The 72,089-nt window shown below is 45.5% G+C and overlaps 1 long non-coding RNA gene across 1 annotated transcript; it reads left to right on the top strand.

The window, feature by feature from the left end:
• The first annotated feature begins 35,488 nt into the window (after positions 1 to 35,488).
• LOC138503528 (uncharacterized) lies at positions 35,489 to 63,192 on the top strand. The gene is made up of 3 exons (XR_011279655.1): positions 35,489 to 52,216; positions 52,330 to 52,416; positions 62,805 to 63,192. It is a non-coding gene; the product is annotated as an uncharacterized lncRNA (long non-coding RNA).
• The last annotated feature ends 8,897 nt before the right edge of the window (positions 63,193 to 72,089 follow it).

Raw genomic sequence — 72,089 nt, 5'->3', positions numbered from 1 at the left:
GGCCATGGCCGAAGGCCATTGCTAGTGGGGCTGGAGAAAGCCATTTGGGTTTGATGTAAAGGGACCAAGGCCAAAGGCCGGGGCAAAGGCCATGGCTAGTGAGTAAGAAAGAAAAGTAGTGTTTTAAAATATACAGTGGGCATGACTAAAGGCTGTGTTCTCTGGCCAGGCCTGAAGGCTCTGGCTAGTGGGCCAGAAAATACATGTATAGTGGCCACAACCAAAGCCTGTGGCCACCTAGTGAGTCCAAAAGAAACATATTGGGGGAACATGTACAGTGGACACAGCAGAAGGCAATGGCTAGTGGCCCGGTAGTGTTTTAAAATATACAGTGGGCACAGGCCAACGGCTGTGCTCACTAGCCAGGGCCAAAGGCCCTGGCTAGTGGGCCCGAAATACATGTATAGTGGTCATAGCAAGCCCCAATGGAACAGATGTCACTTTGTCCTAGGTCATATAGGAGACAGGGAAAACAGAATGGGTTAATAAGAAATGAAACTGAATACTAACTTGTTGTAATGGCATTAAGGTTTACATTTCATTTAAAAATGCTTAAAATGTAGAACCAGGTAAAAACCCATATGTCGGCTTCCAAGTGTCCTATTACCAAAGTGGCATATGTACATTATGATAACCATATGTTGCATTCAAACACATGAAGATTATTTCCATTCACTGAGGTTTTGTAACTAAAATATGAAAATCTCAACTTTGCAATTCTACATTCTAAAGAGATGGGACGAATTGTGACCCAATTTACACAGTGAGAGGCTCATGAAAATAATTTGATAAGCTGAGAGATACACAAAATCAACATATATAAAATTCTACAATTATTCATCTTAAAATGTGGAACTCAGTGATGTCAGATGCTAGAAGGAGGGCTTATGGGGAAATTAAATAAGGATTTTAGGCAGACACTCCTGTGGCCAGCCTTCTGTTGTGAAAGTGCCAATAGGAAGGGTGTAGAATGTTTATCCCATAGTCGAAGACCAATCAAATACACAGGCAACAGTAATCACTTGGTCTGACCGTCCACTTAGGGTGGAGTTTGCTGGGTAATTAAGCTCAAACACATAGGGAGAAATGGGCGGCTTCGTAAAAGCATAGAAGCAAGAGAGCCTGTCTGACAGGAGAGAAACAGTGCTGGATCCCAGTTGGAGGCAGCATATGGAGAAATCCCTTAAAAAGGCCTTATCCAGAGTGGACTGAATGCAGATGCCTTTTCCCTGATGCTTTGTGATTTAAATTTCAAATTGAAGCCCTAGGTTGTGTCATTGTTAATAAGACTTTCTCCTGTAATTTGACATCTCTCTGAGCTTTAAACATCCCAAATTGAAATGTGGAATAAGTCCTTTCATTGGTGTCGGCCCTAGTAAATAAAGTCATTGAAATCCATTCCTTAATGAAAACATTAAACGGGGGTGTTTTGAGGGGGAAACCTGATTAATTGAAAATATCGAGTTGGGCCCCACTGTCTCGGCATTTCAAAAGCAACAGAAATCCTGTACAATGAAAGCCTTTACAATTATTTGCAAGAAATCCAAACTCGTGGAAGAGGTAGTTGGGAAGTGTCTATGCCAAATTTAAGAACCAAAGGTTTGTCTTAAGTAGTGGCAAACATTTTAAATTTACATCTTTCCAAGTAATGGAGAATTTGATGTGAGCTGTCATTGCAGTAAATTGTTTTGTTTTAAGCTTAATTCTGAGAACTGTTTCTCATTTTGATTTGAAGGTGAATGTGGGTTTAAAAGAATAATTGTCTGCCGTAAACTGATTTACATTGACGTGCAGGAGCAGTCTCATCTTAATTCAGATGGGGAATCCCTGATATATTCTTGTATTCAATAAAACGAATTGTTATTGTAAACCTCCTTGTTTCTTTTCTCCAAATGTGAGGGTGGAATTGTGACATGTTACATTTTTAAAGTGGGGGTTGTCCTAGACAGGAAAGTGAAGTTCAAAACTAGAAACGGTAATTGTGTGCATCTCATTCATGGGTGGGTTTTTAAGATTCTTTGGATAAGTTGTCACCCAAATTATATAGAAATCAGTAGACAGATCACAGCATACAGCAGGAGAAAACGCTCCATGATGCGCTCGCAAATATTGAAAAAAATAACTAGTTCAACTGCCAGCGCTGTGCAGGATGGGAGCCTGCACTGTGATGTTAAAGTGTCAGTAGTTTCGCTAAGGCAGCCTGTCTGTCCGTTGTCTCTTTTTGCTTCTCTAAGGAACGTTGCTGAAAAAAACTGTTTTAAAAGCACTGCCTTTCTTCAATGGAGTTTAATTGGCAAAACAAGTGAAGAGCTATGAGTGGAGTTTTATCTCCACTTTTAAAGTGTTTTGGCAGTGTCATTATGAAGTGTTTATGAATATCAATGAAAATTTCAGGATGAAGAAAGAGAGCATGGTGGCTGTCCTCCCCTCGCTTACTGCCCCATCCATCTTGCCCAAGCTCTAGCAGAGAGCTCTCTCTAACTTCCTCTCTACGCCCAACGTGCTGAACAGAATATTGTAATGACAGTATGACAGTAATGGGGGGCTGGAGGGGTGGCAAGGGATGGCTAGGAAGAGGCATTATCTCCGTGAGAAATTGGGTTTTCTGGGAACCTTAAGATGTTTTTAAATCATGGTGTGAATGCACAAAGCAGGCCTTATCCGGAATCACTGTGCCTTGCATAGTTGTCAAGGCCAGTGGGACAGATAGGTTGTGTGTTCATCAGGGAAATTGTGCCATCATTAACAGGCGTTTGTTCGCTCTTTAATCTGTCCTCGTACCTGCTGAATGCAGCTAGCCACCCCTGGCACAACAACAACGTCAGCATCAAGCTGCAGAAACAAAGTAATAGAATCGCCCTATCTCCCCTCCCTCCCCACCCCCATGTGTGAGTGCAAGGCCGAGCGAGGGAGAGATAGAACCGAACGTTTGCTAGACTTCTGACTGCGAGGTACAGGAGATGTAGACATTGGCTTTGAAAGAGAATGGGCCCATGTCCACAATACACGAGCAAACACACAGGCACAAGTTCAAAGATGACCTTGCTTGTTGGTGCCGACCCACTCACTTGGTGTCAGCCTAGTCTCCTGGGTGGCTGACTCAGGGATGGCATTCAGTAGGCTTTTACTATGACGGTAATGGTGGTGGGGCAGGCTGTGCCATCTGGTAATAGCTCACCATGCCGAGGTAATGGGCTGATTACAATCAGTGCATAATTGGGGGATGTGGTCTGTTACCAGAAGTTACAGCCCGCCTCCAAGGTCGTCATCACCATTAGCACCCATGAAGTGCAAATGTAATGTCACAAAGTAAAACGAAGAAAGTGGGCAATGGAAAAGGAGAGCGTGTGTGAGGCAGCCTGCCATGCACGCATGTTTCAGAGATGGAGCGATAGGGGGCGTGGGTAGGTCAATGGCAGTGGCGTGGGGAGGCCGCGTTGTGGGAAGGCGGTGGAGTGGCAAGCTGGGAAAATGCTGTCGAGGATAACAGCAGAGAGAACTAGGTGGGGGCAGGACGTGTAGATCTGGGTGTGTAGAGGAGAGCGTGTGTGAGGCAGCCTGCCATGCAAACATGTTTCAGAGATGGGGCGATAGGGGGCGTGAGTGGGTCAATGGCAGTGGCGTGGGGGAGGCCGCGTTGTGGGGAGGCTGTGGAGCGACAAGCTGAGAAAATGCTGCCGAGGATGACAGCAGACAGAACTAGGTAGGGGCAGAGGTGTAGATCTGAGTGTGGAGCGGAATATGGCAGCAACGAAATGAGGAGCGAAGGAAAGGGTGGTGGGAGAGGTTGGGATTTTTCAATGCAGAGGTCAGGAGCTTTACCCATCAGATAATGCCCGGGGATAAGGTCCAGGTCCTTCAAATCCTGTTGGACGCCGTACCCTCCAAGGTTGCTAATTTGTAAAGTAGGGACAAGGCCATACACACAGAATGATAAAGAGGCAGCGTGATGGAGGTTTCAATGGCAGATGGGACTGATAGGAATTTGGGTGACAGTCCAACCAGGCAAGCCGGTCTCTCTACAATGATACTAGTGCTATAGCTCGTGCAGTCACATGTCAGGGACGTGGGCGTAATTTTAGGGGGGACTATCATGGCCCACCATGTTGTCCCCATCCATTTGGCTGGGGCACCTTTTCTTCAGATGCCATGCCCCCCCCCCTGGTCCCCCCCCCCCAACATCTTGGATGTCACATGCTTTCGCATCGAGTCCCAGGGCCTAATTCTAAGCTCCATGCGAAATAAGAAAAGTGTCGCTCCTTGATGGAAGGGCACTTTTCTTCTTTGCTCCATATTATGTGCCTATGGTTATAACAATATAAATACAGAATATGGACAAATAAGAACAGTGCCGTTCCATCACAGAAAACACTCTTCTAATTTTAAATGGTCCTCGGAATCAGGCCAGGGCGGGGGTTTATTGCAATACCAGAGACTAGCTTAGGGTGACCCACATTTCTTCAACATACAGAAGAAAATGAATGCATACTTGGCTTTGGTTTATTGCCAGTTTTTTAAACGTGATAGAGGGTGTTTCATCCGGGCAGAGTGCTCGCATTAACCTTTACAAATTGACCAACAAACTCAGAGTGAGGCAAACGGAAATGTTTGCAGATAACACTTGTAGGGCCTGATTTACAAAGCGTTTTGCAATTAGACTGCCCCATTGTAAAACGCTATTGTAAATCATGCCCACAGAGGCGTTTAAAGTCCCATAAAGAAATTGCTCTGACATGAGTCTGCCCAAGCATGATGGTCTCTCTCGTGCACGAATTTGGGGAGAAAGCGCAGGATTTACGGACTGTCCACCTATAATTAGGCGAATACCCGGGACATCCTACGGGCAGGAACCAATTGTGCAAAATGCACAATTGCACAAATGAGCATTTAACTCACTGTGAAGCAGAGATGGAAGTGTAATATAAATCATTGGTACGCCGTACCACTAGCTCGTTTGCTTTTTACAGAGCGTGCTTTTAGTTCAAAGGCACAAGAAACGCATTTGGACGCCTTTTCTTTCTCCTGAGCCAGTTATAGAATCGGCTCAGGCCGGACATTAAAGCACTGCCAGCTTCCCAGGTCTCAGCTAGGCAGACACACACACACACACAGCATCCATGGCTCTGCAGGTCGTTAAGTGCAGGGACGTCATTTCACCAAAATGCCTGGGGTAGCAGAAGTGACATCACACGACCATTGACCCCTGATGACATCACAGGAAGTGATGTCATTTGACCCCACCCCAAAGTGATATCGCGGGAAGCGATGGAACACAACCTTTCACCAGTTGACAAAACAGGAAGTGGCATCACATAGCATTGTACACTAGGAAAAATATGGTTACGATATCACTATATAACTGTGATGTACATTTCATACCTGAATGGATCGCCATATGTATCATTAAGATTAGTGTGTATAGGCCCATATTACCAAATTACTGTGATTGCAAGCAGACGTCCATGACCAAATAATAATGATGTGTTATTATATAGCACTTACGCTTAAGCACTTTACATAGTAGAAATATACACCCAATATCACCCAACCTGTGTTGGTACCCATTTATCGACCTCAGAAGGATGAAAGGCTGAGTTGAGGTGTTTGAGAACGGACTAAATCAGTGACTCACCCCCTGAAGTGTGCCTGAAATAAACCTTTATTGAGTCTAGCAATTATTGTATAGAATTCCAGAAAGACAAATGTTTTGGTATTCCTATTCTTTCTTATTTAGGGTCAGTGCTTGAAGTGTTAGACTTGTGGCCCTCATGTTCTTATTTTTCTTCTTTTTTTAAGGGGCCTGAACAAGAAAGCCAGCCCCTCCAGAAGTAAAGAGCCACATGGTGCTGGCCACAGCCCAGGAACTTGCATTGCAAAAAAAAAAATGTTTGTTTTTTTTTTAGAGGTCTAATGGGAGTCCACAGAGGTCTCAAGGGAGACCCCAGAGGTCGCACTTGCGACCTCTGGTGACCCCCAAATGACGTTGCTGGTTAAGTGCTCAGATTGCAAACACATTTCTTTTATCAGTGGCAGAGCCTTTCATAAACATGATCAACATTTCCAACTAAAAGAACTCGCAAAGCCCCAGTTACCTTGCAAATCTGTGCTAGTTACAGTGACCCACACAAAGCACCCATTTAAAGATGTGTTTATATCCATGATGACTACTATCTTTACACGTAAGAAAATAAAGTTGCTTCATGTCAGTAATCAAATGTTTTCAACATCATGAATAACAATAAGCTGGAGGTTTGTTGCAAACAATCTCCATATCTATCTGAGTTTATTACACATCTATTACATGTTATAAATCACTGAAAGTACAGCGGGGTCAACTAGATTTTTCAGGTTGACATTATGTGAATTCTGGGGCTTCTAGTTTATCATTCAGGATGGGAAAATTAAAGCCACAATGATAGTCTTTTGACTTAACATGTTGCCACAAGGATGTACGTGCTGTCATGTGGGTTTATTATGCAATTTGTTTTTTTGTAAGTGAACCCCTGTAAGTCATCATTACTGTAGGCCTTGAAATCCAAACTATTTGGGCCGAGTACAACTTGGATTGTATGTGGTCAAATTTGCAGAATAGATTAAAAATCCCGGCTTCGCTGTTCAGCCACCGTTTGTGATCCTGGTCCCCACTACCTGCACTCCTACCCCCCCTCCCACCACGTGACTCCTCGCCATCTGTCAGGCCATCCAACTCCCTCCTTTTTGGATGCAGCCACTAGTTCCTTTTTTCTACTTCCACCGCTGCCGTGAAACACTCGGGGCCTGATTCACAGAACGTTTTTCAATGATATTGCACAGTTGCAAAATGCTTTTGTAAATCGGGCACTCAGACTTCCAACTTTGAAAGGGCAAGATGGGCAATTATTGTTCCAATACGACGTGTAAGCCCTGGGTGATTCGAGCCATTTCAAAATCAGGTTAGAGGAATGTCCAGATCTCAACCGAGTTATGGGCCTGATTCAGAGAGCGTTTTCTAATGGAGTTTTGCCATTATAAAACACTAATGTGAATTAGGCCTTGGACTCTTTTGAGCATAAACGTACACAACTCACGGGAGACTGCAACATGCTTGACACCCAAGGAGAGGCTCACAGTTGAGGAGCAATGTGTTATGTTCACATGTGGCCTGATTTACAAACGTGTTTCAATGGGATAGCGCCATTGTACAATGCTTTGGTAAATCAGGCCACCTGGTGTTTTGACGAGCCATCCTGCGCATGAAGGTGTCGCAGAAGCGATGCACGCCGTTGTGAAACTTGCAAGCAGGAACCAATTTAAAACATGTTATTGAACTCATTTTGAGTGACAGTAGTGTAATCAGTCGAGATTACACCGAGCACTACCGAGCACAGGCCCCCGTGCTCAGTGCACTGTTTACATCGTGCAGAAGGGTGCGGAATCCGCCAATGGGCCTGCAATCCCGCTTCTGAACGTTGTTTTTCTATATCATTAGAGTAACAGGTGTGGCCAAAAGATGAAAGGGCGGTGCTAAATATGTAAACAAAAAATCAACATTTAACCCTTTACAGGTACAGGGATTCCCATTGTTTTTATTTGAAATCACACAGTCACCCAGCACACTTTCTTCAAAGGCCAAGGGACAACTGGGGGCAAAATGGTAATTAAAAAACTGCCATGACTGGTTATTAAAAACCTCTCAGATTTTTAAACGGTTCTGAAAACATCAGGGAATCACCCACAGCGCATCCACGTCGGCGAAAAAAAATGTGTGCTTTGCATCGCTTAAAAAAGATTGCTTGAGATCTCAAGATATTTCATGTCAGGTCTACATTCTGCTACTTGGATTTCTACCTTTGAAAATAAATAAATAAGCGCGCAATCACACATAGTAGAATGCCCTCCAAACTAGAGAAGCAACTCACTTCTGACACGGCCAGCTTGACATCTCCCATTCCTATGCCACAGAAAGGAGACAGCCAGACACCCGTGTTCATGTGAGTGCGGAGGGACTGATGCTCCTCCCATATAATTGGGTCATACAGCGCTTAGACGGTAGGGGAATCCGACATGAAGCACTATATCAAAATATGATATTATTTTTTTTGTTCTAATGTCCACAAGAAATCCGGTTGATCCTCTAAGGAGGGGGCAATGGTGTTGGGAGGGCGGTGCCATCGAGTCTGTGGCGCTGCCCCATGCACATGAGGGTGTTGAAGGCTCCGAGGTGGGTCGGCCTGCAGGGCCTTCATGTCATGTAGAGCCTTTGCAAGGCTGACCAGTCCGACAATGGCTATGGAAGATTCCAAGGACATCAACGCCCGGCAAAAGGGGTATTTCGCGGGTGCGGTGAGGTTCCAAAGTAACCACTTCACCCTCGAGCCTTGCACAAGGGCTGTCTGGGGCCGTTCTCCCCAATGGACGCTAGAGGGAGCTATATTTTATTAAACACTATTAAAAATACAAAAGATAAAGGCAACAACACCCAACCCGTTTTAATATGGCCACAAACACCTGACATTCTTGTCAATGCAGACTCAAATAATCTTGGGATTATTATATGTGATGCGCAGCGCTATATACATCACCGAAGTACACACACAAATCTATTTTAGGCAATTAATAAGCCAACGGGTGCTCTAAATAAAAACGTTTCCTCCAAAAGAACACTTTCGCAACCAAGCACCCGAGAAGCAAAATAGGAATCCTCAGCGCCCTTAAATGTACGCCTGGTGGCTACGCTATTTAAAGTATACACCCTGAAATGGGATATTGTAATGTGCAGGGATGGATTGGTCCACGTGCATGCGTTACGCTCACAGTTTTGTTTGGTACGGAAAACGAGGTGCAGAAATGCGTAATGTGTATATGTTCACAGTGGTGTGAAAGGGGCAAGCCGGGAACATAAAACAAGTTTCCTGGGGGACGAATTGGAAACTTAAATCCTAGACCAACTCACCTTCCTACTGTGGCAGCGAATAGACGAAACAAAAAGGTACGTTTCAGTAAAAAAAAAAACTTCAGTTTTAAGTATATGATATTGTACCTCAAGTGGAGCTTGAGGCCCCTCTTCTCTGGGTGACCCCATACAATGCACCCAGAAACGGTTCTTATGCAGAGAGTAGTAAGTAAGCTGCAGGTCACAAGTTCCACTCGTGCCAGGGTTGACAATGCCTTTGATAAAAGGAGTACCGTTCAGTTGGATAATATAAACGACCGTTGTTTACAAGGGGGAGGGCGGGGGGGACAAATTAGGAGTAGAAAGCGCTATGTAAAAACTGTTCTAAATTATTATTAAAGTATTCCGGAGGCAGTGGGCTTTGGGGGGACAGTTATGTGAGGTAGCAGCCTACATTTTAAAACACAGACGCCATTTTACAAGCTACTATACAATAAATGGAAAGACAAATAAACACAACGGAGCCGCTATTTTCTATCCAGAATTGGGATCATTTAGGTCGTGCTGAACTGGTAACACAGGACCTGATTTCCCCGTGGAACACAAGACCATGCTCTGCTTTCTTTCCTCTAAAGAAACGCCTAGGCCAGGTGCGACAGGATTGGAGGATGTATTCGGAGTATTTTTGGAGAGGTGCGGGTGTGGCTCGGGAGAGGAGCATGTAGTGACATTAAACATGCAAGGGAATGCAGGGGGTTTAGGGTGATGGGGGCGAGGTTTCACTGACTACCCTCTGGCATAAATGGAAATTCAGGAAATTCAGAGGTTTCCAGACAGGCCCTGCATTTCATGCCCTCACAGGGTCGGACTGGGGCATACAATCGTCTCGGGAACCACTGAACAAGTGTCCCACCCTTGCAAATAGCAATTCCTTCCTTTTGTGACAGAATGTTTGAATAGGGCCCAAGGGGGAGTTTTTGTGAAGCAAATTGTGCAATTTAAATAAAATGTATTCAGCAACAATGGTCAAAACTATTAACCGCACAGGGAAGTAACTCATCAAACTGGCCCACGTTGGCCAAAAAAGTGGCCCACTTTGACCAAAAACCTGGACTATACTAGCATTTTATGTTCGGGCATTGCCCTATTGCCATCTAGGCCAGCACAAGCCTGCCTGTTGACATTGGGGGTGCAAGTTAGGCACACACTTGGCATGTGAATAAGACTGTCCACCAGCAAGACGGACATTTCAAAAGGTCGATTGGGCAGTGATAACCGTGTACCAAAAAAGTAGTAGCACTGTGATTCCGGCGGGGGAAAGGAAGGGAGCAACATGCAACACATGTTGCAAGGGCTGCAGTCATGCTGGTTGACAGCCAATTGAGTTGAAACAGATTTCAGTTTAGCTGTAACTGATATCCAGCAGTACAACGGAGAAGTGTGATTTAACTTCACAAAGAACAGTTCCAGAATGGTGAAAATGGTTGCGAAAAGTACTGGAGCTGTTAACAGTAAAGAATAAAAGTAATGGAACACCACTCCCAATCGTTCCCACTCGCTTCAACCATTGCTATTGAGGCATGCTCACGCTTTCCCAATAGCTCAATAAATGAACCTGTACTCTAACCAATCAATCTATGCGCAGTCGATTCAGCTATAGAAATGACGATTAACCCAAAGGCTAATAATTCATTGATGAGTCTTTCGATGAAATTATAGGCTGTAAAATGAACCTTTAGTCCCTTTCATTAAAGGTCTTAGAATAACTGCGTGCCTACCCATCATAGCCCGTTGACAGAAATTCTAGCTTGGCACTACATATATGCCAACTGGCCCCATGTCACGTGAGTGGCTTGTAGCTTTGTTTTTTTCAATGTAAACATAGGGCCTACAGAGATGCCAGCACGCAAAGCATACATAGTCTGAAAAACAAACACAGAAAAGTGACTAATGGATGACATGGGGGCAACAGGGCAAGTATCAGCCTCAGAGGCGTAGGCAGGGTAGGGCCTGAGGGGCAAGGTCCGCCCAAAATCTGTAAATGCCCACTCAGCAGCGCTGTGTGGGCATTTACAGATATTTGTGTCAGTGCAGTGGGCCCAACTACATTAGCATCAGGCCCCATTTGCTAGACAATCCTGGCTACGCCTCTGATCGGCCTGTGGACAAACCAGATGCTTAACATACAAACAAATTGTGCCATTCCAAACACGGCCCTTTTCATGGATTTTGTGTGAAATTCCATGAGTGGCCATTATCTGTGTGGAGAGGGCACAGGGATTCCAAGAGAAATTCTGTATGGCAAGAAACACACAGAAGGTACTGTGCATTGTGCATGCCGAAATGACATGCCCTGAAAATACTAACATCCACGAAAGGTACTGTGCAGCCCGAAATGACATGCCCTGAAAATACTAACATCCACGAAAGGTACTGTGCAGCCCGAAATGACATGCCCTGAAAATACTAACATCCACGAAAGGTACTGTGCAGCCCGAAATGACATGCCCTGAAAATACTAACATCCACGTGTAAAGAAAGTCTGTGAAGCTCCAATCTGTTTTTTACACCTGAGATTGAAGAGGGGGTTAAGAATATAAAAAAAGAAAGATGGAGGCTCCCAAAAGGAAAATGCTCTAAAAACTACAATTAAACACGTGGTTGGAATGGGCACATTAACTTAGTATGCCAATTAAGCTGGATCCATTGAGTGTGCTCATGTGGTTAATTCTGTAATTTGGAAATCTCCGTAGACATTAGTAGGCCCCTATCGCGTTGAGTCTCAGTGACACAGGATATGGGCTGCCAATCTGTTGTCTCGATCGTTAGCTCGGGCGAGATTTATTAAGGCGATCTTATCACAACAATGAATTGATGTCATGAGAGAAGTCACTGTATTTAAAATGAATATGGCATACCTCGATTTTAGTTGTTACACTTGTTATTTTTAATATTTGTATATGCAGTTGTAAAAGATTGACTTAAAAGGTGATTTTATTCTAATAATGAATTGATGTAATGGGATATGTTGATGAATGTAAAAATGTTCGGGAGTTGAGATATAGGCTATGTTATGACTGCCCTCATGTACTTTAAGATCGAAATGGTTCATGGGGAAAATACTACTGGGGGGAAACGGTGGAAGGAGCACGCAGCCTACTGGGCCTCATGACCTCCATAACACATGGACAGCACTGGCCACTGAGCCTGTCTCTCGCAAAGGAAATGGCCTATGAACTAGCCGGTGATATGAAACGAAATGTCGCAAATGTACTGTTGTGATGTCATTGTTTATCCAAATGAATTGCTGAATAAAATGTTTTGTTGAAAAAAAAATAATGCTCGGGAGTATTGTATATATTGTATCTCTTAGTGAATCTATTTTTGTTTATATGTGTATGCATAATTGTGAAAGGTAGACAAAACCAAAGCACCAAAAGCATATATATATATATATATATATATATATATATATATATATATATATATATATTATATATGATATATATACACATTCATTTGACATTACACAGTTGTTTATATCCTTTTGCACCTGCATGACAGTTCCCATGCTCTACTGGGTGCTTCTATGTTGGCCTGCAAATAAAAAATCCATAATTTATCATGTCAATTATTTTTAAAAAAGATCAAATTATTGTCTATTCTGTATTACAGCCCTCCGTGACACCATTATGTGATTCTAGTCAGATTTTAAAACAGTTCAGATGTAATGCCATGATTTATTTTGCCAAGCCTGCTACCCAAAGAAATGCGCAGGCCAGGGCCCTATATAGGGGCACCTGAATAGTGGGATGCCTCTGCATTATTACGTGCCCCACCCTGTATTCTTACAAGTGTACCCTCTTTGTACAGCACTCTATCGTTTTCAAGCTAGGTTCGTGCTTCAAAAAACACAAATACATGGAAGGGAGATATAAAGATGCATTGCAGGACACACACACACACACACACACACAATTACATATGATAACATTAACACCTACTATTTACAATAAAGCTGAAACTTTCGAAATAGCTTTCTCTGGTTTTGCCTGTTATTTAACACTCCGATACGAAGCAGCAGAATGTGCGGCAATAAGCACTGTAGAAAAAACAAGCTATCCCATGCAGATATGCAAAAATAACATATAGAGAGAGAGAGGTGTATGCATGTAGTTCTATAATGCCTGTATGTGTGTCCCCACACACGCACATAAGTGCGTGTGCTATTATATATATATATATATATATATATACAGAGAGAGGGGGAGTACATAACAGGTAGCCATGTATTCTGATGCTATCATGCCCCTATGTATGTCTTATGCTATCATGCCCCTATGTATGTCTTTATTTCAGAGCCCCAGCATCAATGGCAAATATAGCAATCAATGCAATGAGAGCAGGAACGTGAACCTTACGACTGCAGCCTTCAGAAGGAAGGAAAGGGACATTTAGTGCCTTGCTTGTCCTCCAAGCTCTGAAGCACACACAGTGTGGACTGGAATCCGAACGCTTAAGCCCAGTCCTGTGCGCATGGGATCATGTGGTAAGGCACGCTGGTCATGTTCTTACAACCCATTGCCTATCGGAGAAACAAACCTGGTATACACTTTAAAGCACAGTTAAAGCTGTAAAGAAGGAAAATATGGGCGACGTAATATATTTGGAGGCAGATCTATATGCATGTCCATGAGTGTCGAGTTCATACTGCTTGAAATGCATGCTCTAAAAACATCTGGCATAGCGAGTGTCTGAAAACCTCCTGGTATATTGGAATAATGCTAAATATTTTGCGGGATGTTTATGTAAGTGGCACTGATTCATTTGAATTGTTACTTATTCGAAATATTCAACGCACAACCAAGAGGTGGGGTGGAGGGCATATCATGTCCTGATATCACTAAATACTCTCTTGGCTCACAGAGATGTTTTTTTAAACAATAATAAAATGTATGACCTTTATTTTAGTCGAAACATTTTGGAGGAGAAGGGGGTGTCTCGGAATTAAACATTTAAAAACTGTGGTTGTATTTATATCAATGGTGCCAGTAGGCCACCTAGAGAGGTTTTTCAGACTGTGTGACACATCAACCAGGCAAATAGGTTTCTGTATATTTTTGTATTGTTGTCTTCAATTCTGGCATTCAGTAATGGGTAAATCCATAATCGTGTGAGACTGCTGGAACAAGAAAAGAATGAAAGATATAAATGCCAGGCTGGCCCTGCCAGGAAAAAAAACAATGACAATCATCCCCTGTTTGACAACGTGAGCTGTGGAATAACATTTAATTCAGGCATCTTTAATTGTTCCTGAGGATTTTCTGTGTAATGAATTTAATGCATTTGTATACGAAAGATACAAGAGGTTATAAATGAAAAGGGGCATCGTTCGCCTTTCAAATTAAATTGCAACCTTTAATGTTATAACAGCACATTGTAAAAGACAAATCTGACTGTTAAAAATTACTTCATTTTCACAAGAGTATGTTTTTGTCATTTCCCTCGCTGCTTTGTCATGCATTTGTTGTTTTAGGCTGAAAATCTATCAATCTATTGCGAAAATGTATGAAATTGGAAAGAATGCATGCCAAAAATGTCTTACTCACTACGCAATGCATTAGAAAACAAGTAGTGGTGTGGTAATATGTGTACGACATTTATTTTGTTTTTGGGAGGTGGAGGTATTAAAATTGATGCTCGTTGATTGAGAAAAGGCTATGTGGGGCATGGGGATAATATGGCATTTAAATAGGATTTTTATTTCTGGAAAGGGTGACTCATTTGTTGTGGCGTGCCATAAACACCAAGCTGCTGAGACGTGCTCTAAAATGGAGAGACAGACAATAATTCAAGGCTAGTTTGATAAATAAATGTGCAAAACACATCTCTCAAATATCTTCAAATGACAGTCAAACCTGCAACTGATTCTTTTAACCATTTCAACGTGTTTGGTGTGCAAAACCATGCAAATTCTTTCACTGGAAAAAAGGAGAAAATACAAAAAATGTGCCTGCCAAACATTACTCGTGTGCGTTATTTTATCAATGTATGGTGCTAACTATGGTAACAACTTATTTCTAGGACTAAGTGGCTTAATGTGATGTTGTCTCTGATCTGTTCTTCACTTTCACGCTCTGAAAGAGAGCTACAACAATCCATGTATTCTCACATTACAAGCAGCACATTCTTGATTATAGTTTTCTGTGTATCCGAATTTATTACACCAACCAAAATGTGTCCGTTATCTCCAATAATTTGTACACAGAACAACTAAAGGGTCAATACATGAAATGCAGTTTTCCCCCAAGAAACATAACCATTAATATACCACACAAAAGTCTTCGCGGTATTACTCATTATTACTCATAATCATCCCAATCGCTTAGAACCAGAGTGCTATACATGTAAACGCTTTATTTTGAAAATGAGGAGGACATTTTTGCTGGCAATACACCTTTTGCGAGCTTCTTTTGTTGAGGTTTTTTTGTTGTTAAATGGGGTTGTGATTGTTTGTGTTGTGGTGGGGGCGGTGGGGGGTGGACTCCCTTGTGTGGCTTTGTGGGAAGAGTACTTGCGTGCCCAGAATGTTACATTGGAAATACCGGCTACAAAGCATTAAAAAGCGTTTTGTTTTTTTTAACGGCAAGTACCTCAAGAGATTGTTTGAGGACTTGTAATGTTGCCTGTGTTTTTTCACTCTTATAGGTCCTGATTCACAGAGCGTTTTCCGATGGGATTGCATCATTAACACGTTTGTGAATCAGGCCTTTAATAAAGTAAAGAAAATATAGGTTAAAAGAAGTTTGACACCTAGTTTTCTAACTTGTTGACAATGTGACCGTTTTTACCACAATACCTTTCACAAACTTGTGTTAGCTCCATTTTATACTTTCCCCAAAACGTCCCTTCAATATAAACCTGCCAAAAAAATAATTAAATCATACATGATTATAAGTGCTAAAATAAATGTAATAAAAACTCTGCATTTAGTTGAATATTGTTGAGCCACTTTCGGCGAATGACACTTTATTTGCTCGTATTTCTTTTTACTTTCCGCACAGGAATCATTCCGCTTTTTGGTGAACGGGAAAGTAAGTGGATGAATGATTAAAAATGACAATGTTGTGTGAGTGCAGTTTGGGCACGGTTTCTGTTCTTTGGATTTGTTAACGAGCATCAAGATGGCCGAATGGGGAGGAAGGAGTTAAGAAGAACCGGAAAACACAGAGCACGCTGGGAGTTGTCGGCCATTGCATCCATGGGATCTGTAGTTTTCTCTCTGTTGACATCGAATATTGCTTCCGCCATGGAAAGGCACCGCCGCGCGAATCGGTAATCCGCTTTTTGTTCAGGTTTTCCATTGGACTGTACCAGACAGCTCAGGTGCTTAACAGGGATAACATGTATTTATATGTTTATAAATATACACATCTAAATCGTGTGGGTAACGTAGTCGAGATGAGTGTGAAAAGAGGTCTTCGAACAAGCGCCCCTTTGAAAACGGTCTGGAGGCTTTTTTTGGTCGACGCGTTGTATTCGAGCGAAAAAACATGCCACGATCACTCCCGACAGGCTAAAAAAAATGTTTGTTATTTCTTATCGAAAATGTGTTTTGTATCGTACTTTTTTCGAACTGTGTTGTGTTATACAACTACCTATAATCAATCCACTTTTAAGTTGCTGTTAAATCTGTCACACATATTGAGTTGTGGTGTTGTGTACGCGGCGCGCACAGCACCATGATTGTACCCGTGGACGTTGGCATTTCCTTGGTCTAATACATTTTGTAGTAGAGTAGACACCCAGGAAAGGTAGGTGGTTTCATGACATTTGCAGGTATAGCTCAGTTGGTTCGTGCAACCACTGCGGAGATCTGGGTGTAACCACTAGGGATGTAACGGTATAACGGTATACCGTTAAAGATACCGTGAACCACTCAATTGAACAATAATAACCGTAACATTGTTTATACCGGTATACGTTTATACCGTTAAGTGTGCTTTTCAATCTGATTTGGAAAGGCTGCAGTGAGCAAGTGCTGTGCAGTCTTGGTCTTGCACTGTTGGATGTGCCATCTGCCAAGTAGTTTCAGTTGGAGCAGTTTTTAATGCCATTCCATAAACCACACGTGCCTGACACAAAATCAATATGTTAGCAATAGGAAGAATACAGTGCCAAGAAGGAAAAGGGTTTACTTTGGGTTGGCGGCTTTGGGGTTTATATATTTATAATGGATAATATTTGCTAAACATATGACAATGGGGGGATTTCCCTGGTTCTATCATTGAATTTACATATAATGTCACACTGCAAAATTCACTCATCTCTGTGGGTATTCCCTGCTGCCACACTAAAGGGTAACATGTCCGTGATTACTGAACACGTTTTGGCCCGCAAGTAAACTAAATGCTGTAACGTAAAGAGAGCGTGGGTGTGTGTATGCACACAAGCGTATACTACCATCAGCCTCCATTGATCTGTGGCATGCAGGTTATAAAGATGGCAACATGTTCATCTTCACCAGTAGCCAGTGGGGGAGCTAAAAGCCTAAATGATCACTTAAGAAAAGCTATTCAGTTTGCTTTGCCAGTCACAGCAGGGCTCCCCTCTCCTCCTCTCCACATGTGTTTTTGGTGGAAGCAAGGGGTGGCATTTCAGTGGAAAGTATGTTGAAAAGCCCAATTCTGGCCCTGGGTGACTGGTTTTGTTTGTGATGATAAATCTGACAATTTATGACCTTTTAGAAAATATTTGTTAACTCCACCTGCTATACCGCGATAACCATGATATACCGTCATTTGGCAAGAAGGTTATCATACCGGCATAAAACTAATACTGTGACACCCCTAGTAACCACGCAGATAACAAGTTCGGTTGTGGTGTTGTGTACGCGGTGCGCCCAGCATCATGATTGTACCCGTGGACGTTGGCATTTCCTTGGTCTAATACATTTTGTAATAGAGTAGACACCCAGGAAAGGTAGGTGGTTTCATGACATTTGCAGGTATAGCTCAGTTGGTTCGTGCAACCACTGCGGAGATCTGGGTGTAACCTCGCAGATAACAAGTTCGATTGCTATATCACCCACTCAGCAATCTATCGGTCGGAGTTCAATTATGAACACCTTTGAGTAATAATTAAGCAATATGACCCGAGCGGCGGGGGCATCTGTCCCGAAACGCTGCAGCGTTTCGTGACAGAAAAAAGAAACGGCCAAGAAACGGAGTCCGTTTTCCCTTTCCATGGCGGTCATCGGGAGCGGACGCGCTGGGAACACATGTGTTCCCAGCGCGTCCGCTCCCAAAAAAGGATCAAGAAAAAGGTAAGTGGGGTAGGGAGGGAAAAAAAAACGTACCTGCGTCCCCGGCGGGGGACGAGGAAAGCCCAAGCCGTATGGAGGCGCGGAGCTGGGATGGCCCCGCTCCGAGTCTCCACACGGCTGGAGACTTCCCTCGTCCCCTGCCGGGGACGCAGAAACAAGAGGGTAAGTTGGGGGAGGCGAGTGGGAGGGAGGAGAGAGAAGGGAGAAAACAAAATACGTACCCGAGTCCCCGGCAGGGGGCGAAGGCAGCCTCTCAGCTGCGGGGAGGCCCCGCTTCGAGCCTCCCCATAGGCTGAGGGGTTGCCACGCCCCTCGCCGGGGAAAAAGGCCGGGGAATCCCGACAGAGGGATTCCCGGCCGGGTATGGACCTGGCGAGAGCCAATCAAAATGCTTGTTTCATTCTGATTGTCTCTCGCCGGGGTACTAATATCACATAATGCCACCTACCCCACCCTTCAAACTTTGTGACACAATTCATCACACACAAGAGACACTATTCAGAGTAATCTTTACCTACTCCTGACTTCTTATCCAATAGCATTCTGTATGCAGGGACTCGTAGGCCAGTACTCATTTGGCTAAAGAGAAATGTCGGCATGCTAAGAAATATTGACTAGGAAGCCCGTTCTGGATAGAGGTCAATAATGACCGGGGACCAGTTGGTAACACGTACTCGAGATGTTCCAGGTAGCCACATAAAAAAAGAATTGTAAATCCCCAAAGAAAGAAATGTGCTGCTCGTAAATTTAAGCAAACTGTTAAAGTCATTTAGTGTGCGTCTAGATAGCGTCCTGTTTATTTTATTTATTTATTTTCATTTGTATAGTGCTATGTAATATTATCCAATATTGAAACTGCCCATCACTACCGTAGTGGTTTTATGGCGCGTGACCTTGTCTGAAAGGTGGCATATTGTGATCGTGCCCTGTGGCTGCCAGACCTTCGTCTATAGAATGGAAGGGGAGGTTTGTTGAGAAGTTTATAGGAAAGAGAAATGTGACAATTGAATGACCAAAATCAGAGAGGGGAAAAACTATTGGCATAAGTGGGAGGGGATGTGGTTGTAGAAGTAGGAATGTGTGTTTCTCAAATGTATGTGTTGTGATGAGCTCTGCCTGCATCTGGTGCCAAGTGATTGGAATGTTGAGATGGAAGGCAGAGCAGAGAATGTTTATCCATGAGTGAGTGTTCCAGGGTTGTCAGTTGTAAAGATGTAAGCCCTGAGAGAGGATGCCGGCGGGTTTCCTATATTCCCCATGACTTTACTGACTCTAAGAACTGTATTTAATAAGCCTAAACCAAGTAAAGAGTTAACAGCTCACTTGAAGTTGTCTGAGTCATTTGTAGCCGGACCTAGAACTTAACACTGGCGACGAGGATGAAGCTAGCTTTGCTGTGGGGACCGCAGCACCAAGTAAGGACACCCGCCGGCACCCCCAAGAGAAGAAATCCTCTCACAGGTAAGAGCGCTGATTGGCAGTGAGGGGCTGCAAGCGAGGAGCAGTGCTGGCAATCATGGCCCAGATAGAGGCGCTACAGAGGCAGTGGAGGCAGCAGAGGCCCAGACAAGTGCTTCAAGAGCTAGTGGGGGCAGAGAAGGCCAACACTGAAGAAGAAATGTAGAGGCAGTGGACAGAGGTCCAGCCAATGCTGCTGCAGGTGAAGGGGTACAAGTGTCAAGTAACCCCCCTATTGAGAAGAGCTGCAGTGGTCTGGGGTTTAGTGCAGCGCTACAGAGGTGCTGCATAATCTGTGACTAGGAGCTGCCCAGTATCTGAAGTGGCGCTGTGTGTGAAGAAGTGCTGTGCGGTCAGGTGGCTCTATGGAGGCTATGGGGTTCCGCAGAAGCAGGGGGGTCTGAGAGCACCATTGACAAATAAGAAGTTGACAAGAAGTTGCAGAGTATTTTGGGAGGAATGACTTTCAAAACGCTAAAGTATTTCCACCTACCTGATTCTTGTTGTGCTTGCGAAGTGGGATTGGAGTGTAAGGTTTTGTGGACAGTCCTGTTCTGAAGAGTTGATTGCGGTCCATGGCTGTGGAGTGAGCGAGTTCCAAGGAAGTTCGTTTGTGCTAGCAGCTCCGCTCTTCTGGGTGTCCTGACCAGAATGATGATGTGTCATGGAATGCAGTGGGAGCCGGCGCTGGTCCTGCTGTGATGTCGTCACCATCAGTAACGATCGCTCTTGTGGACTGTTGTAGGAGGTTGAGGAAAGAAAAAATTACCCAGCTGCGTGCAGGACGCAATGACGTAGCATCTGTTTTTGAATGGGTCCGTTCCTCTATGATGTTTGCGCAGCAGTGTACTGCTACGGGAACTGTTAAGTGAACAGATAAGGGAGCCGGGAAGGAAGCGCCGTGAGGTATGCCGTTGTCGAAATTATCATTTGACTTAAGTAAATAAAAAACACTTTAAAAATGAAATATGACAAGGAGCGACACCGTAAAGGCGTTTTGGCTCTGATTTGTTGTGCTTATGTGAGCGGGAGACAAAAGGCCAGCAAGGTAACTTTGGAGGTTGCTGGTGAAATAGGGGCCGTGTCCCTGCAGGTACTTCATATGGGGCGCATTAGTGCGTTGATATTTGAAACTTTTTTTTTTTCGTTGTGGGTATGGTCCCGTGGTTATTTCAAGGAGTTGCTGGAAAAGGAGGCCTGTGTTTCCCCAGAGGTTGCCGCTGTCTTCAGTGATGCATCCAAGAAGCCGAGCTTACAGTGGTTGACATTTTAATCAAATAGAAAAATATTTTGTTTTGAATTTTTTTTTTGAGCACATAGCATGCCACTTATTGAAATGTATCTTATTCAAATGAAGCTCTGATGTGAGGCCTGTTAGGACTTACATTGAATTGGTTCGAAGTGTATGATTCGTAATGGTGTGCACTAAATTGGTATGTGCAGTTGTTGTGGCCTCTGTTTGAGTTTTGGTGTGAGTGGTATAAGTGGATGCCGTGGCCTCTGTTAATAAGGAAATGTAGTGATGTTTTGTGAGAACATACTAATTTGCACTGTTGTTGCTAATGAGTGTTTTTTTTCATAGGAAAACATCACTAAGGACTTTGTAAGCTAAATATGTTAGACTCAATTGAAGTTGCATACTGTTGTTTGCCAAATATTTTATGCGCAAATTGTCTAGTGTGGTGATATGTTTCTGTGTGAGAGTGAGTGGGTGCAAAAGGAAGGGGGATGGCGATTCCCGACACTAGTGGTGTCAAATATGGTGGGAGATGGAGATTCCCGACACTAGTGGTGTCAAATATTGTGGGGGGATGAGTCCCGACACTAGCAGTGTCGAATATGGTGGGGGATAGAGATTCCCGACACTAGTGGTGTCAAATATTGTGGGGGGATGCAGATTCCCGGCACTAGCAGTGTTGAATATGGTGGGGTATGGAGATTCCTGACATAGTGGTGTCAAATATTGTGGGGTGGATGGAGGGGGCGCTGTCGCGCAACAAGATGGCCACCTAAGAGTGGAGCTCCTCTCCGGTTTATTATCCTTCTAAAATTATATCCTGTATCTGCCTTCATCCACGCTACTGGACCAGCGGATTCGACCATTGAACCTATCCTGCACCCACCGGGAGAAACAACGGGCGAAATCGGACCCGGCGTGCCCAGATACGGACGAGGCGGCGGGCCTTGGGCCGCTCCTCAGCTCCGGAGTAACCTACGCGAGGGCCGCGGCTCTGGGTAGAGCATGGGCCCTGCAGTGGGCGGGCCCGGCCCCGCGGGCGGAACGGACTCCCTGTACCGGGACTGCCTCGAATGTCACCCGACAGGAAATAACATTCGCTCATCGAGGACGGTGTCCTTTCTGGTAGGAGAAGTGCCTTGAGACCTGAGCTGCATGCGCCCTGCCCCGTCCTTCCGCTTGAATCACCCATATTCTACTACACGGCCCTGGGCGGTCCTAGTCGGGCAGAACCCCCACTGATCTCGAACACCGCCATAAAGAAGGGGGGGGAACGAAACGGAAAGTATACAAGCCGTCCCAGACGCTAATCCAGTGGCCGGCCTGTGAGCGCGACCGCGTGATGCAGGTCGTACGGGCAAACAAGGGAAGTGGAGAGGAACACTGTGAACAACCCTGCTTGGTATCTGCGCGTGGGCCCCCAAAGGGAAGCTCCTGTTGAATCAAACGCAGTCTGCCCCACAGCGATCGTCCCACACACGGTGCCCTCCTCGGGCCTGTGGCCCCGAGGCCGACAGCGCCCCAGTATCATATCCCGGCTCCGTGATCACTTGCTACAACAGGCCCACTCACAGTCCGAGGCGAACCATCCCCCAGTGGCCATTTACGATCCTCACGACAACGGATATTAATATTTGGACATCCGTGTGATGCCTGGAAAAAACGCACTCAAGGGCAGGAAGACCGGGCCGATGGATTCTTTCACAAACTCACAAGCAACCGCAGAGGCCTCGGGCCCTTCAACAACATCTGACCTCCCTGCCACGCAAGACTCCAAGTTCGACCATCTTTAGACGACGGTTCAGAACGGATTCCTGGGGATAAATGTCAAGCTGGACGATATTGTCTCCACGATAGGCTCCCTTAAAGCCCGGGTAGATAAGGAAAGTGCCAGAATCACTGATGCCGAAAATAGAATAAGTGCAAACGAGGACTCGACCCATCAAAACACTCGAGACATAGCTGGCTTGAAAAACGAAATGAATAAACTCTGTGTTAAGTGTGATGATTTGGAGTCGAGGTCGAGAAGGAACAATATACGCATTGTCGGCTTAGCAAAATCCTTTTGCAAAGGCCCGATGGAGACCCAAATCGAAGCCCTTTTGAGGTCCTTCCTAGGGGCTGACTCCTTCTCTTCACAATTCTTGGTCAAACGGGCACATCGCACCCTGGCCCCTCCGCCCAAACCGGGCCCCCCCCCCGCACGATAGTGGCGAAGCTCCTAAATTACAGAGACAGAGACGTGGTTCTGAGGCTGGCAAGGGAAAAGGGCCCTTTGAGACACGGCAACGACAACATACACATATATCCGGATTTCTCTGCGGGAGTCCAAACCCAGCGACGTTCCTACAAATCCATCAAACGACAGCTGCGGGTGAGACAGGTTCCATATGCGCTGTTGTTTCCAGCAAAGCTACGGATACAACATGGCGGACGTGCGCACTTCTTTGACTCTTCGGCAGCTGCGTTGGCCTATGTGAAATCTGCTATTCCTCTACCTCCTGGTAGGAACGAACCTGATCAAAATCTCCTGCAGCAGCCGGTACAGTAATCTACACGGCATACTGTCCGACCGCAGCTATGAACCACCTTCTACCTACAACGAATCGTCTACTCTCGTTTCACTGAAGACAGGCAAGATTGTTCTTTTATTTCTGCTTCTTACTACTCTCCAACATTTAAGGACAGTCGGATGAGACCCGCTCGGCTACGAAGGCGGTGTTGCAGCACTCGCTCCCCTCCACGAGTGAAACCACAGGGTTTTAAACGGGGTTCATCATCAAGTTGGGCCAGATGGTGTGGGTGGGGGTGGGAACCGGGAATTTGGGTCTGTTTAACCGGCCAGAGGTATGGTCAAAAGCCCAGTTGGGCAAGTTGCAAAACAGTTTATTGTTGTGTTTAATGTTAAAAATGCAGTCACAAGTCATGCGCTGATTCCTTCAGATCGTCATCCTGCTCTCCCAAGATTCTCTTTACACCTATTGACATGGCACATAAACCCCACACTTCCGGCGGGTTGTCGCTTAAGCTGCTAACTTGGAACATCCAGGGTCTGAACAATAGAGCAAAATCCAGCAAGGTGGGGGCATACATCAACAGGCACCGTCCGCATGTGGTAATGCTGCAGGAGACCCATGCTCTCCGCGAGACTAATGAGAAGATCTTGAAACAATGGGGTAACAACAGGTATTACACTGAATACTCATCACAGAGCAGGGGTGTCCTTACACTAATACATCCATCGCTGGGGTTCGTCCCCGAAAAAAGTAAATCCGACCCATTGGGTAGATATGTGGTGGTATGGGGCACAGTGGCTGGGGAGAGATGGGTGCTGGTCAACTCCTATGGTCCAAACACGGACGACCCCGAATTTTATGCCCATCTCCTCACCAAAATCGACACAACTGACACATGGGTGCTGTGGGGTGGAGACTTTAATACTATCCTAGATGTGCTATTGGATAGGTCCTCCAGTCCACAAAGGTCACTCACCAGATCCGCTAATACCATCCATCAGGCCCTACAGGACAGGGCGCTGACCGATGCCTGGAGAGGGGTACACCCCACAGACCGTCAATACACTTTCTATTCGTCAGCCCATGACTCTGAATCCAGGATTGACTACTGGTTCATATCCGTTCTCCTGCTGAGCTCCGTGGTGGGCTGTGAAATCCCTCCGCCGTACGTTTTCTGATCATTCCCCTGTCACGCTTCAGATATCGCTCCAGAATATTAAACGCCCGTCCCCGCGCTGGAGAATGCCTCCAAACATCCTGAGGGACCCCAACGTGGTTGAATCGTTGCAAATTGAGATGGAGGAGTTCTTTCAGCTGAACACGGGGTCAGTGAGGGAATGGGCTACGGTGTGGGAAACGTTTAAGGTCTGGGTGAGGGGTAATCTTATGTCCAAAACCACTGGCCTCCTAAAAAGTGTCAGATCCAACCTTAATAAGACCGAAACACAGCTGAAAACACTTGAAAATAACTATAGAGTAACACATGACAAGAACACACTGGCTGACATCAATGCACACCTCCTTAGATTTAATGAGCTAGCAATCCAAGAACTACAATACATGTCCACTCCGACCAGGGCCTGTAGATACGGTGAAGGAAATAGAGCAGGACACCACTTAGCACGCATATTGCGAAACGAACACAATCATGCCCCCATCGCAAGCATAATGACAGACAATGGTGATCCCGTGCACACAGAGGAAGAAATCAATGTCGAATTTGCTAAATATTACACTAACCTATATGCAAATCATGATACACGGAGTCTTGTAGACATTGCAACATACTTGAACGAGATAGATCTCCCTACCCTCTCACCTGAGGACTATGTTGTCCTTGAACAAGAAATGACCAAGGAGGAAATCGCTGAGGCAATTAAAGCACTGGCAGCTGGAAAAACCCCAGGCCCCGATGGCCTAAGCTCGGACCTCTATAAAAGATACACAACAATACTATCCCCTATTCTAACTCATGTATGGGAGGAAGCCTTGAGCTCCGGCTCCCTCCCAGACTCCATAACCGACGCAGTCATAACGGTCCTATTGAAGCCTAGACGTCCGGCCCATGACCGCTCGTCCCATCGTCCACTCTCCCTAATAAATACAGACGCCAAGATATATGCGAAAGTGCTCGCAAACAGACTTCTCCCTAAAATGACTTCCCTGATACACCCTGATCAATGTGGCTTCATCCCGACGAGATCCACCGCCCTGAACCTGCGTAGACTGTTCGGAATTATGGCCCAGATCAAGCCTGATGTGCAGGCAGTGGCCGTCTCGTTGGACGCCGAGAAGGCATTCGACTCCGTCTCATGGGCATACATGTTCGAGGTCCTCAAAAAATTCGGCTTTGGCCCGTACTTCACACACTGCGTCAGCCTGCTCTACACCTCTCCCAAGGCTAGGGTCCTAACTGTACCCTCTCTACCCACTTTACCTTGCATCGGGGCACCAGACAGGGCTGCCCCTTCTCCCCCATCCTGCTCGCACTCACTATCCAACCAATGGCGTCTGCAAGCAGAAGAGAACAAGAATTGAGGGGCATCAAGTTGGCCGGCAGCTACCAATCTATCTCATTATATACGGACGATGCTCTATTGTATATACGTAAACCGGAAAACAACTTAGAACCCATATTGGCAGTAATACAGGACTTCACTCTACATTCAGGGTACAAAATCAACACAGCCAAATCTGAAATCTTCTCATTGACACAGTCCACCCCCTGCCCTTCACGCACACACGGTCTACGATGGTCCCCGGATTACATCAGATATCTGGGGATCCTTGTATCTAAAGACAAACAGTCACTATATATAGATAATTACAAATCCACTTTACAGACGATCCACACTAAACTTCAGATCTGGACCAGGTTGCCCATATCACTGGCTGGCCGGATAGCAGTGCTCAAAATGGTGATCCTCCCCAAACTCCTATATATCTTTAATAACGTCCCGATATGGCCAGGCAGACCCTTTTTTGAAAACCTGTGTTCCCTGTCAACCACCTTCATTTGGAACGGTGGGGCTAACGGGCTCAAATGGGAAAAACTGGTGGAACCCTACGACACGGGGGGGATTCACGGCGCCCGATTACAAGCTGTACTATCTTGTGTCTCAGGCTCATTATGCTAAATACTGGCAGAACCCTACAACTGAAGCACCTCATGTCCCCATTGAACGGCACTTGGTCCGCCCAACGGACTTGCGATCTATTATCTTTGCGACATCTTATAAAGACGATTGTGAATTTGACCCAGTAGCTTGCACGATCGCAGCCTGGGCTGCAATTGGCAAGCGCCTCCACATTGAGATTCCCTATGACTCCCAAGCTCCACTGTGGAACTTTCCGGGCTTTGCCCCCTCGTATGACCCTGGTATACAGAAAGCCTGGATCCCGACCTATGACATTACAATGAAGGCTATGTTCCCCAGTGGAAGCTTCGTCACCCCCGAAGACTTCGCTAACACAGTGGGGAGTGGCCAACTTGTCACGTTACAATATCATCATATGAAAGCGGCGTTCAAGAAACGCTGGCCATCATTCCCAGCTGAGCCCCCCGAGCACCCTTGTTACCAGGCACTTCACTCACAGACTCATATAGGCGTCTCCATACTGTACAACATAGTCCAAACACATATGAAGTCCTCCAACAATATAAAGTCCACCTGGGAAGAGGACATGGGTACAACAATAGAGGAAGGAACATGGTCCAGATACTGCCTCCTTACAAAGAAGGTCTCGCTCAACGCGGGGCTCAGACTCATACAATTCAAAATGCTCAATAAACTTCACTATACCCCTGTCAAGATGGCTAAAATCAAGGTGTCCACAAACACGAACTGTCCCAAATGCAATAACCCTCAAGCTGACTCATACCATATGTACTGGGCCTGCCCTGAAATAATTGGATTCTGGAAGGCAGTAGCAAATATACTGGAAGACATTACGTAAATTCCAGCACAACTTGCCCCCAAAAAATATCTGTTTGGCGACATCGGAAAATTCCCTGAAAAAACTAGGAGGCTATTCAACGTCACATGTGTGGTGGCTAAAAAATGTGTTTTGCAAAAATGGAAGAGTCCCCACGCCCCCTGTGCAGAACAATTCTTAAAATCACTGGCTTATGTGCACGAATGTGAAGAAACGTACATAGGTCTGGTCCCCTCTCCTTGCAGACCTAAAGACATTTGGTCAGCGTTCAGGACTTACCTTCGCACCACCCCACCTAACTCGGAAGAGGATGATACCAACTGAAATATGTGCCTTAACCCCGGCAACAAACGTTTAATATCATAAATTGTGATGTTGTTGTATATAAGTATATGTATGGGAGAAAAAAAGTGTATAAAATGTATATCCATTACCACGGAGTGGTTCATGCGTGTGTATTGTGAATTGCAACCGAAAAATATAGTTTTGAAAAAAAATATTGTGGGGTGATGCAGATTCCCGCCACTAGCAGTGTTGAATATTGTGGGGTATGGAGATCCCCGACACTAGTGGTGTCAAATATAATGGTGGGGATGGAGATCCGTGGCATTAGTGGTGTACAATTTTGGGAACTGGTATTATGGCTTTAGGCTGCGTGTGGGGTTAGGAACCCTGAATGGTATTTCTTTTGCACATTTTGTCGATGGCGGATGGAGGAAGATGGTTTTGTGTGTGTGGTTTGGTTTGTTTTGCATGTTTGTCGGATTGTGGGCTGGTTCCCTGGAGTCGATTTCTGTGGTAGGCAAACTATCGAACGGTTGTTTTGATTTGGTGGGGGTGTAGCTAATTTATGGTTCAGCGAGGGGAGAGTTTTTTTGCTCGGAGCACTAGCTTGCTAGTAGGGGTTTTGGAATCTTAGTTAATTAGTTTGATTATACATGCTCTTTTGAGTTTTCCTTTTTCTGATCTTTCCTACTAGTTGCATCTCGGTGTAAAATGTGGTTGTCCCTATAGGGGGAAGATGTGAAGATGTGTTGTGATGAGCTCTGCCTGCATCTGGTGCAAGTAAGTGGAATGCTGAGATGGAAGGCAGAGCAGAGAATGTTTACCCATAAGTGAGTGTTCCAGGGTTGTCAGTTGTAAAGATGTAAGCCCTGAGAGAGGATGTCAGTTGGTGTCCTATATTCCTCATGACTTAACTAAGGACTGTATTTAATAAGCCTAAACCAAGTAAAGAGTTAACAGCTCACTTGAAGTTGTTGGAGTCATTTGTAGCCGGACCTAGAACTCAACACTGTATGTTATTTTTAAGCTTAAGTGTAGGACTACAAAGAGTACAGCTCGGTTTAGAGCAGTTTTATTGTGATGCCAATATCTAAAAGGGACAAAGCATGGTATTAGATGTAGTTACTTGGTGAGTGGTTGTGTGGTGGTCTTGAGAGGTGCTCAAGCTTGCCCTAGTGTGAAGGCTTTTACTAGATTTGTTTGTAAGAAACAATCCCTATATTAGCGCCAAGGGATGCATATAGAAGTATGCCTGGGGAGAACATGCGGTCAGTGATGGGGGTGGGAAAGAGGAGACCTGATGGATTTGTCTAGTTAGGTTCTGTAAACTTTGAGCAGACTATTACTCACTGTAACTTAAAAAAAAATGTCTTTACAAAGTAACTCAACGGACCAGCTATTCTAGCTAGCAAGGCAATTACACTCATAAGCAGAACCCTGTATAGCCTCTTGCAGGATGAACTCCTACACACAGTACATATGCAACAGCACCATCCTCCAGATAAGCCAGGAAGCAACCAGAAGGTGAGTTGCCGTCTCATTTTATGCCATGGTTACCACAAGGATTTTAGCAAAACACAACAGGTGATATCTGAAAGTTTAGAATTACTCTTAACCTCTGGAATTGCTCTGGGAAATCCTCCAGACCATCTTTCTTCGACTGCCAAGCCATTACAAAAGGGGAAAGACCATATGCAAATCATGCATGGCCCCACCCAAAAGGGGCAGACCAGCCTGAACTGCTTGGTCACATCCCTTCTGCATGAGACCACAAGCACCCCAGACATGTTTTGGCCCCATCAGTGGATTTTATACTTGACCAGGCCCTAGGCTTGTGTTGCTGTGCCAAGTGCTTAAGGACAGAACGCCTGTCTTTCACTCAGCAGTGGTCAGACGTTTGACCCTTCCACAGTGTTATGGTGTGACTGGGTATGTTGAAGCCTATACTGAAGAAAACGGGCAGCAAGGCCCTTGTACTTACTTCTTAGGCCCACAGCAACATTTGGGAGGTGTTGTATGTCACAAATCTGAATTTACCATGTTTGCAAAAGCTCCATGAAAAGTGTGCAAAACAACCTTTTTTTAGTTTTTGTTTTGTTTCCTTGTTTATGTCATGGTTTCCACAGGGACCTTTTTTTGGGATTTGTAAAGCGCACTAGCTGCCCATAGGCATCGAGGCGCTGTTGCATGAAAGTGTCTTAGTTACAAGCAAAGAAAGCTTAGCTCAGAGTTACAGTGAGTGTGTAGTCTAACAGTGCGAATTCAGTAGGATAAATACATAGGTGGATCCAGAAGAAAGGCTTAGCCCAGAGTAACAGTGAGCAAATCACCTACCAGTGAGAATATAGGATACATACAACGATGGTTCCGAGGTATAGAGTATAATACAGTCATATTGAGGGTATGATCATAGATGAAAAAAAAAACTGTTGAGTCAAATAAGCTTAATCAAACCCTAGGCTTGTGCATCTGTACAAATTCCAAAAGATTACAAAGACTGTGTTTGGCTCAGCAGTGGTCAGACTTGTGAGCCTTCCACGGTGTCATGGGGAGCTGGCGTATTTTTAAACTGTGCGCAAGAAAACACTGGGCTTACTCCCCTAAGCCACGACCAGCCAGGTTCTATACATGGGAAAGCTGGAAGAAGATGTGGGTGCATTTAACCAAGGGTGGGTTTTCATCCTCGGGCTCCCTGGGAGAAAAAGCCCCAGCCCAGGCTTCCTGGCGGTTCCTGAGACCTGCTAGGACCTTTATGGGAATGGGTACAGTGGTGTGTGAGGCAGGAATCCTCTTGGGCTGAGACTGGGCGTTTATGGGAGTTAATTTACATAATCCAGCCTTTGACTAGATGCCTCAACCTGTGTTGCAGTTACTGTTTTCTGTTATTAGGGGCCATCATGCAAATTGTAGGTCAAATCAGGGGTGTACGGTCTAGTTAACAGATTTAGATTTCCAGGCCCACCTTCTGTTCCTGGTTTATTATATTATTTGCTTGGTTTGGGGGTGCTACCTGCTGCCGTATGGCTACTTCAAGGTGCTTGAACATTAGGCATTTAAAGCAAAACATTATAATGAAACCTCAACGTAACATGACCTAACCAGCTAGTATAAAAGGAAACCAACACAATATTTCCCCCCAGCACCAATAAAGAGTAAAGAAGTAAATACACATTAAAGAAAAGATAAAGGGCACTCAGGTACATTCTAGTTAACTTGCATGTAGCTTCGGGAAAAGAACACATTATTTATTTCATTTATTTATTGCATTTGTTACTCGCCCAGACCCTTGGGTATCACGGCGAGGCTACAGACAGCTTATTAGAGCATACATTCAGTTGACCATTTTGGCGCGGTTGCATTAAGGATATTAGAAAAAACAGTGTATAAAAATGAGAGTACAAAGTTATTTACAACACAGAGAGGTATATGCGCATACAGAAATATTTACAATTGTAATGCTAGCTATTATATTTAGTAAAGATTAAATAGCCAGGTTTTTAGCAATTTTTTGAAGCCCATGAAAGTTTCCTCATTTTTGATGTTGAGCGGTAGGGAATTCCAGTGTTCAGTGGCTAGGTATTGGAAGCTACTTCCTCCTGCTCTGGAATTTTTGTACCGGGGTATGACTAATAGCGAATGGTTGTTAGATCCTAGGGATCTGATGATCTCTTTTTTGGCAGTTGCATGGTTTGGATGGATGGGGGCACTTTTGTGGAGACATTTGAAAGTGATAAACAGGGTTTTGAAGATTACTCTAGCTTTGATGGGGAGCCAATGGCGCTCTCTTCTGGTTTTGGAAATCTAGTCAGTTTTTCTTATTCAGAGGGTGGCTCGAATGGCTTTGTTTTTAATAAGTTGTAATTTCTTGAAGTTGTAGGTGAAGGTACCACGTAATAGTATGTTACAATAGTCAAGCCTTGATAAAATCAAGGCCCTGGCTAATGTGATGCAATTGGTAGGGGTCAGGAATTGATGACAGAGAGAGATACGTTTAGAGGTTTATGAAGTGGAGGATGAGAGGGCTTTGATGTATTTGGTCATGGAGAGGTTTGTGTCCAAGTAGACTCCTAGCGTTTTTACATGTTTCAGAGCAGGTATTATGGTGCCATCTATGTTGATGGCAGAATAGTCTGCATGCACAGCGTTTATTTTGGATTGGGGGCCCACAATACGAATCTCTGTCTTCTCATTGTTGAGGCAGAGGCTGTTTAATGCCATCCAGTTTTGAATTATGGCGTAGATTTTGTTGATAGTCAGGGTATCTTGGGTGTAGTTCCCTGAGAGTGGGATAAGGATCTGGGTGTCATCTGCAAAGTTGGTGTAGATGACACCCATATTGTCCAGTGCTGAGAAGAGGAGTTTCGTATATGCGTTGTAAAGTGTGGGTGAAAGGCAGGACCCTTGAGGAATGCCAATTGGGACTGGTATGGGGTCTGCGGCTTCTTTGCCTGTGGAAACTCTAGATGTCCGTTCTTTAAGGAAGGATTTGATCCGCGTGGTTGCGTCTGAGGAGTAGTTGAAATCTCTAGCTAAGGTGGAGCAGAGTTTGTTGTGATCCACAAGATCGAACGCTGCGGATAGGTCCAGGAGGAGGAGGATGCAGAGTTTTCCTGAGTCTCTGAAGGAATCCATTTGGATTTTGAGATCTAGGTGGGCTGTTTCCGTACTGTGGTTAGGACGGAAACCAGATTGTATGATGCCAAGTAGTTGGTTCTGTTCCAGGTGATTTTGGACTGGGTTGTATGCTATCTTGTCGAGGATTTTGAGAAGAAAAGGGACTTGTGTTATTGGCCTATAGTTGGTGGGTACAGTGGGTTCGAGGCTAGGTTTTTGTAGGAGAGGTGTGACCCAAGCTTCCTTGATGCTGGCTGGAACCAGATTGGTAATAAAGGATGCGTTTATGAATTTAGTTATGATGGGTGTCGGTGTGTGGGCGCATGCTTTGACTACTTTAGCTGGGACAGAATCTCCTTTGCAATTAGATGAGCTTAGATATGGTGTTGAGCACTAATTCTTGTGAGAAAGAAGTGAAATGGAATGTGGGGTTGGTGTTCTCATTAGGCATGGGTAGTTGATTGACCGTGACGGGCTTGTTTGCTAGAAGTTGTTTTCTGGTTGTAATTTTGTTTTGAAGTAAGTCAATCCTTGCAGCTAGAGCGTCTTGGATAGTGGTGTACCACTCTTTACTGGTGTTGGTAGAATTGGTGGCTGGGGCTGGGTTTTCCAATTCTTTTAGGATTAAGAATAATTATTTTGAATCCGATGCAACATTGATTCCAACGGAGCAAAACATTACACAACATGCATAGCATAACATAACCCAGTGTGGCATACCAAACTTTACTGTGTGTAGCACTCCAAAACAGGGCAGAGGGTAGACCATAAAGTTTAGTGCAGGCACATAGCAAAACATGCCTTTGCTAGGTATCCCAACCATTTAATTATGCAAACCAGCAGAAACAGCACTGCACAGGGAAAGGTAGCATGCCCCTAGAAAGGTAGTGCACACCCCCACCCACTGTTCCTGGTGGCAACATGCAGTCAGATTCCGTCCCCCCTGAAATCCAATAATGCCCTAAATATTTGAGTTTAAATGTAAATCGTGATCTCCATATCCCTGGGTACACAATACTCACTGATGTGCATTAAGTGCGAAAAATGACAATGGGTTGCTAGCCATCTTGTAAAGAAGGGGTGTGCTCTAGCTGTTCAAGATTGACTCTCATTTATATGTTGGATGAACATTGATTTAACTGTGGTTTTCTCCTTCTGTAATGGCACATGTGGCTAACCTGCCTGGGATAATTGGCCGTGCTTATGATCCATTTAGAGCTTATCCTTCATGTGTTCATGTTGTAAAGGCACCCTAAGTGTCACGGGTATACCGAGGTGTTGCTCCAGAGGTCACTACATGGGGTCACAACCTACACTGCACTGATGATGCCCAACAAGGCCAAAATGTGTCTGGGGTTTCTGGTGGTCTGAAGCAGAAGTTCTATGACCTACCAGTTCGAGCTGGAATGCTCCTTCTTTGGTGGGACAAGATTGATTTGCACACAAGTTGTACACTTCTGCAATGGCTCTGTGGCCTAAGAAAGATGAAATGTAAAGTTGCACAGTGTATTTGTTTGTGGTTCTGTTTAATTCAAAGCTTTCCATTAATCACTTTCCAGTTTCTAATATTCCCAGATCACACATTTCAGTTTACAGTATGCCCATTTAGCACATCATCGCTAGATCTTGTTGTTCCTCGTTAGCATGTCTTGACCGGTTTGCATAATTATCTTAGCCCTCGAGACTTGGACTTAACGCTCCAGTCTTGGTCCTAGAAAGAGGGGAGGCTAATGCTTTCCATTGTGATCTAAACCCTGATGGAGCAATACAGAGGAGGCATCTAATGATCCCCTTGGTGATCTAAAGCCTAAAAGGAGAAGCAAAGAGGGGAATCTAATGTTCCCCATGATGATCCAAGTACTGAAAAAGTAACAAGTACGCTGCTTGTATTGGAGAGCAAGACAAATACTCTTTCACCAGGCAGTGTCTTACACTGGCTCCCTGGAGTGGGATGCTCCCACAAATCCTAGGCTGTTCCATGACATCCTGAGCAGCCTGGCTGGAATACAAATATTGTCATGAAAAGAGATGGATTATGTAGACCTGGACCTGCTTGGATCGAAATCCATACCTCCCCTTCCATCTGTAAAGTACATCCTTCAAAGTGCGGATGTGCTGTGCAGAATCTTGCATAAAGTACTATGAGGTAGGATTACCTTCTTTGCGTGACCCCTGCATTTTAACAAAGATTATCATTCTGTAAATCGAAGAGCTCATATCACCAAGCATCTCTACTAAGTGGTTCACTATCTCCCCATCTTTGTGTAAATCCTAGCCTGGTCAGGATGATACCATTTCATATCAACAGCCTATCTACCGTGTCAAGACTATAACCCAAATGTGGATCCTACCCAAATATAATACCATACTTCTACATGGGGGCATGTCCCTACTCATCTAGGAACTGGGAAACATATGTGAACCTAATCTTCCTAGGGTAATAATGTTTTTTCTTGTTTACATACATTATTTTAATTATCAATGAATGATAGAGAAGGAAACAGAAACACACAGAAACCAGAGCAGCGAGTTAGTACATATCTGCTGTATTACTGTTATCAAATAGATTGAATACATAAATTAAGTTAGACACAATTTAAAGCATCACTATTTTACAGAAAATGTCCAAGTGTGCAACAAAGCATCGAATAGCACATCGCTATGAACATATCTACAAAAAACAAAGCAAGGACAAACATATATATTAAAGCATATTTACACTTCTTAGTATGAAGAAATACAATGATTTTTAAACATCACATGTCCTTGTTGAACGAAATAGCAGAGAGAATGTTGCTAGATGTGAAAGTGCTCTTTTAGAGGCACTTTCCGCCTCGTGCTTGAATGACTATGGTGGCTGTATTAAGGTAAGAATGAGGACCGGAGCATCACTGGTAGACACTGTCCATAAAAAATATAGACAACATTTGAAAAAATACTTTTTGAATAGGCGTTATAAATAAAATGTTACTAATATCTGTCAGGTAGTGCTTATTTTGGCCTTCTCAATCTGCCTTTGTATGGATACAAAGGACATAAAGTGAAAAATAAAGATTTCTGACTCACCATGGTGAAATATTTAAGAGGAAATCTCATGGATTACGTAGATACAGCTTTATAGGCCCTGGCAGTTTCAAAGACTTGATATTGTCATATGCCTTTTAATTCTTCGCCTGTTCATAAACAGGAGGGAAATGTGAAGCTGAAATAAATTATTTAAAACCATGTTTGAACGTGCACTTACAAGGAGAGGATTGCTGTTTTAATACTGAAAAGGAATTTTGAAGTGAAGGCTTAGATGTGCATGCCCTTAAACTAAGAACATTTATTTATAATTATAAAACATTTGGCCATCACCAATGTGAGAGTCTAAAATATTGTGCCAGGGGGGAAAAAACAGAAAATGCCTATAAGGTTCTGTTCATCTATTTTTAGATTTTTGTTTTTGTGCTTGTTACAAGGATCGAGACATCGCAGATCTCCATAGCAGAAAAGTGACAGGTATTTCAACAAAGGGAAAAGGAGTCTGACCTACGTCCTAGAACATTTGCTGTGGAAATCAACACAGAATATCTGTTCATCCCAAAAGCATGTGCACTAAGTTGGCTAGGCCATGGATGCATACATCATTTGTTAAATCTGGGCAGGTGTAGTACCACCAGAATACCATTTTAAAATGTTGGAGATGATAATGTGATTGCAAAACAAATCATCTGGCATAGAAAAGTATGTTTTGGCAGTTACCAAATCCTTATCCTTGTCATATGTCTGCCACTTATCAATCATTTGATCTCCCCCCAAACTGTTGTCGTAAGTATGATAGAACCTTTGCCAAGAAATAGTTTCCCTAAAAAATAGATACATGGTTTCTGCTGATTCAACAAAAGATGCAACATCTATTAAAAAGTAGTCCAGGGAGGGACTCTAGAACTTTCAGCGACGGAAGCAGCTGCCCAAGAGTTGAGCACATGCTTTCCCACAACCAACTGAACTTAACTGAATTCAAGTACGTTTTCTCCCCTCTAGGCTAACCACCCAATCCCTGATGAAGGATGCCCAGCCAGCCAACAAATATAGCAGTAGTAAGGACAGCCCACTGATCCAAACGATACACTGATGGCCATGGGGACTCAAGTGGCAGTTGATACATCTGATATGAGAAAGACTCTTGTTAATTCTAAGGAATTCCAATTGGCCCTGCACATAACGGCTGAAGCCCTGGAGGTGAGTTGTGTACACAAGTGAAGATATGACCACTCACCTAGAAAACCAAGTCAGGGCAGTAACTGGGGAACTAGAGAACATGTTCTTGAAGAAGTCAAGCCTGGGAAACGACCCCAAGCTAAGTAAATTCCACATTGCAGTTTTCCCAGGAGTGAAACAGAGAAACAAAGTTGAATTGTTTACAAAAGACTTCCCAAAAGCTGGTTGATTTGAGCTTGAAGGAGCCCATAGGTCTCTGGGCACTATTCCACAGCCTGGATTTAGACCCAGGCAAATCATTGTACATGTCATGAGGTTCCCAGTCAAAGAAAGGATCATGAGAACGACCTGACCAACTACAGGCCCATTACCAACATCCTGTTTATTGGCAAAATCTTGGAAAAAGTAGTTGCTACACAACTACTAGTCGGAACCGAACAGCTCCACCTCCTAAATGACTATTAGTCAGGGTTCCGTCCAAAGTGTAGCATCGAGACAGCCACCATCCAGTTGGTGGATGAGGCCCTCCAAATGATGGATAAGGGTGACTAATGCCTCCTTGACCTCTCGGCTGCATTCAACACCTTCGACCACTGTATCCTTCTCTCCCTCCTTGCTGACAGGATGGGATTCTCTGGCAATGTCCTGAATTGGTTTACCTCCTACCTCTCGGGTAGACATCAAGCTGTCCAGATTAACTTGTTGCTTTCTAACCGACTCTAGGTCTCCTGCAGAGTCCCCCAAGGCACCATCCTCTCACCAATCTTTTTTTAACCTTTACATGGAGCCTCTGTGCACTGTCCTCAAAGATCCCAGTATAGCCATCTACCCATACGCAAACAACATTCCGTTGTACAGAAGAGAAAATAGCGCAGAGGAGTTAATTTGTCCCTGTGAAACCTATCCACCATCCATGCCTGGATGTCAACTGCCTACCTCAAACTAAACCCATCCAATACTGAATTCATCCTCATCGGTCCGCTCACTGAAAAACAACTTGTCCAACAATGGCTCAATGATATACACATAAAAGGCTTTGCTCCACAATACTCGGACTTAGCAAAATCCTCAGGCTTAACCATTTACAGCAATCTGCCCATCCAGAAACACATAGCCAAGAAGGCCCAAATAGCCTGGCTCCGAATCTCAACCCTTCATCCTCCCGCAGGACCTCCGGACCATAGTGCAGGCTGTTGTGGTGTCGCACATTGATGGGAGAAATGGTCTCCTGACATTGCTCCCAGCTGCTCAATTGGCTCCCCTAAAAACAGTCCACTACGCTGCAGCACGTCTTATTACGGGAGCACGGAAATTTGACTGAATTACCCAGAGCCTACGCAAACTACGTTTGCTTCCACTCCAAGGAGGGATACTGTTTAAGACTGCATGTACCATCTACCAAGCGGTCACAGGTAGCACACTAGAGTACCTGGTGGCGAAGCTCCACATATCTGGTGGCACATGCTCCTCGCGCAGCAATCAACCAACCGCCTTGAATCACAACTCATCTGCACAGTTGACCCGCAAGCAGTCCTCCTCTTGTCATGCACCTACCCTCTGGAACTTGATCCCGGTATTGGCTCGGAATGCCCACACAATTATCCAATTATACAAATCTCTCAAAACATGGCTATTTCAACAACACCAGACCAAGGACTAATTCCAATGGATGCACATACCGATGCACAGACCTCACAGTACTGCACTACTGTTAAAGGATGCCAGCCCAAATGTTGGCTACCCACACTCTGTACAGCTCTCTGCTGCTCTCGAGCCTGGTCCACGCTATAAACAATGAAATAAGAAATCAGACTAGCCTGAGGGCTGGGTGATGGAAATTGCATCATGTTTTTCTATGACCTTAACAATGGCATAGTTGAGAGGTGGAAGAAATTTGGAAAGACAAAAGAACAGGCAAAATTGAAAAAGGTCAAATACCGCATGGTCTCCCCAGCAATTTCTGAAGTGGTCGATGAGTGGCAGACCAACACATTTGATGGCTGAAGCCTTTCTTACTAATCTTGAACAAGAACCCCTTGAGGAGAAACGTCTGCTACGAGCACACCCAGAAGGAGAATGGCCAGATAACCATATTTTGAGAAAAGGCTCACTCGTTGGTCATGTCAAAAAACATGTTCAGATGGACTTGTGTCACAACTATGTGCCCTTGTGCTAGTTGTTTTTAATTTTTATTTTTGCTATGTTGCTTAAAATACTGTGGTCAATTTGCCCAAGCGGGCCTGTAGATAGCAGTTTAATCTCATGTTATCAGCCTGGGTTTCCCTGGGTTTAGGGTAGCGGTTATATGCAGCAGGCCTGATGGTGCAATTATGCCTCCCTAATGGCTTTGGAGCTTGGGCTACCTCACAAGAAGGGAGATGTCATGGCACCAGATTGGAGAGGGAATGAAGGGCCAGCTAATTGTAACTATGCAAGGTGTATGGTGAGAGTGTCTGGACCCCGCACAAGCAGAAGGCTTCTATCTGCTTTTTGATCTCGGCAATGAATTGGAGTATCTGGCCGTTGTAAGTGCGGTGCAGGGTGGAGGTCGACCAGGACCCTGCACATGCTACTGGGGTGGGGTGTGACAGCTGCAAGAGCCAGTGAGGGTGCCCAGAGAGCCCCTCTGGTGAACTATGCTAGAAACAGGGACGGAGAGGTATTGTCAGGCATCTGGAAGAAGAGAGGGGGGTAAGGGTGGGGGATCTCTCATTAAGAACCGTTGAACCAGAGATATCGGGATGTTTTTTATTTCAGGGTGCAAGTCAACGGTGGATAAACAGTGAAACAACCAGTGCATCACCTGCTGCTTGTCATTGTCACTGATTAGTTCTGTGACCATGAGAAGATGGTATACAACATGTTTTTGATATGCACGTGGCCCCCATTTATTACTGCTTTCATAAATTCTTCATTCAAAACATGCACAGTTCCTGACAACCTCAAGGACGCTTGGGTCATTCCCCTCCTCAAAAAAACAACCCTCGACCCAAGCATACCCACCAGTTAGACCCACACAGTACAATTTCTGCTTAAAATACTGGACCGTGCTGCCTACTTACAGATCCAAGAATACTTAGAATCTAACAAACTCCTCAACCTTAGGCAATCTGGCTTCTGCCCCAGGCACGGCACGGAAACCGCCCTTATTGACTTGAAAACACAACTTGAACACATGAAAGATTAAGGGAAATTAGCACTCCTACTATTGTTAGACCTATCTGCGGCCTTCGATTTGGTCAACCACCAAATTCTTTGCCAGCACCTCAAATCAGCCGCCCAATTCTCAGATCCCGCCACTTCATGGATAAAGTAATTTCTCAACAACAGATCCATGAGTGTCCTCTCCCCCTCAGCATCCGCCGAACCTTCACCGGTATTATGTGGTGTCCCACAAGGTTCGTGTGTCGCACCCACTTTATATAACGTGTTCACCAAACCTCTATTCGAAATTCTCGACTATCTGGGTGTCACCTAAAAGAACTACGCCGATGACACCCAGATACTCATCCCCATTACAGGAGACTATCAGGCCGACACCATCTCTCTCAATAAAGTCTATGCAGTCATTCAGGTGTGGATGGCCCAACATGAGCTATGCCTCAACAATGGCAAGACTGAGCTTGTGATCCTGGGCTCTAACTACCGACTTAAGAAACTTGACCCACTATTCAAAACATTTAACATCGACGGCAACCCCACCAAGACACTAGGCATCTGCCTCGATTCCACTCTATCTCTTTCAAGGCAAACTAATGCCGTCAGCTCAGCTTCCGCATACATATGCAAACTTATCAAGGCCTGCCGCCCCTTCCTCACCACAGCTAACTGTATCATCTTAGCTAGAACTCTTATCATGTCCAAAATTGACTACTGCAATGCCCTCTACCTAGGTACTAGCCAACATAACTTAAACTTCAGACCATTCAGAACAATGCCATCAGGGCAGCCCTAAACCTCCCCAGGAGTCAGCACATCTCGGATACCAGACGCAACTTACGCTGGCTGTCAGTTGGTCAAGGAATCTCCTTGAAATTGCTGGCCCTCACCCATAAATGCCTAAACAACCAGGCGCCCATCTACCTTGCCTGTTGCTTCACTCCCCACATGTCATCCCGACCACTCAGATCCGCGCAGGTGAATTGCCTTGCGCTACCCAGATTCAAATTACAGAAAGCGGGCGGGACTAGCTTCCCCACACTAGCCTCCAAACTTTGGAATTCTCTGCCCAATCAGCTTAGATCGGAACCCTCATTCCATTCCTTTAAATGCAAAACCAAACTCTGGTTAGCAGAACCTGTTAACCTTCTTACTGTCTGAGATTTCCCATGCTCATGCCACCCCACTGGTGATAACCTGCATTTTGTAGATACTGTCACAATCCATACCCCCAACTCTCATAGGCAAGTCAGCCTACCCATTGGACCCAGGTTAGGGTCTCCTATTATGGCCCCAAAGGCCTTGCCATCTCGCCAAAGACTCCCCTGGAGTCAGTCCTGGCGCTTCTCATACTCAATGTGAAGGTAACATGGGGGCCTGGATTTTGTAATGGGCTTGGCCAAACATGGAGGCTCCCACATAGCTCAGTTCAAAGAACTGAGCTATGCGGTCTAGTGTTTTGGGTGTGGTCGGGCCTTCGCATAGCTGAGGCTATATAAGCCACACCCAAACAGAGGAACACGCTTTGCGTTACGCTGCGGTTAGCAGCGTGACGCTCACCGTGTCCAGCTCAGGCTACTGAGTTCCTTACCTGCTGTATCCTGGAACCGCGCTCCCTGAAAGAACAAGAACATCATTACTGCAGCACTTACCTTTGAGTAGCATTCCGTCTCCGGTCCATCGCTTACCCGGTCCAGAGAACACCAGCATCCAGGCACCCCATCCTCCTCCGGAACACTGCATCCTCCTCCGGAACACCACAACCTGGAAAAGAGAGAGAGAGAAAGAAGCACGAGTGAGCACCAAATAATTCTTATTAATGAACCACAAGAATCTTACCTGATTCGATCGTCTCCTGGTCGGCATCCATTCTGGGGGCATCACAGCGACCTGCAAGCAAGACAATAGACCCAGGTTAGCACAAGAAAAGGCAAAATAATGCAGCGCATCGCATATTACTGATGGAATAACGCTGCGCACCGTGCATTCACTCGCCAACTGGTTGTCCACTCCAATCGGCACGGCAATGCCAAAATCACTTTCCACACCTAAAGGAAAGAAACAGAGACATTAGCAAAAGAACAAGGAAAAAGAAATAGAGACTGATATATCAGAACTATGACAAGCAACCTACCTTAACAAGTTGGAGTCACAGCAGGACTGGACTCGAACACAGCTCCCACCAGTGAAGCAACTAGGTCGCAACACGCCCGATCCATCTACGCGCCCCTGCATTGAGAAGCAGAAAGGAGAGCGCATCATACAAAAATCAAGGCCCAACTCTCTGAAGCATTACCAAGGGAGAAGATTCGAGAGTGTGAGTGGTCCAGCCAGGGCTGAGTGGCATCCCCGCGGATACCAGGTGAGCGCTGCAGAACGCAAAGCCTTCATACCACTATCCACCTGGGTGCCATGGAAACATCAGAAACCGACCAATTAGCTCAGTTGTTGGGACAGTTACGTGCCGAAGTACATTCAGCCAGGCAAGAGACCAACGCCCTGAGGAAAGAATTTATAGTTACTAAAGAGCGTACCAACAAATTGAGCAGACAATTACTCCAATCACAGGCGGGACAGGCCCCACTGCCTGGTAGCGTTTCATCAATGCCAACGTCATCAGCCAGTCCGATACAGATAACCCTGCCTGGAGCTGTTCCTTTAGCTCCACCTGAACATTTTACAGGGGATCCCAAGAAGTATGCAACATTCATGAACCAGGTATTTCTTGAACATATTATACGGCTACATGGTTTTCCTTCGGTCCTGATCTCCGACCGAGGGAGTCAATTCATGTTTAACTTCTGGAGGAAGTGCTGTTCAATGGCCCAAATTGATATTAGATTATCCACAAGTCACCATCCTCAAACGGATGGCCAAACGGAGAGCACGAACCAGACACTCGAGCAATACCTACGCATGCAACATCAAGTGGAAGGAAATTGGAAAGACTTGTTATGGATAGCGGAATATGCCTATAATAACTCTCTACACACCAGCACAGGGCAGACTCCTTTCTATATCATTTATGGTAGACATCCACACACCTCTGAACTAGACGTCCCAACTACTTTGGAAATGTCAGCAATTAAAATCTTACACACAACCATCTCTCAAGCCTTCAAAAAGGCAGCTGAACATTTACTCCAAGCTAAGACCAACCAAAAGAAATTCTCCGACCAGCATCGTAGGAAGGCTCCCGATTATCAAGTTGGGGATGAAGTCTGGTTAGCATCAAAACATGTGCCCATAAAAAGGAACCCGGACCTTTCGCCCACAATACCTAGGACCTTTCACCATTAAATCTGTGATAAATCCAGCAGCTGTTAAACTAGCCTTACCATCAAATGTGCAGATTCATCCTGTGTTCCACATATCTCTTCTGAAACTTGTTCAACCAGGAACCCGTTTTACAACACCACCAAAACCAGTAATAGTCAACGGAGACTCCACCTGAACATTTTACAGGGGATCCCAAGAAGTATGCAACATTCATGAACCAGTACCGTCTTCATTTCCTATGTAGACCTGGGGCCTTTCCTAACGACCAGTCACGGGTTGCTTTTGTTTCATCTTACTTGAGTGGCAGCTCTGCGAATTGGTCTGTACCATTAGTAAGTCAGGATGACCCTCTGCTACACGACTTTAGGGGTTTTCAGCAGGAGATGGAGAAACTCTTTGCTCGCCGGACCCATGGACAGGCATTGGACAACAAACTTTTGTCCCTTCGTCAAGGAAATGAAGACCTGTTAGCATACACAGCAACTTTCAACAGGCTCGTTGTTGAAGCAGGGTGGGCTAAAGAAAAAAGAACCACGTTATTCCACCGGGGTCTACGGGGGGAGTTATAGGACGTTCTTGCTCAAGTGGTGGTTCCACCAAAGGACTGTACAGAATTTATCAATCTTGTTGTTCAGCTCGATCATAGGCTGCAAGACAGAACCGGACTAGACTGGACACTGGTGCTATGTATGTTCGGTCAAAGGACAATGCTTCACGTTTGTCATAAAATATGGTGGAACCTATGCAAATTGGAGGGGTAAAGGCCCCTTTAACCAAGGCCGAAAGAGACAAGAGAAGGTAGCAGCAGTTATGCTTATACTGCGGAAAATCAGGCCATTTCCTTAGAGAGTGCCAAGTGAAGCTTCTGAGGAGAACCGTTGGGGCCACAGAGAAAGAAGAAGACAACAAGGAGTGGGAAAACTACCAAGCCTGGCAAGCGTAGAGGTCCGCTTGTCGAGCGAGGAAGGTGAGCTACAGACCTCACACATTGCGCTACCTGTGATTTTGATCAACCACCAACAACCGCCTCAAATGCATGCTGTAGAAGCATATATAGATAGCAGAGCAGTTGGGAACTACATGGACCAAGATCTGGCAGCAAAAATGGAGCTTCCCTTATGCCTAAAGTCGACTACTGAAAAGGTCACCACTGTTGATGGTACGGAAAGAGCTTCCGGTCCAGTAACCCAATCTACAGCGGTATTAACCCTTCTGTGCCAGGATGGACACCGGGAATCTATTGCTTTCGACCTCATCAAGGCACCTCAATTCCGGCTAATCTTAGGAATGCTGTGGTTAGTAGCTCGCAACCCTCAAATAGATTGGCATGCAAAGAAGTTTGTCTTTTCTGACCATTGCGCTCTCACTTGCTATCACAGAGGGAAGCAATAGACAAATACAGATACGTCGGCTCATGGAACAGCGGCAATAGTACTAGGCGTGACTGGAACCCTACCAAATGAATACCAAGACATATTTAAAAAAGAACAAGCTAATACCTTGCCCGCGCACAGTCCTTATGACTGTCAGATCAACCTTGTACCTGGTGCACAAATTCCTTGTGGGCTAATTTATGCACTAACTGAACCTGAAAACCTCCATTTGAAATCTTTATTTAAATCAATACCTGGCAAATGGGTTTATTCGCCTGTCTAAATCACTGGCAGCCTCTCCATTATTCTTCGTACTAAAAAAGGAAAGAGATTTAAGGACTTGCATTGACTACCGTGCATTAAACCAAATCACCATAAAAAACTGCTACCCACTGCCTCTTATTCCAGAACTGTTGGATCAAGTCAAAGATGCCCAAATCTATACTAAATTGGACCTTAGGGGGGCGTACCATCTTGTTCAAGTAAAGAAAGGAGACGAATGGAAAACCGCCTTTCGCACCAAATATGGCCTGTATGAATACCAGGTAATGCCCTTTGGGCTTTGCAACGCCCCCGCTGCATTCCAATATTTCATGAACGATGTCTTAAGGGAATTAATCGACGTGTGTGCCTTGGTCTACATTGACGATATCTTAGTGTATTCTGCTTCAAAACACGACCATGTCAAGCATGTCTGTTCTGTCCTCGCAAAACTCTGTCAACATCACCTACATGCTAAACTCGAAAAAAAATTAATTTCATGTCACCGAAGTTGAGTTCCTTGGTTTTGTTCTCACCCCAAAAGGAATCCGAATGGATATGCACAAGGTAGACGCCATTCTAACTTGGCCGTCACCGATTTCTCTCAAAGGAATCGAGAGTATGCTGGGCTTTGCAAATTTTTACCGCCGATTCATCCCAGGTTTTTCTCAAATAGTACATCCGATCACATCATTATTACGAAAAAAAACAATAAGAAATTTCTGTGGACAGAAGAAGCAGAAAAGGCCTTTCAAGAACTCAAAAAGAGGTTCACTTCTGCCCCGATTCTACGACACCCTCGCCCAGACCTCCCTTAAGTGGTGAAAACGGATCCCTCAAGCATGGCAATGGGAGCTGTTCTCTCACAAAGGGACCCTGAAACTGGTCAGTTGCATCCTGTGGCTTCCTGGTCACGTAAGTTCTCACCCCCTGAGCTCAACTATGCTATCACGGACAAAGAACTTCTAGCTATCAAATCAGCTTTTAAGGCCAAGCAACATTACCTCCTAGGTGCCAGGCATACCATCACCGTAATAACTGACCATCGAAACCGTTAAAAACAGCGAAGGCTCAATCTTCACGTCAACTGCGCTGGGCCTTCTTCTTCGCAGAATACGACTACGTGATCACGTTTCGACCGGGAGTCAGAAATGGAAAGGCTGATGCCCTCTCCCGCATGGGAATTGACTAAAAGGTATACACGACCCCAGATCTAGTGGCCATTATTCCAAGTGACAAACCTCTAGGCCTTACAACAACATTGACTCAAAGTGAGCTCCAGAACAAGATCCAACTCTTGATGAGTCCCAAGCTATTGCACAAATGGAGTATACAAGGGGAAAATCATGCATTAAAGATAAACTACCATATTTCAAGAACCGTTTATACTTGCCAAGTAAAGAATTACAGGAACAAGTCATCTCTAACTATCATGACTCCTTCATGGAAGGTCATCCGGGAATCGCTAAAACACTAGCTAAGGTAAAACGAAATTACTGATGGCCCACTTGGCGCAAGGACATTTTTCAGTTTATCCAATCCTGCGGTGTGTGTGCACAAAATAAATCGCAGAAGCAAAAACCAGCGGGTCTTCTTCAGCCATTGGAGATCCCACCTGCACCATGGCATACGCTGTCTCTCGATTTCATCACACTTACCTCTCAGTCAAGGATTCAACACCATTCTAGTGGTTGTAGACTTGTTTTCGAAAATGGTACATTTCATTCCTTTGAAAGGTCTCCCAAATGCATCTAGCCTGGCAAAGGTATTTCTTGAACATATTATACGGCTACATGGTTTTCCTTCGGTCTTGATCTCCGACCGAGGGAGTCAATTCATGTTTAACTTCTGGAGGAAGTGCTGTTCAATGGCCCAAATTGATATTAGATTATCCACAAGTCACCATCCTCAAACGGATGGCCAAACGGAGAGCACGAACCAGACACTCGAGCAATACCTACGCATGCAACATCAAGTGGAAGGAAATTGGAAAGACTTGTTATGGATAGCGGAATATGCCTATAATAACTCTCTACACACCAGCACAGGGCAGACTCCTTTCTATATCATTTATGGTAGACATCCACACACCTCTGAACTAGACGTCCCAACTACTTTGGAAATGTCAGCAATTAAAATCTTACACACAACCATCTCTCAAGCCTTCAAAAAGGCAGCTGAACATTTACTCCAAGCTAAGACCAACCAAAAGAAATTCTCCGACCAGCATCGTAGGAAGGCTCCCGATTATCAAGTTGGGGATGAAGTCTGGTTACCATCAAATGTGCAGATTCATCCTGTGTTCCACATATCTCTTCTGAAACTTGTTCAACCAGGAACCCGTTTTACAACACCACCAAAACCAGTAATAATCAACGGAGAACCAGAGTTTGAAGTTCAAGACATCCTGGGTTCAAAATAAATCAGGGCTAAGCTATACTATCTAGTAGATTGGAAAGGATATGGCCCGTAGGACAGAACGTGGGAACCTTGTGAGTACATCCATGCACCACGCTTGATAGGACGGTTCCATCGGAATCAACCAACCAAACCAGGACCAGGTAGAAGGACTACCGTGAGAGGGGCCTTGGGGTTAGTGCTGTCATGATCCCTACCCCCAACCCTCATAGGCAAGTCAGCCTACCCATTGGACACAGGTTAGGGTCTCCTATTATGGCCCCAAAGGCCCTGCCATCTCGCCAAAGACTCTCCTGAAGTCAGTCCTGGCGCCAGGCTCATACTCAATGTGAAGGTAACATGGCAGCCTGGACTTTGTAATGGGCTTGGCCCAACATGGAGGCTCCCACATAGATCAGTTCCAAGAAATGAGCTATGCGGTCTAGTATTTTGGGTGTGGTCGGGCCTTGGGATACCTGAGGCTATATAAGCCACGCCCAAACAGAGGAACACGCTTCGCGTTACTCTGCAGTTAGCAGCGTGTCGCTCACCGTGTCCAGCTCAGTCTCCTGAGTTCCTTACCTGCTGTATCCTGGAACCGCGGTCCGTGAAAGAACAAGAACATCATTACTGCAGCACTTATCTGTGAGTAGCATTCCGTCTCTGGTCCATCGCTTACCTGGTCCAGAGAACACCAGCATCAAGCGCCGCATCCTTCTCCTGAACACCAGCATCCAGGCGCCGCATCCTCCTCCGGAACAGCGAGACCTGGAAAAGAGAGAGAAAAAGCAGAATGAGTGAGCACCAAATCATTCTTATTAAGGAACCACAAGAATCTTACCTGATTCGATCGTCTCCTGGTCGGCATCCATTCTGGGGGTATCACAGCGACCTGCAAGCAAGACAAGAGACACAGGTTAGCACAAGAAAAGGCAAAACAACACAGCGCATCGCATATTACTGACGGAATAACGCAGCGCACCGCGCATTCACTCGCCAACTGGTTCTCCGCTCAAATCGGCACGGCAACGCCAACATCACTTTCCACACCTTAAGGAAAGAAACAGAGACATTAGCGAAAGAAAGAAACAAAGAAAGAAAGAAAAGACTGATATATCAGAACTGCGAGAAGCAACTTACCTTAACAAGTTCCAGTCACAGCAGGAGTGGACTCGAACAGGGCTCGCACCAGTGAAGCAACTAGGTCGCAACACGCCCGATCCATCTACACGCCCCTGCATTGAGAAGCAGGACGGAGAGCCCATCGTACAAAAATCAAGGCCCAACTCTCTGAAGCATTACCAAGGGAGAAGATTCGAGAGAGTGAGTGGTACAGCCAGGGCTGAGTGGCGTCCCTATGGATACCAGGTGAGCATTACAGATACTCTGAACTTTCCCTGTACCGCCACGACTCATCCCTGTATATTTTCTTGTTTGCTTCAACACATTGTGTATCTTTGTACCTTATCACTCTGTTTTTACTGTATATTGCATTACTTTATTCTATACTTGTATCATTATGTATTATACTGTAAATCTCATATGGATGTCTCTGTAACCTAAATTAAGCACCCAGATGCCATTGGGCCCGGCACGCTATACAAATAAAGAGATGCAAATACATTGGATTGGGATCTGGTTGATCAGGATGGGCGCATGGTGCACCTTTCAGGTTGGGAACATGGGGACATGTGTGAAACAAAGCTATATTAGTAAAGAAATGGGTTGAAAGACTAACCCCATGGACCATACCCCAGGGCTTTGTATTTCTTGTGCCTGTAGTACCCCGTCATACTTCCCATGTTCTTAACTATCGCCTTCCTGCCTCCCAGATCAGCTCTGCATGCCTGACAACTCCATGCCTGCCGCTGTTTCTGTTCTCTGCTGAATCTCTGTGCTAGATTGTAAGTATGTTATGTTATTTGATTTGTATAGCGCCTATGGGATTGCCTCGAAGCGCTGAGGTGGATGAATGCCCTTCGGAAGACCGTAGTGTGAGCGGATATGTAAATAAAAGGAGCGGTACAATACATGCGTACATTTACTGCCAAAACAGTGATAAGCAGAAAATGACTAGGTTTAAAGCAATTGTTTTTAGTCACACAGTGCACATCACAACAGCATAAGGAAGAGTGCTGTGTCAGTGGCTATGTGACAGCTGTACCACATTTTTCGTGGGACTCTGTCATATTCTATGGGATGCAACACAGAAGAGGGTGATGTAAAAAGCCTGTTAATCCCAAAGGCAACTGTCTACAGTTGAGGGCTGTGCTATATGTTTTTTGCAGAATACTTGCCTCAATGGCTAACTTGCAAATCACATGCACAAGTGTAAGATAAGACACAGATACCACCAGTGTATGTCCTCTTTTCTGTACCATCTTTCTTTATTGAGTAGAACATGCTAAATTGGCTTCAAGCATGATGGTGATAATGCATAGCCCGCTATGTAAAATGGACGGAGTAAGGATTTTGTCTCACCGGGTTATCGGTGACCTTTCTGGTGTGACATTTGTAACGTCTTATTTTGAAACAACTGTTGGCCATTGTTGGATGCTGTATGAATGATAGGATAGATACTAGACTTGTGGAATGGATGTAAGTTACTATTCCGAATCTCAAGAGGAAGAGATTGAGACCAGAGCTGCCATACCGGGCCCTATTCAGAAGGCTAAGAAAGTCCCACAGTGGCAAGATTCAAAGTTAAAATCTCGACAGCAGCTAAGTTTAAAATTACAGCGTCTCAGAGTGAAGGATAAGGTCTCACAGTGGCAAAAATCAAGGTTTGGAAGCCAACAGCAGCTAAGTTTAAAGTGACAAAATCTCACAGTGTTAAGGAAGTCCCAATGGACTAAAAATTGATAAAAGAAATTAGAACTCACAGCAGCTGCATTAAAAGTGAGTGGCAAAATTCAGAGTGGCAAAGTGGCAACACTTGGCTTAGCAAAATATAACAGTGCCAAAGTTTTGCGGTGGAACAATGTGAAGGTGGCAAAATACAAGAGTGGCAACATTTAAGATGGTAAATGCTTACATTGGCAAAATTCAATGTGGCAAAAGGCAGGTGTGGCAGAATCACGGTGACAAAATGCTAAAGTGGCACAGATTCTCAGTGGCAAAATGTCGAAGTGGCAAAACCTCACAGTGGAAAAGTGTGAACGTGGCTGGGAAGGGGATCTAGGGAAGAGATATCGACCCCTGCAGGTTGAGGTGGGTTGGGGGACATGTGGGTTTAAAGGCCTATGGCCTTGCCTCACCTGTGGCTGGGTTGTTTGCTGCAGCAAGGTCAGAAGCCAAAGAGCTTCGGCTCGCTTTACTTTGGCCTTTGTTTTGTGCTGCTGGGTCTTGTGACCCCAGCAGCACCATTCAGGGCCTGTCGTGGGCAGGCAGGGGGAGGGTGGTTTAGGGGATGTAGAGAAGGGATATCAATCCCTGGAAGTCTGTGGGGCTGGGTGGCTATGGGGATTTAAAGGCCTTGACTCACCTGTGGCTAGGGTCCTCACTCCATTTTATGTGAAGTTAATTTCACTGGAGAGGTGAAGATGGGTAAATCAATTTTGGTACCGTCGTGGAATTTGAAGGGGATTAATTTAGCCGCCGGTCGCAGGTAAGTCTTAAGTTGACTGGTGGAACGAAGTGTGTTTCTTGAGGACCTATCCATGAATCTGAATAGTTTAGGTAGTCGAGCGATTCTGTTAGGTGGGGACTTCAATGATGTACTTGACCCAATGAGACAGGTCACAGAAAGGAAACAATGGTTTCGCGAGAGACTCTGTGTCCCACCTTGAGTTTTTTGTTCTGAATTACAGTAACAGATGGCCTCACAAACTCCCAGACGTAAAGGATTTTTATTTAACACAAGATAAGATATTCAGACTTGTCGCAGCTTTGTTCGGGGTTGTGGCACATTAGTGGGTGTCCTTCTCTCGTCTTCTGATGGGCTCCAACCTCCCTAGCACATGCATCCCTAAACTCCAGATTGTCAACAAGCGATCAGTGACCACTACGGCTAAAAACTAGCTAAGGCGAGTGCCTAAAGGGCTTAGCCTTCTCTATCTAGCTCCCTCTGAGCTTGTCTAAGATTTCTCTATCCTAACACTCCCCATGTCAGATTATGGAATTTGGTCTTCTCTGTATTGTGCCTTAACAGGTACCTGGTTCCTTTTAGTTTCTCCTGTCGCGATCACTGGCCCTACCAATACTGGCCTTGCCCCTTGCACCTACCCTAGTGTAGTAGCAGGCACATATGCACACAGCCCGGGGTTTCCAAGGAACCACTGGGGTTCTTGGACCAGGTTGAGAAAGAACAAAAATAGTTGGGCCCAAGCGTGGCTTGCCTGGCGCCACGTTTCTTATTCACAAGGTGACTATGCCCTGCCACTTCTTATTCCTCCAATATGGAGACAGAATAAACCAAGTGGCACTTAAAATGCTGCAGGACTGCCTTTTGGTGTGGCTGGCTCTGCCTTTTGGGTGGGGCTGGGCATGCTTAGTCATTGGGTGTGGTTGGCTATTTAAGCCACACCCATGCAAGGGTTCCCTGCTTCACATCATTCTGCCACTGCAGCATGACGCTTACCGGCCTTGCTCCTGCTCTCCGGACCTGAAAGAAGAAAAAACAGCTGTTAGACACAGCTCCGCTCTATGTAACCGATCTCCGATCCTTGGCAGCACTCACCTGGTTATCCTTGTGTGAATTCTTGGCAGCAACGCTTCTTGGCATCTCGGCTTTTCGACTCCTCCGTCGCTGCTCCTGCTGGAAAGAGAAAAGAAACAAGACAACAGTTAGTAAGTGGAATTACCGCGCAAGCTAGCAGCATTATGAACAGTATTAACATTGCAATTGAAGAAGGTGAAAGCAGCATTGTGCTTGGAGAAAAGCGACGCTTCAGAAAGCACCAGCATAGCGCCTTCAACGCCAGCAGCTGCTAGACAATCCACAACACAGCACCACGCACCAAAGGGGCAGCGCTCTGCATCAAGACACTCTACAGAGCGCCGGGCATAGAAGGAACAGGGCACAGCCAGGACGTAGTGTGCCTCAAAGCAAAACTGCTCAGAACTCTTACACGGCAAAAGGACACAAGTGCATACAGCACAGTGCGCACAACCAAACTGAACTTTAAAACCACCCTTTACAGACAATTATCTACGCCGCAAGGTGAAAGGACACTGATCCACGCCGCAGCAGGCCTGGGCTGGATATAGTCCACCACAGTCGGTGACGTAACTGACTCTACACCTATTGCGCCCCTGCTCAAGAAATAGCAGGATGGAGAGCTGCTCTTCCCAATACATCAGGTGAGCAGCGACCATGAAAGTTGGGAACCCAGGAGGGTCAAGGGGGGTTACAGGGTAGAGGGCGGAGCCCTATCCACCAATCTCATTAACGCAGTATTGTGTATCCCTTTTAGGATCATGCCCAGGGGTTCAGTTCCACCGGAGTGTCCTGACACAGACACCACACGGAAGAGGTTTCCTGGTGCCCTTGCAGAACTAAGGTGAGCATTACATCTCACTCACTCTCTGCCGTTTCATTCCCTATTGTTCCTTCTGTTTACTCTCCACTCTATTCTTGCTCTGCTGCCTCCCTCTACTACCTTTTCTTCACCTACTCTCCGTGTCTGTCCCTCTGATGTTTATGTACTCTCACCTCTCCTCTTTCCCTCCCCCTTCTTCTCTCCTCTCCACTCTCCTATCTCTTCTCTCTGTCTGCCTCACTAGCACCTACCTTCTCTTTCACACAACCCACCCTTCTTCTAGGATTGACTTCTTAGTCTTACCCTCAACACTGATCGAGTCTGTGGACAACGCTTAGATTGCAGAAATATCAATCTCTGACCACGAGAAGCTTTCACTGATGCAGAAGAGTTGCTGGAGGTGAGCGCATAACCTACCTGCCGACTGAAGCCACCACTCTTGTTAGATGTACATGTAGAATGAATGGAGATGGAATCAGGCTTATACAGTGAGAACAATAAGGGATCAGTTGATGGTATTGTTATATTTTGCGACCGTTTAAAAGTGGAACAGTGAGGTACACATGTTAACTACCTGGCCTATAGCAGACAAGAAGATAGGAACTGAATTGAAAAATGTTGAATTGGCATATGAAAATGATCTTTCGGCTGAAAGACTTAAGGAGGTGGTGAAGGGAGTGAGAAACAAACTAAATGTCCTTTATTAATGAGAGGGCTATAGTAGAGGTATTTTTCCCATGGCAGGAACATTGTAAGAGTGCAGGTAAGCTCCTTGCCCTCTGTTTCAAGAAACAAACAGAGTGAAGGTTAGTAGATAGCATTGGGGAAGTATGTAACTGCTAATTTTGTATTTGTATCGCACAAGAGACCTGGCAGACTTAACTGCATCTGGGCGCAGATGGTAAGACCAGCGGAAGGGTTCTGCTAAAAGGACCACTCACCCGGAAGCCAAAATCATAAAATTCGCAGCACGTTGATGGGTTATTTAAACATAAATGTTTTCCACTGTTTCTGAAATTGAACAATTTTAGTGGTGTTTCGAAGACACAGAGAGGTAGAAAATCCCATAGTTTAGGGCCATAGACTGAAAACCGCTGATCTCCTCTCAGTGAGCAACATGACAAAGGGACGATGAGCAACTGTTTATCGGCAGATCTTAAGGAGAAATGAGCTCAACCTCCTTCTTAAATTATTGGCGAAGGTGTTCAGTATAAGACTGGATTCGGTGAAGCCAGATTCATTATTGACCTTCAATGTCATGACAACATGCAGGAGCTCCTCGACATAACTGGTGTATATAAAGCGAGGGACACTGAAGGCCGTTGTGGGGGATTGATACAAAGAAGATATTTGATCACGTTAATTGGTCCTATTTAACGTATGTGTTCAGAATGTTTGGCTTTGGGCCCAGATTACGATCTCTGTATGGACCCTGCACTCACAACCAAAGGCCATGGTGTTGGTTAACGGTGTGATCTCGGATGAGGTTGTGATCCAGGTGGGCAGGGCACCAGACAGAATTGCCCTATATGCCCTTCCATTTTTTGATCTGGCAATAGAACATCTGGCCATGGCCATCTACAGACACATGGATATCGTTGGTCTCTCCTACATTAGAGTTGCATCCAAAGTGCTACTCAATGCCGACGACATATTGGTCCAATGGCCAACCCAGAAAGTTCAGCGCATGCCCTATCCTTGCTCTTGGACAGTTTTAGTGCAAGCTCGGATTTTAAAGTTGATAGTCCAAAAGCTGAGGTCATTCCAATAAGTCCTGCCTGCAATGATTCCATATTTACTGGCCTGGAAATTAAATCGGTGAGAAGCTAGGCATTAAGATGTTGCACAATACCGAGGTACCTTTAGGACAGAATGTAAATGTCGTGCTTGGAAAATGGTCAGCCTACATTAGAAGATTGGAGTACAATTTGTGGTATTACAGTGAGGCTACTTCCGCCTTTCATGTACCTTTTTTTTAGTATGATCATCGCCTTCTGAGGCCAAAGAAGATCATTCAGTTGAGAGAATCTTTAAGGGGTACTTGGGGTTCAAGGCGTTAAAGATCCCACTAGCGGTGCTCAAGGAACTTATGGAGAAGCGTGTGTTTGGATTCCCAGACATCCTACAAAACCACCAGGGGCCTATAGACTATGCTCTTTGAATTAATGGATCTTCCCTCGAATGGGCCGGAACTCAGATGGGTGACTGTGGAGCAGATGGCTGCATTCCATTCTCCTCTGACAGCCATTCTAAACAGGGATTGTGACGCCAAAAGCATGTCCTCTCCATGCCATCCAGGTAATGTTTAGAGAGCTCCAGGCGGGCGTCTTAGACATGGGAGAGAAGTTCCTACTTCACCTGGAAAATTCAGCCCTTAAGATGGATAACCGGCCACTCTACCGGAAGACTTGGGCTCAGGCAACTGTTCTCTGGATCAAGGACATATGGGCGGATGTTAGTCTCCTGTTCTTAGTACAAGATTAGGGAATGTGAAGGGACCTGATAGGGGTAGCTTGCAGCACTGTTCTCTGAATTGAAAGAGAGCAAACGGATTGTGTTCCATGAGGTGCTGCTGCTTTTGGGGCAATCTAAGTTGCATGCTTTGTCGGCCTAGGCAATATATTACTGGTTGAACACTACATATGCTGTTGTTCACAACCTATACTGGAGGCAATGGGAGGCTAATTTAAAGACAGCCATAAGCGAGGTGATGTTGGACTAAGGCGCTTGAGAGCATAGCGAATATGAAAGTAGACCTTCATTTTAGGTTGATCCAACAAAAGTGTTTGTTTAGGTTATATTGGTATCTGGTGGATAATGACACCTATTGGAGATGTGGGAAGGTTTGTGCCTCCTTTGCACATATACGTCTTGAATGTGATAAGATCACTGGGTTCTGGGTCAAAGTATGGGCCCACATGGAGTTGATTATTGGGTTTTAACTCCCAAGAATACCTTCTATGGTCCTGCTGGGATTGTGTCCATGCCACCTCTTCCTGTTGGAGCTAATCAGTGAGTGTTTAGGACCCGGATTGCTGTGAAGAAAGAGATACTCAAGCTTTGGAAGTAGAACAGAAAACCACCCTTTGATTAGTGGTTGGAGGGCCTTCTCTCTCTGCCAGAAAACAGGGTTGCCTACCAGAACAAAGGTTGTGTGGGGAAATATGACGCTGTCTGGAAGGCTTTAAGTGGCATGTATGTTTGACTTGCAATGTCTCTGATCTCCCTTTAGCATCCCCATCTTTCCCTTCCCCCCTCTTGCCCTCCACAACTTTGCTATACCCCCTTGCCTTTTTCCTGGTTGTTGTTTGCTTGTGTGTGTCCAGTGGCGTTATTTGTTTCCTCCTACCCGTTGTAAGACTGGCTAAAATAGGTGCAGCTCAACATCTGCAGGGCAGGTCGTAATAAAGTGGATGCTATGCAGATTGCTGCTTCCCTGTTGGACATCTAGGAAGCTATTGTATATTTCTATTGAATGGAAACAGGTTGATGACGATGATCTTTGGTAATTAGCTGTATTTCTGTCTTTGTTGGTTGATGCAGTCCTGCACATGTTGTTCATGTTTATATTTTGTAAAATTGTGTTTTAATAAAAAGTAGTCCAACCACTGTTGAATGGGAATGAAAGCCTACTAGAGGCTATACATTATATTTCAAATTCTACTTTTATCATGTCTCAGCTGGGTGTGGTCCTCAAAAAGGACATTTCACCCAGTGTCTAAAAACCTCATGATTCAAATGGAAACTTCGTGGTAGAACGTATTGCATGCTACTAAAGAGAGAACAACGTTCAGATGAGACGCCCTATATATTTTTTAATATAATGTTATCAATAAAAGCAAATACATTTCTATTAGCAGTTTCTGTGCTGACACGTTACATGCTTTCTGTAACTTTTTCAAGGCTAGCTAAGTTGTTTCTAAATCAAATTGAATTAACTTTATAGTAATGGGATATTTAGATTGTAAAGTAACTGAAAAGAAGCATATTGGCATATGCAGACAGCAAAAGAAAATAAAGCTTACCAAATAGCACAAAAGAAGGAATAGTCCTACTAATGAGTCATTTCCTATCACATGCCACCCGACTAATGGTGCCAGAAAAGGCTCTCCCAGTCTGAGACGGGTGTGTAGTAACCTAGGAATAGAAGCTATAGTGTAATGGCAACTACCTCACCCAAAAATGTTATTATTGGGAGCTTCTAAAAATGACGACAAATATTTGCCCGTTATAACCCCCCAACCTTTTTCTTATGTCCTTCCCTGTACTCTTTTGAACAAATACAATACCTATACTGTAATATAAGTTCATCCCAACAGACTCTACAGTAGCTGAGAGTGAAGTTTATACATATTGCTTATTTCATTTGACCGATTTGGCCATATCGTCCACAATATGTCTTCGAAACTGGGAGTACGCAGCCTTTTGAGATGCTGCCCTTCATTTCACCACTAGGTGGCTTTTTGCCATTCAATGGGGGTGGAAGCATCAGCCCCTTCATGCACTATACCTGTACTCAAACCAGGTAAGTAACTTGCACACAGCAATTCAATAACCATCCAACAGAACTCTCCATTGATACAATCAACTAACCTGATACTGCCCTGATCAATGCATCCACGCACAAGGGGCATAGAAGGCTCACCTATCTACAACAAATGCCTCTGTGCTCTTTCATTATTATAGTTCTATTATAACTTGCTTAATAGCAGAGATTGGGATTCGAACCTGTGTTGCGCTGCGTTGTCTCGCTTCCAAGACAAACGTGTTGCCCCTGAGCTATCCCCCCTCTTGACACAGTACACCTAGAAACAGACCCTCACGCAGAGTTTAAGGTAGTTTCGGTCAGCACACATCAACATTACAGCAAAGAACAAATTACTTCTCTCCCAGTAATGTTATTTCTTATGGGTGTTTCTCCCAGTGATTCCTCATCTTTGATATCTATCTCCCAGCGCCACTGCTCTTCGGAAACCAATCCACTGGCAGGGGGTGCAGCGCAGCTCCGCCCGAAGCCTTTACGTGCCCCGCATCAGACATGATTTCGGGACCAGGATGTATAGAGGTGCCGTGACCCTAGTGTAACCCTTTTCCCGTAGCATTCTGATGCTGAGGAACTAGAGAACCAAGGTGTACTAACTATCCACCAAGAGGGGCAGGTAGGGAGGGCATTGAGGAATCTGTGGGAGGAACGTCCATCAGAAAGATCATTACCAAGAGGTAAGTAATTTGCTCCTCTAATGGACTCCTTCCTCCCACAGAGTCCTCATCTTTGATAGAGGAATCCATAGAATACAGTACAAGCAATACAATGACCTGGAGGAGGGAGGATAACAAGGACACCACCTAAACCAGAAAGCTCTGAAGGACAGCTCTGCCAAAACGAATGCCCTGACCAGATGGGAAATCCAAGCAGTAATGCTTAGCGAACGTGTGCAATGAAGCCCACGTAGCTGCTTATCAAATATCCAGAACAGGAACTCCACGTTGCAGAGCAGAGGTGGCACTTAGTGGAGTGAGTCTTGAGACCTTCAAGGACCTTCTTCCCAGCCAGATCATAGCATTCTGAGATGCAGAGAATGATCCACCTTCACAAGGGTCTGTTTGGCCACAGCCCTGGCACTAGCCTAACCAACTCAAATGCTGGTAATCATTCCTGGCCTCCCTTGTCCAAGACACATAGAAGTTGAGGGCATGCACTGGATCCAACCAATGGAAATGTTCCTCTACCTTGGAAGGATGAGGTGGATGGAAAAAGACAGGAAGATGGCTCTTTTGGAAGAGATGGAAGTTTGGAGACCACCTTTGGAAGGGAGGACAGCCTAACTCTCAAAGTCGCCTTTTCCATGGAGAAAACCAAGTACAAAGGCTAAACTTACAACGTCTGTTGCGCATTCACCGAGAGCGCTCATTAAAATCGCTAGCACTAAATTTAATTTCCATGCCGGGACAACAAATTGGCTTTAAGAAAACATATTAGAAAGACTTCTCAGGAATTGCATAACTGTGGATATTGTGAAAAAGGAGTGTTGCTCCAGGGTACTCTTTGCAGACTGAAAGAACCACAAGATAACTCTTTACCGTACCGATATGCAGGCCCGTCCCAGCCAAAGACAGAAGAAAATCCAATACAGAGGCTATTGAGCAAGTAAAAGGATTCAGATCCCTTGTTCGGCACCAAGCTGAAAATGTACACCACCTGCAAGCATAGGATGGATTTGGTGGTGGGTCATCGAGCAGAGAGGAGTATGTTCAGAACGTCCTGCGACCAGTCCCACTCCTTATACCTCAGTCTTTCAGCAGCCATTCAAGAAGGTTCAGTTGGTGGAGGTTCGAGTGCAGGACCCTCCACTCTGAGTGGGAGAAAAGGTCTGTCCTCTGTGGTAGGCCCCAGGGAGGGCAGATTGCTATGTCCAGCAACTTGGGGTCCAATATTAAAAAAAGGAAACTCCGGACCACACCTAAATATGGCTGTGTTGGGTCTGGCCTTTACCCAGACTGAATATAATAGAAAAGGAAAGGTCAGGTGTTTAGTAGTCGAGTTGCACCTTTGAAATTAATATACCCAATAGTGAAGTGTGAATTAGGAAGGAGGATGTATTTAAATATAAATACCCTAATAAGAGTACCACGTTCTCTGGGGCAAGTCCCGAGCGATCAAGATCATAATGTACCCAAACGGGCGTAGTCTCCTGAAAAACGGCGAAATGACAGGGATCAGGGAATCGAAGTCCCATTGGACAGTCAAGGCGTTTCCCAGAGCTCCCTGACAAGTGAATTCCCTGGAGCAGAACCACTTGAACTTCCTGTTTACATTGGAAGCAAAGGGATCCACTGTATTATTACCCCAACATAAGAAAACCTCCTTCTGAACCTCTTGACAGGGCTCCCACTCGTGTGAGGTCGAAGCTGGTCTGCTCGGTGCATCCACCAGCATGTTCTCCTTGCCGGACAGATGGGCTGTAGTCAGAGAAGCGTTGTTCTCTAGCGCCCATAACCACAATCACATTGCTTCTTTGCACAGAGTCCAGGAGCCCACACCCCTTCACATGTTGAGGTAGTGCATGGCTACAGTGTTGTTCGTCAGGACCAACACCATCTTACCCTTCACAGGAGGGAGAAAAGCGACCAGGGTCTGCCTAATTTCTCTGGACTCCAGCAGACGGACGTGTTCCCGACACTTTGATGGAGACCAGAGGCCGCTCAACATAAGGTCTTGTAGGTGAGCGTCCCACCCTTCAGGCACGCATCTAAGTCACTTGGGGTCAAGGTTGACAAAACGACAACCCTTTTCGGAGGTCATCCTTCACAGACCACCATTGCAGGTCTCCAAATACTCTTTCTGAGACTAGTTGGAGGTACAACACTTGTTCCTGAAAATGCGACCACTGTGAACTCACAAACCACTGCAGCGACCTCATGCGCAGCCGGCTCTCTGGTACCACAAGGATGCACGAGGCCATAAAACCCAGCAAACACAGAAAAGCCACGGCTGGAACTCTTGAACCTTCTTGTAGATGTTTGTCACTCTGTCCTCGGGTGGGAAACCCCAGACCAGGTGAGTGTCCACCAAGACTGCTCCAAAAAATCTGAGGGGCTAGGACGGTGAAACCCGAGACATCTTGAAGTTCAGGGAGAAGCCCAAGCTGTGAAACAGGCGGCTGCACATTCGGTACAGGTGTGCCAATGATAGGACTGAGGAGCTGCCTTCCCTGCAAGCAGCTTGGTGAAGACCTTTGGTGCCGAAGAAAGTCTGAACAGTAGTACCTTGAACTCGTAGTGACCATTTCCCATTTTGAATCTCAGTTACTTCCTGTGCCTCCTGAGGATGGTCACATGGAAATGAGCATGCTGGAGATACAGGGAGACCAGTCAGTTGCACAGGTCCAGGGCCTGGAGGATCTGGGCCAGAGTGACCATCTTGAACTTGTTGCTGCATAATTAGAAGTTCAGAAGCTGCAGAACTAGGATTAGCCTAAGACACCCCCCTCGTTGGCACCAGAAAAAAAAATTGCATACCAACCCCTGCCTCGTTCCAAGCCAGGTACCAGTTCAATGACCCCTTTTGCCAGAAGTCGACGAATCTCCTCGAGCTGGAGGGGTTCTGAAGGCAAGGATTGGAGGCAGGAGAGGTTCCCGAAGCAAAGATTGGTGACTCGGAGGGGTGGTCTGGAGGGCAAAAGGGAAGCAGTACCCCTGCTGAATGACCTGTATATCCCATGCATCGGAAGTAGTATTTTTCCATTCCTTGCCAAACTGGGATATTCTGCCCGTCACTGGGGTCTGATGGCGGAAGCCCCCTTCATTGAGGTTTCACAACAGGAACTGCAGAGGGCACAGTGTAGGTGGAAGCACCTTCTCTGGTTGCACCTCGCCCCCTACCTCTACCCCTTTTTGGATGACACTCTCCTTGCTTGCCGATGGGGCTTGGCCTCTACCTCTTTGAGCATAGGTGGTAAAGGGCCAAAACACCCTCCCCCTGCCTGCCGGGCGTGCCGGTCGCTGTTGCTTGACTGCTAGCCTCAGTGACTTAGTGGCAGACTTGGAGGCTTGAAACATCTGCAAGGACTCATCAGCCTTGGCGCACAATAATGTTTTGCCATTGAAGGGCATGTCCAGAAGTTTCTCTTGGACGTCTGAAGCAAACCCTGATGTCCTGAGCCAAGGGAATTTGCGCAAGACAGCACTATTGGCCATTGTCCTTGCCACACAGCCTTTGTATCCAGACCAGACTGAAGAATCTGTCGGAAGCCCACCTTGCTGTCCCTGATCAGAGCCTTAAAGCCATTATGCATCTCCCCTTTCGGGGATGTGCTATGACGACAGACCAAATCAGACTTGGCCAGAGCACAGGGGGCGTTTAAACACCCGTGACCCAGGAGCAAAGAGCCAAAAAAATCTGCCTCTCCCATGCATCAAGTCTCTTGCCCTCCCTGTCCAGAGGCAAAGACGGAAAGGAGGTGGTCTTAAGGTTCACCACAGCGGTGCAGCATGGGCTGAAAGGAACATGGGGTTCGAAGGCGCCAGTCTGTTCTTTTTCACCAGGTTGCAGTCCACTGAGAGGACTGATGCTGGTTTGGGCCAGAGTTCCATAACTGGCCCCTGTACTGCCTGATTAAAAGGCAATAGTATCTCCTCCTTGGGACCCTCATCCAGGATGTCGTAAGCTCATACTGAATCTTCAGACGTGAAGGGGTAGACAACCACAAGGTGTCGACCCTCTTTGCTATCAGATGTTGTGGCTTGCCTGGGGTGGCAGCAGGGAGCATATCTAACTCCGGCGAGGTGGCCAGGCCACATGCCTCTTGCAAGTCAGCCGTAAGGTCCACCAGGTCACCCTTCACATCATGCATGTCCTCCAAATTGGACATGTGAGCTCTTCTAAGGAGTTTGGCAAATTCACTTGATACTCCAGCCTCTTTGGTGGTGCCTTGAGAAGGTGGGCCAAGGTCAGAGGATCGACGTCCAAAGGCAGAATGGTGTGACCCTTGGATGTGATCTTGTAACATCTACTTGGGGAGTCCCCGCTGGCTCATCTGAGCAAGGCGTTATCCGTCATCTTGGCCAAAGCCACACCTGTGGCGCCGGACCAAGGCCACCGGCAGCAAGGTTGAGACAGCGAGCGACTTGGCGAAGACATCAGGCATCTTCTGCCTAAAAGGCCCCCCGTTACTCTGGAGTAGAGGATTTGATTGGGACAATAACCCCCTGGCAGGGCCTTCTGGCCCTCGGGCTCTCTGAAGTGGTGGTGCCTAGAAGAACGGACCAAGGGATCTTAGACTGTTGCAGTGTTTCTTATTTTTCTTGTCCTTCTGGACAGGGGATTGTTTCACAAGGCCTTGTTCTACATCCAGGAACCTCAAACTGGTCAGTTTTTACAGCTCTCCTTATGGAGAAAGATTAACAACTTCGCCTCATGTTCACAAAGCGCCTTTGGGTGCATCGATTGACACAATGTGCAGTCCTGTGTATCATGGCCTTCACCATACCGGTAAAGACAGATGTGGTGGGGGACATTTTGATGCCTGCAATCAACGTAGGGCTTTAATCCCGAAAACATTGTGATTTCGGCATGATGTTGAAAAACGAAACAAGAAGCAAAAGATGTTAAAGAAAAATGTGAAAGCATTCGAACGAGCAGTGTTCTTAGTAGCGAGCAGAGTGAGTGGAAAAAAGGAACTAAGGTCACTTGGTGCAGCGCCTCTGTAAATACTGGCCCCAATGTCATTTCCAGGTGGAGTGTGTAGAGGTGTCGGGCAGAGCCGCACTGCGCCAGAAAATATTTCGAAGAGCAGCTGCCAGCTGAGGAATATCAACAATGAGGAATCTGTGGGATGAAGGAATCAAATTAGAAACTATATTGTATTTTCCCTCTCTTCCCACCCTACCTGACCTCTCTTCTCTTTCAGATCCACAAGATCACCATGTAAATGGCAGTGGTGCACAGCAAAGATTCCAGTAACAGGCATTCAGACACTTGCCGATCTCTCTACTAGCAGTGGCTGCGTTGTTGAAAGCTTTTGTGGTGCACCCACGATAGATTGGGGTCCAGTGACCAAACCTGTTGCTAGACTCCTCAACAATTTGACACCTTTATCAACTGTGTCCTATGATTTAATCCACCTATCATTGTTACTTTTAATGCATTCAGTAAATAATACATTTTTACACATGTGGCTTTTATTTCATAGTTATTATTTTGATTTTGATTTATTCTTTTTTTGCATGTGTTTTCGCAGACTGTAATATTTTGTGAATGGGGATTAACCACAAGAATAAAGTGCCAGCGAAAGCGTGCATTGTTGTTTGTTTATTATCTTTATTTGTCCCCTCCTGTTTTTGCAACAGTACCTAGTGAATGCATCTGGTATATGTACTACAAACAGAAATAATCTACAGTACATTTCTCATTGAACCCCCTAATCTACCACCATTTACCAAAACATTTGTTCAGTTCAAGGATAGTTCACCTTCTCCTCGCTCAACCCCCTCTCCCAGCTATTGACAACTGACAGCAACATGAGCCTATGTGAAAAGCTGCACAGTGCACACATCCTGTGGGTGGCAAGAGGCGATATCAAGCTCTTTGCAGGAAGTTAACATGTGTGATGCACCCTCACCCCTTTGCCACAAACCCCCCCAAAAGATGACTGAAGCTGTGTTGTCTTTCTGTACTCTAATTAGTATTCTGTTTATTATTTTCATTGTTTTCTGTATTTTAATCAAAACAAAAACATCAAAATAGAGAAAGAAAAAACAAAATTCAAAAGCCACTACCAGAGGTACGAGTCGAAACTAGTTTCCTGCCACCAGAGGTACGGTCTCGTTGCCTCACAACCAAAACTGTGAAGGTGAAGATGAACCTTAAAGCAGCATTGATATGATTAAACCTGTCCCCCTACATCACAATGCACCCTGCTAAAAAGGGACAATCAGATTGCTCCATACCACAGTATGCCAGACTAATTACCGCTCCACTGTTTCCGTTTATATTGTTCCTAAGCTAAGCAAAACAAAACTACACTGTGTGAGGGGTCAGTAATGCGAGGCAGACAAATGCTTGTGTTTCTAGCCAAATTAAGCATTTTATTAAAATGATAAAATGCAAATTTACCTCGCTTAATCGGGAGTTACCTTCCTATTCTAAGGTCCAAAGGATTAACTCCTAGCATTAACAACACTGTCCCTCACACTAAACAACAAAAACATTCAAGATAAACATAAACAACAGAAATAAAAGAATCACCAATGATTGGCATTACCTTCACCTGTCCTGGGTAGATTCCTTTCTCAGGATTACTCAGTCACCTTCTCCCAAATGTTCCAAAAGGAAAGGAAAGTCTTGAACCAATTCTTATAAGTTCCGAAATGAAATGAACGTTCAGCAAAGAAAGATCCCACTGGCACAGTTCCTCTGCCTTCTGTTGAAAGGTTCCCCTTCCAATGTCAGCTAAGAAAAGAGCATCACTGGTAATCCTGGATATCCTTCTTCCAGGATGGATTTGTCACAGTTCGTTAAATAAAGAAACAGCTTCTACTTCAACAGCTTCCACTTCAACAGCTTCCTTGGTTTTGACCTCTGCAATGTCTTTAGTATGCTTGTCAGAATGCTTCTTCATAGGGTGTTCTTTCCTCTTGACCACCCCCTTCTACTATTATAACTGTGGGAGCAGGCTCCTTTGCTCCACGGTTTTCTACTAACTTCAATCCGCTTCAGGGTAAGATGCACTGACAACAATATACGACCAGAGTTCAGTTAGTTCTATTACAGCATAATGCTTCGCAATTATAAGGTATTCGAAGACCAGACTCTCGACCCCCACAGGTAGGCAAGGCACTCTTCTTTACTGAGCTATGAGAAAAGGGCAGCCTCTTTGCCTCTTCCATCTGTCCTTTTATTGCCTATGCAATCTGCCTCTGCTTCCACACTGCTTCTCCTTTTAGCTTCAACAGTCTTAGCCTTCCAGGGTAATGTCTCAGGGCCTCATCAAGAGCTGGGCATGATGAGGCGCTCAGTCTTTTACAAGCAAACAGCTTCATTCACACTTTTACTGTTCCAGGAGCTACCCTTAAACTGTATTGCCACACTGCCAGTTTGGTATAGCAATGTTACACTTGTATCAGAGGACAGTGGACCTTCAACAAGTTCAACACTCTTAAAATGTGGGTGAATCGCTCTTAACTAGGCTGGTTTCACTACAGGAAGGATGTGCCTACTGGATTGGGCAATACTTGCTCTTTTTTTCAGTTTATCAACACTTCGCTTTCCCCCATTCTCCCTTCTGGCCCAACACACTCAGCTGGATACACTCTGGATGCCCTCATACACTAGGACCTCTCTCCCCCCTCACCGGTCACTCCTGATCTGATCATTCTCTCCTCCTACTTGAGTACCCTTGGCCCCCTGTCCGCCCCCACCCCGAAAGTCCCACCAACATTGTTTGCTAGCATCGCCTGGTGAAACTAGTGTCTGCAGCTGCCTTCGCTTCCACCTTCATCCCGCCTCATCGCCCCACCTCTGAATCTACCTCTGACTCTGCGCTCAACAACATCCACTTTTCCATCACCAATACTCTCGACATTCTTGCCCCAATCATGAGGATCCACTTGAAACCTGCCTCTAAGCCTAACACCCGGTATGATACCCAATATGCAGCCCTGAAACATAAGTGCAGGGCAGCAGAATGGAAGCGGCAATCCTCATGCTCATCCTCTCACAAACTGGCCTTCCACCTGCTCCAAAAGCAATAGACATTCCATCCGTGCCAAGAAAAGAGCCCACATTCAGGCATGGGTTTCCGGTGCATCCAATAATACGGGTAAAGTTTTCAAGATCTGGAGGAAACTAGCAACCCCTCCTAAGTCTTCTCCTCTCCTTCTCCCTTTCAGGCCCTCTGCAATGCACTGACCTCACACTTTGCCTCCAAAACGCAGGACATCCTTACCACCCTTGCTACACACCTTCACAGCCCGTCCCTCACCTCCACCCTCCCTCCTCCTTCCTAATTCTCCTTCACCACTGTCACACATGAAAAAGTTACCAGAGTTGTCCGTTCCATGAAGTCCTCCTATAAGCAGGTTTTCCCCTGCTCATCCAGGACCATTAAGGATAACATCGGCTCTATTTCCCCTGCTCTTGCTGACTTTTGCAATCACTCTTTTGTCACAGGATCTTTCCCCTCCTCCCTTAAGCACTCCCTTGTGTGCCCACTCCTGAAAAAACCATCAGATCCTACCTGCCCTGGCAACTACCGCCCGATTTCCATCACTCCCTTCCTGGGGAAACTGCTGGAGAAGTTGGTCTTGCCTCAACTCACTCATTGAACTCGTTTGTGATCTCCACGACCATCTGTCTAGATTCCGAGCATCCAGAGGTACAGAAACTGCTCTTCTGAATACCCGTGAAGAAGTGATCACATCTCTGGACTCCCAACTCCCCAGCTCTTCTTATCCTTCTCGAATTTCTCTCTGCCTTTGACACAGTCAACCCTTCCATCCTCATACAAAGGCTCCACGATACCCTTGGTATCTCGGAACGGGCGCTGAACTGGCTGACATCCTTCTTTACTGACTGCTCGTACCAAGTCATCCTGGGCACCTTCTCCTCTCCTACCTCCCTCTCCACATGTGGAGTCCCCCGGAGTTCTATCCTCTCCCCCTGGCTCTTTAACATCTACCTTGCTCTGCTTGCACACCTCATCTCTTCCAACTTCCAGTGTTACGCAGATGACCCACAGCTCTTTTTCAAACTCCCTGCTGACCCTCTTGCACCCTAAGGAGGGCATGAATAATAGTGGTGGCTAAAATATAAAACATAAAAATACCCCACATAGAGGCATAGAAAAGGTTTCTCTGGAAGTATCAGTCTCTATGCCAGTTGTTAAATATGTATACACGGATATATGTGGTTCATGATGTGTCTAGACCACAATGATGTTACTTTTAAGAAAATTCAGTTGTGAATGTGATGTGTTTTTTGATAGACATTAAAATATGTGTATATTTTTGATAAGTACATGGTTTTTCGCTTGACTTTTTGGGTAAGGGGCGAGCACAAGCAAGTTGACATGCATCTATGGTGACTCATTCTGATCACCAAGGGAAGGAAGCTATATTGTGGGACTCTTTCTATTTTGACCCTCTTGCACCCTCCAGCATCCCTGACTGCCTATCTGCCATCCAGTCCTGGTGCACCCCTAATGATCTCTGCCTCAACATCTGTAAAACTGAGATCCTTCCCATCGTGACCCCTGCTCCCTCCTCATTCCCTTCATTCTGGCCATCCTCTTTGGGCTCTCCTCCAGCGCCCTCTTCTGTAGCCGCAAACCTTGGAGTCATCTTCAACTCCTCTCTCTCCTTCCTCCCTCACACTCAGGACATTGCCAAGAAGTCCCACTTTCATCTCTTCCTTCTCAAAGGAATTCTCCCTTTTCTCACTTTCCCACAGAGGCTCAATGTGAACTCAAGCCCTAGTTCTCTCTAGGCTTGACTATTGCAATAGCCTCCTCCTGAATCTACCATTTTCCACTCTGCGACCCCTCTAACTAATCCAGAATAGGACAGCAAGACTTATCCTTGGCCTTAAGCCCAGGGACCACATCTCTCCTGCACTAAAATGTCTTCACTGGATCCCGGTTGCTGCATGGATTAAATTCAAATCCCTATGCATCATCCCCAAGGTGGTCTGAGCCCGGGGACCACACTATCTTCAACTTTATCTTACTAAATACTCTGCCTCTAGAGCACTACGCTCCTGTGGCTCCAACTCTGTGTGTAAAGCGTTTTGCTAAACAGAAGGCAGGGGATTGTTTGCTTTCCTCAGCTGGCTCTCTCCTATAGAATAGCCTCCCCCTCCCTCTACGCGTTGAGCAGCATCTCCTTAAATTCCGAAAGCTCCTTAAATCTCTCCTCTTTACCTCCTCCTTCCCTTCCTCTCTCCCCTGGTAATCCCATAGTTGCTGCGATTGGTGTCCTGGGCCCTTATGCATTCTCGGGGCCCTGACCTCCCGCACCCAATCGGCCCAGCTCCTGTCTATCCTCTGTACTTGCACTTACACCCTGCGCACCAGAGGCTCGCACCCCTCACGGCTACAGGCCGTGTAGCCCTCGACATTCCCAGCACTGCATCTGTGGTTCACCCATGAGCTCAGACTCCCCAGAACTTACCCGCCTGCCCTCCTGCTTGCTGCACTTGCACGTTCGGAATACTCACAAGGCATAATAGGTTCGCCCTCTTTTCCTTTCCCCCCCCCACTGCTCTTAAGTGTTGTGTTTTATGTATTTTAATGTATTTCCCACTCCTGCCTCCCTTCCCTGTGGGCGCTTTGAAACAGTATTTCTTATTGTATAAGCGCCTAATAAACTATAAAATAAAATAAATGCCTTCTAAGAATACTTGTTCTGAATGTTACAAGGGTCTTTCTTCAATAAAGAAAATATTTTAGGTACATGCGACCACTTTGAAGGAAGCTTTTCAACTTTAAAGAGTTGCGCAAAATTGTAGTCCCCTTTATTATCACAGAGTTACACTCCAATCAGGATTCACAAGTGTTCGCATGCGACTTGGCTTTGATGGAATATACCTTGTACCACTTTATCAAAGTCAACTTCAGATATCTGTGATTTGGAACACGTTCCCCTTCTAAATTTGGAGACGCGCAACCTCTTGGGTAAAGTTTTAATAGATCAACAATAGAGAATGAAACACTTCTTTTGTATCGTGCACTAGTGTTACGTGTAATACATTCTCATTGTTAGCTGGGATCTACGTGATCCGACCGCGGCTGCTTTTCCCGCGGCTGAAAAGTTTGCATGTGAAATGTACGAACCACAAAAGGTTTGTACATTTCCCATGCGAACACACGTTCAAAACACCTACATACCCACACACCCACCCACAACACACCCACGACACACCCCACACCCTCAACACACCCACGACACACCCCACACCCTCAACACACCCACACCCCCAACATAAACAAACCCTACTTACCTTTTCTTCAGGCTGTGTCCCTGCGACGCCTGTTCCCTTTCACTTCCCTGATCGGGAACCAGCGTTGTAGGGCCCTTTTCTTTTTTTTTTTTTCCGGGAGCTACATGGGTTTCCACCTCAACTCTCGCTCACTATACTCTAAAGTATAGTGAGCGGGGTGTTGCGGGGGACAGCCCCGCAGCTCCCGTTTTTCTTTTCCGGTGTGCTGCGGCGTTGTCCCCCGCAACATCCTGCTCACTATACCACACAGTATAGTGAGCGGAGTGTTTTAATACTTGCCTACAATGCTACCACCAAAGGTTCAAACTTTTGGTGTTCGAACCTTTGGTGGTAGCATTTTTCGGACTTTTTGTACGGTCGGACCTTTTTTTCGGTCCGATGGTACAATTCCGTTAGCCGGCCTCTTCAGAGCAATGTACCACTGTTACTCGCTTACGCAATATATTATTCAGCTGGCAACAGTTACCAGCAAGCTTTTAAAAGTGAACCTGCATACAGAGCTTCACTCACCGACTCTCGGAACACTATGCTTGCGGATTGCTTGCACTTCCCAACCTCTACTCTGCATTCACAGTCTTAAGGCGCACCTGGGAAGACTCAAGCCTTGACACCTCTCTCTCTCAGTGCAGCCGCGACTAAGCAGGGTTTATGAACACCAGACTCTCTCAGGACTTGCAGATGAAATCTGCTTTCCTCTTGCCCCAGCATCCCTTCCTCATGAACTGCCAGCATCATGTTGTTCTTATTCTTCTGCTACTATTACCAGCCTTCTAGTCTCTGCTCCAATTCCATTCTCCTTCCCCCTACTGCTGCCCCTTAGGTGGGGCAGTTAAGTTCAGGTGCTGGGCCTCAGTGTTAATTGCCTGACCTAGGCAAAGGCTGTTAGGCCTACTTGCCGGACATTTCCTTCATCACAGACAAATTGATCAGGCCAAATCCGGATATAGGGTAACCCACTATTTGAATCCATTAGTCATCTAAACAAAAAACGTGATGATTCCAACATGTAATTCAACATTTTGCACAGGAAATCTTTACTACATACATTCCATATATGCTTGCGCCTAGAAACACTTGTGTACAGGCGCATTATGAATACCATATCATATCAAAACAATCAACATTATTGGTAAACCTACACAAAAAAGGAGATCAGTGCAGCACGGCCCCCAGGTTTATCTGGAGTCGTATAAAAGTATGTATGCTTAATTAATAAGCTTGGTATACATTGTGAAGAAATGTACACTTTGTTATGATAGAATTGTCGACACAACTGTGTTTCAGCCTCTGCATCAAATTGGAGGTGCTTTATGAATTAGTCATCCCTATAGCTTCCTAGGGTGGTAGTGTTAGAGGCAAACCAAGATGAGTGCGGTTACCTTTAGAAGTTCATCCATAGATTAATGCATCCACTTGGTTGTCTGTGGAAATCTAAGCGGGGTTCCCAATGAAAGAGGATCCAGCTCTAGTAGGGAAGACAATGTACCTAATGAGAATCCATTGGTGGTGAAAACCATTCCCGGTTCAGGGGTATCTAACTACCCGAACGTGTGTGGAAGGCATGCATGACCCACCAGGGAGTGATTCGGGGGTTGGGGGATCCTATACTGGAAGCCCTTATGATCCCAGGCAGCTAGCGTGGTACTGAAAGTGCATAACACATGGCATGCACGACCTGCCCCGGTGCAGGGACAATAGGAGGTGCCCTGGTGGCTGAGGGTGATCGAACGCGTGCCCTGGTTGTATACATATGGTGGCATGCTTCGAGTTGGCATGGGGGTGTGCAGGCACAGAAATAAAGGTGTGCGAGAGCCGAGGTGTCAATGCTGCTTGGTGAATGAATCTGATGGCATGTCCCCATCTCGGTGAACACGGATAAATGCTCACCTGGTGGCACGTGACCACAATCCGGCACTGCAGATGTGAAAATGGTTTGCGATGCTGTGCGTTTTGTTTATGACGTAACTATGGTAGCCAGGTTGTGTGGGAAAAAACATGGTGGCCATTTTGTAGTGGATAGCTAGAGTATCCATCTAATGGTTGAAGCACATTAGGATGCGATATGGCAGACAACCGATGTATTGTATATAGTACTGCTTATATTGTATACTTCTGCAACCCATGCCTCATCGGCGTGCATTGTTTCTTTTTGACGTGTCCAGCACTGTAACCACGGCTGTACTGCATTCCCATGTATGTAACTAAGCCTTGCAATCCTCTTGTTGCCTCTGTGCCTTGCTACCCCTTTAGGGGTTAGGTGCGCAATATAAATAAATAAATACTAAATACTAAACACACCTATACACAAGTGTTTCAGAGCACGGCGAGGCAAGGGAGGGGGAACATAGGGAAGACAGAGACAACAATCTTACTAGGCCAGGTGACATTGAGATCGCGCAAGTGCAGGGGAGGGGGGAAGAGGCAGTGCAACACATGGGATCAACAGTAAAAGAAATAAATAGAATGAATAAAAACAGTAAGTAAAAGTGCAGCCAGCTAGTGGCAAGTGCAGACATCAAGTGTCCAGAGCTGATGGGGACTGTAGGGATACAGAAAATAGGCCCCAGTGCAGGGTTGCCCGGGAGGCCGTGCAGCTGGCGTGGGAAGGGGCCTGGCCCAAGAACAGAGGGTAGCCAAGTGACCAGTGCAGTTTCAGTCCGGAGTTCAGCAGGGGAAAGGAGGAGAGAAAGTAGAAGCAAAGAAGACGTTTTTGAGGTGCTTCCGGAACAGGAGATGTTTCTCCTCAAGTTTCAGGGAACCTGTTCCAGAGGGAGGCACCAGCCGAAGAAAGAGATCTACCACCAACTTGTTGCTTGGAGAAGCGGCTGACCCTGAGGGAGTTGGAGGTGGATGAGCGCAACAGGAAGATATATAGGAAGAGAGAGTTGGAGGTATTAAGGCCCCAGGCCCTAGAATGCCTTGTGGACAATGCAGAGGGTTTTGAACTTAATCCTCGCAGCCACTGGGGGCCAGTGCAGAGATTTCAGTCCTGGAGAAATCCGATCCCTGGACTTGAGGCCAAGGACACGTCTTGCAGTCCTGTTCTGGATGAGTTGCAGAGGGCGGAGAGTAGAAGCAGGAAGATTTAGAAAGGGGCTGTTGCAGTAGTCCAGCCTAGAGAGAACCAGAGCTCTGGAGACAGTGATCTTCTGGGGGAAGGAGAGGAAAGGAAGAATACCTCTGAAGGGGTGCAGCTGGA

The sequence above is a fragment of the Ambystoma mexicanum genome, chromosome 11, assembly GCF_040938575.1.
Source record: "Ambystoma mexicanum isolate Mex_15411 chromosome 11, UKY_AmexF1_1, whole genome shotgun sequence".
NCBI lineage: Eukaryota > Metazoa > Chordata > Amphibia > Caudata > Ambystomatidae > Ambystoma > Ambystoma mexicanum.
The sequence above is the reverse complement of the archived record's forward strand: the minus strand, read 5'-3'. Positions and strand labels throughout refer to the sequence as shown.